The 60,948-nt window shown below is 36.3% G+C and overlaps 2 protein-coding genes, 1 long non-coding RNA gene and 1 pseudogene across 4 annotated transcripts; all 4 read left to right on the top strand.

The window, feature by feature from the left end:
• Nucleotides 1-9,406: 9,406 nt before the first annotated feature.
• Nucleotides 9,407-20,548, top strand: LOC105421104 (UDP-glycosyltransferase 76B1 pseudogene; annotated as a pseudogene). Its single transcript, XR_016060368.1, has 2 exons — nt 9,407-10,092; nt 19,542-20,548. The product of XR_016060368.1 is annotated as a UDP-glycosyltransferase 76B1 pseudogene (transcript).
• Nucleotides 20,549-33,878: 13,330 nt separating this feature from the next.
• On the top strand, nt 33,879-45,216 carry LOC105420003 (UDP-glycosyltransferase 76B1). The gene is made up of 2 exons (XM_020670951.2): nt 33,879-34,635; nt 44,132-45,216. The coding sequence occupies exons 1-2, from the start codon at nt 34,158-34,160 to the stop codon at nt 44,995-44,997; spliced, it is 1,344 nt and encodes a 447-aa protein (XP_020526610.2). The 5' UTR covers nt 33,879-34,157; the 3' UTR covers nt 44,998-45,216.
• Nucleotides 39,466-42,779, top strand: LOC148780708 (uncharacterized). Its single transcript, XR_016060369.1, has 2 exons — nt 39,466-39,627; nt 42,480-42,779. It is a non-coding gene; the product is annotated as an uncharacterized LOC148780708 (long non-coding RNA).
• A 2,399-nt stretch (nt 45,217-47,615) lies between the features above and the next one.
• On the top strand, nt 47,616-51,578 carry LOC18440194 (UDP-glycosyltransferase 76B1). Its single transcript, XM_006850346.4, has 2 exons — nt 47,616-48,163; nt 50,608-51,578. Exons 1-2 carry the CDS (start codon nt 47,686-47,688, stop codon nt 51,468-51,470), a joined length of 1,341 nt encoding a protein of 446 aa, XP_006850409.4. The 5' UTR covers nt 47,616-47,685; the 3' UTR covers nt 51,471-51,578.
• Nucleotides 51,579-60,948: the final 9,370 nt, after the last annotated feature.

The following is a 60,948-nucleotide window of genomic DNA, read 5'->3' on the forward strand; positions in this document are numbered from 1 at the left end:
GGCACCAAAAGCCAAACTCATGCTTAATTCAATACTTCATTCATGCTTAATTCAATACTTCATTCATGCTTAAATCCATGCTTTCACATAATAGTATGATCCACTTACCTAAGAGCAAAGGTGCCTTCTCTAAACCTTCTTTCACAGCATTCTCTTGCTCCAACAATGACTGCCTCCCACAGAAGTTCTCCATAATTTTGTCTTAGAGAGAGAGAAGAGATGAGAGAGAGAGATGTGAGGGAAAGGAGAGAGATGGAGAGGGTTGGGGTTTTAAAGAGAAATGGAGGCGAGGGGTGAGGTGGCAACATGTCACCTCCAAGTGGCATGTGCCATGGCATGCAAAGCCATGTGTAAGGGGAGAGAAAAGGAGGAGGAGAGAGAAAAGGAGGAGGGAAAAGAAGAGTAGTCCCTCAAGGACTACCCTACACCAACTGTCTCGGTAGTCTAACCCACTCTTCTTTCTTCACAGCTGACAATACACAGCCGGCACGAACTTATCTCTCTTCCGCCAGCGTTACCCCCTCACTTCATAGCCTGCGTTAGTCCTTTTCATGCACAACATTCCTCCTTTGACGCGTGCGACGTTATCTCTTTCCTTTGTTCACGCATGGCGCTGTCTCACTCTCCTCCCATGTAAGTCTTTTTCTTTACTCTGACTTGGGCAAAATATTGGGTCGTTACATCATCCCCCCCCCCCCCCCCCCAAAAAAAAGGGATTTTGTCCTCAAAATCTTATACATGATCCTCACATAAATTGGGGTTTAACAATAACATTGCACTCCAAACAATCTATTGAGGCATGAATACACATCCAAAATCCTAAGCATCCAAGAGAATCAAATTCATGGGCAAGGCTCTACTTCTCAATAGAACCCCTTAGTACTTAACTCTGAGCCAAACGTTAAAGAGTTCCTCAAGAAGGTGTGCACACACTAAGGTAAAATCAAGAGGTGCAGATTCAATGCTCAGAAGTTGTCACGACCCCGCCGCCGACCACCGTACCTTACGTGGCGACGGGCGATCGAGCGCGGGTTCATGGTTCAATGTAACGTTTGTCACTCAGGTAGGAGTGTACTCAATGCCTTTATAGTCAGAAATCGAGCAAACCATGGAAGAGAGCTAAAGCGACAAGCTTAACTAAAAGAAGAGTAAGGAAAAACTCTGCACATCAAAATTCACAATATAAAAATCTTCCAAAATATTACTTTCAGTTCGGGGCATCAAGGCCCACTATTACACATATCCACCAGGAACAAAACAAAATAAGCGCCAAATGGCCCAGACATAAACAAGGTCTAAGCACCTTTTTTAAGAACACTAGCTTTGTCTTCCAGCCTCCAAACATGAACTTCCAGCCCTGTACCTGCCGTTATCAATCTACAAGTAGAGGAAAAATAATGAGATGAGCTATACAGCCCAGTAAACAGGTCTAGTGTTATACATCTGTGGTGGTGCTATCCATATGCGACAATAGTACAGTTTATCCATTTAGAGTCATAATTTAGCATAATGGCATATCAACTCAAGACATCGAATATGAACATTAAATTTAAACGGTAGTCATCTCTAAATCAGTGCGATCAGAGCCTTCAATTACTGAAATCATAAATCATTCCATCATTATAATGCTAAACATTCCTTATAAAGAAATTCAGTCATTACCCACGCACTCAATGAATCACCTACTTCCACAGTAGAGGCCCTATCCATCAGGCTAAGCCAATCCCATTGCTTAAGACTTCTACCATCACACAGGAGGGAGGGTAATGACAAGTGGTGTATCCACTTCGTAATACCATCAACACACTCACACAGTCCCCAGCACGCATTGGGGTTTCGATAGGCCATTACCTTGCAAGACATCAATACCATATTATTTCAAAGGTGCGACCACTTTATCCTCTCCCTTAACCGATTCCTATCATTATGCAGGTTATTGGAGACATCTCTTTCCTTACTACCGATGAGTGTCCCATTACGTAACAGGCAATATCATAGTAGTATCCACTACCGGTGAGTGTCCCACCACGTAGTGGCCAATATCCTCATCAATGTCTTGGTGAACTTAGCTCTCGCTACCGATGGACTTAGGTCCCACCGTGTAGTGGCCAATATTCCCATCAATGAATCCAATATCCGCTACCAAAGGGCTCGGGTCCAAATGCGTAGTGGTCAACATTCTCATCAATATAACAGCATAGTATCCACTACCGGTGAGTGTCCCACCGCGTAGTGGTCAATAACAATATAAGTAGTGGCCATTCATTGCTTCATAACAGATGAATCATATTTCATCATAACGTCATAGCATTTAACATAAGACATGCATTTCATCAGCTATCAAAGGGCATTTACACATAAGCTTTCTCAATAGCATTTGGAATTCATTATTAATTCATTTAATCATTATCGCGTTCATGACCCCTTTTTCTCACAAAGTGTAGTTTACACGGCATCATTCACATATCTTTATGGCATTGTCATGGGATTTATCATAAGGCATTCACATTTATCATATATCAAGACAACTGAGTGTCGCATGGTCATATAATGATGCAGTGACAAGTAACAGTGACATACCCCTCTTAGCGAAGGCGTAACTCCCTATGTAAGGGGATTTTTAGAGTGCCTCAAACACAAAACCTTGAGCTAACACACATTTCTTTACAAAAACAGTGATTTGAAGAAATTTAGGTGTCATTTGATTGGTCAATATTCAGTATAAAGTGAGCCTTAGTTGCTAGAAATTTCCCTGCAACTGTGCGCAGTGACATGTTTGCGCAGTTCGGGTCATATTTCAAAATCCGTGAGGAGTTTCAAACATCTCAAAACATGTAACTTTAAGTACAATCATAGACCTTTCCAATGGTGGAAATTTCAAGGTTTTTGGATACCATTAGCTAGGTCAAAAGCATTTCCCAAAGAAGGACACAGTTGCTAGAAATAGCAGCGACTATGAACAGTGTTATGCCTCGACATTTAGGGGCATATCTTTTTATCCATACAAAATATTATCATGACAAAAAGAAAACTTGGAATATACACACATGTCTTTCATTTGGGACCAATTTGGTCCTATTTGGACTCCATTTGATCATCGAACATATAGATGTAAAAACATTCACAGTTCTGGAAATTCACGTTCTCACATTAACATACTTTTAAAGAACACTTAATATTTCCTAACCAAGCTATACTTTGGACTTGGAACCTTATTCGTGATAAGGAGTCTCACAGTGAGCGATTTCATGAGTTTCCATAAATAAAAAGATCAAACATGTGGTAGATACAGTCATGACGTTGAGAAGCACAAACTACCTCATGTTAAGCCATTCATTCTTCACATTTTTCCTTATATCATCTAATCCATTCCAACATTTTTATAACACTCATGGATGCATAAAGCTAAACCTACTTACCTTAACTTCTCACGGTATAAGAAATCCTCACTCATGACCTTCACGGGCTTTCCTTGGCTTCACCAGTGGGCTATCTGAGAAGGGGCAGTAGTGAACTTCAAGAGAGAGGGAAAAGTTGAGGAAAAAATGAGAGAGACCCATGTTGCCCAAGGCTTAAACGAAGAGGGTGGTTGGAAAACACTGTGGCTGATGCAATCACTCATTGCTCTGATACGTACGAGGCGAATCTGACATGCATAAAGGTTGTACGTTTGACTAAGACACTCCTGGCACTGCATTATCAAATATCCAACTGGCGCTACTCCGGCCGACGTTGTTCCACTCGGCGCTGCTCCAACCGGTGTTACTCTCTACTCTTCCAACTGTTGATGTTCTCTTCTCTTCCAACCGGCACTGCTCTCTCGTCTCTTCCAACTGGCGCTGCTCTCTCTTCTCTTCCAACTGATGCTACTCTCTCTTCTCTTCCAACCGGCATTGCTCTCTCTTCTCTTCCAACTGATGCTGCTCTCTCTTCTCTTCCAACCGGCGCTGCTCTCTCTTCTCTTCCAACCGGCGCTGCTCTCTCTTCTCTTCCAATCGGCGCTGCTCTCTATTCTCTTCCAATCGGTGTTGTGCTGCTCCAACTGGCACTGCTCTTTCTTCTCTTCCAACCGGCGTTGTTCTCTTCTCTTCCAACCGGCGCTGTTCTCTTCTCTTCCAACCGGTGCTGCTCTCTCTTCTCTTCCAATGGCGCTGCCCTCTCTTCTCTTTTAACCGGTGTTGCGCTGCTCTAACCGGTGCTGCTCTATCTTCTCTTCCAACCGACGCTGCTCACTCTTCTCACGTGCGACAACTCCTCAGACGGCAATACTCCATACGCCTTTCGCTTGCAGCAAAAATCCTTACGCCTTCTCGCTCGACATTACATCTTTCTTCTCGCACGGCGATACTGGCTTGGGAGAAAATTGCAGCCCTTACAGAAGTGTTGGTACGGGTCCTCGCCATCTCGACCCAAAACAAGAACACCCAGACACTAGCTACTAGCCTATCCAAAAACCACTCTAAGAGCACTTCTAAGACACTTTAAGTCAAGAATCATATCATGATTACTCTGATAACATAACTGTCACGACCCCGCCCCCTAAGCTCATACTTTACACCGCTGGGGGGCGACAGAGCGTGGGATCACGATCACAGAGGTCGTGAACGTCACTCAAGTCGGAGTGGCTCAACGCTTTATAAAATGGTAATCAGTACAAACCACGGAAGAAAGCAAAACACCCACCAGAAACATAACAAAAGCTGAATAAATAAAATCATTACATATCCATACACAGTCTCCAAGGTCATATCAATATCCATAATATTGCAATTCATCCAAGGCACCAAAAGCCTAACTCATGCTTAATTCAATATTTCATTCATGCTTAAATCATGCTTTCACATAATAGTATGATTTACTTACCTGAACAATAAAGGTGCCTTCTCCAAATCTTCTTTCACAACCTTCTCTTGCTCCAACAATGACTGCCTCCCACAAAAGTTTTCCAAACTTTTGCCTTAGAGAGAGATACGCGAGGGAAAGGAGAGAGAGTGAGAGGGTTGGGGTTTTAAAAAAAAAAGGAGGTAAGGGGTGAGGTGGCAATATGCCACCTCCAAGTGGCATGTGCCATGGCATGCAAAGCCATGTGTAAGGGGAGAGAAAAGGAGGAGGGAAAAGAAGGGGTAGTCCCTCAGGGACTACCCTACACCAACTGTCCCCGTGGTCCAACCCACTATTATTTCTTCACAGTTGACAATACACAGCCGGCACTAACTTCTCTCTCTTCCGCCTGCTTTACCCCCTCACTTCATAGTTGGCGTTAGTCCTTTACACGAGTGGGGTTCCTCCCTTGACGCGCGCAGCGTTACCTCTTTCCTCTGTTCACGCACGGTGCTGCCTCACTCTCATGCGATGTAAGTCTTTTCCTTTTCTCTCACTTGGGAAAAATCTTGGGTCGTTGCATTTCAATCGCCATTTTCCAAAATAAAATTAAGTTCAACTCTGATTGATTCCCTTCAAGAAGAGACCTTTTTTTTTTTTTTGGGGGTAAGCTTTTTATGCTTCTCGTACTGCATAAAACTTATATAATTCCCCCTAGCCAATCATCCATTTTGAATGGACGGTTGAGATGGCCTCAATCCCAATGTCATATTTTTATATTATTTTATTTTTAATGTTTTTTTACAAAATATTTTGATACCAAATATTGAGCGTCCACTCCTCTCTTAAATTCGCACTTGTAAAAAATATAAAACGAGTATTCTCAATAAAATAAAATGACCAAAGTACCCAAAAAATTTCAAGCGGTATTTTGGTCATATTTTATCAAAAAATTCTTTAAAATATTCTCTAGGTGAGCTCCATTGAGAAGATAACACGTACCAAATTTCACATTCATATAATTTCTAAAAAAAACTAAAAATAAACTACTCTGATGCATCGAATCTAGATCAAACTGTCAGTGGCTCACTTGATCTAAATTGGATGGCTGGATGGGGGTAAGTATATATCTTCTATGTAGTAGATGAAGTATATAAATCTTTTTCTTTTTATTTTTGACAAGGTTAAGAACTTTTATTGAAAAAGCATCATATTACACAGTTGGAATCAATGAACAAAGATGATAATGAGATGGTGAGTTTGGCTAAGTTATTAGCTACATCTTTGGCCTCCTAGTAAATATAGGAGAAGGAGACCCAAAACCCAGTGCTAGTGCAAATATCATAGATTTTCAGCTGGAAGATATGAAGAGACCAAAGAAGCCTTTGCACCGGCTTGCACCATTTTATGATATTGAGGAAGTGGCCTTCAATCAATACAACTCTCATAATACCTTTGGGATCCTTCCTTGATGACATGGCATCACGGAAAGCTTACGGGGTATAATTGAAAATATGTGAGGTGAAAGATTTGTGCTATAAGAACAAGGGCAAGAGTAGAGTGAGACTTTTTTCTTAAAACCATCACATGTATCCAATCTTTTTTTAAACGAAGGGATTTTATACTATGAGACCATTTATCTTTGTCATAAAGTTCGCGAATTTTTTTTTTTTTTTTGAAGTTTGAATCTAGTCAATAGCACACTCACAACAAACTAATTTAAAATATGACGGATGAGAGTGATTGTGACATTCTTGTATTAAAAGTAAATAGTCTCTTAGTATATTTTCCAAAAAAGAAAACAGTCATTATTTCTAAGTTATGAGTATTAATGTCAAAACATGTTTATTTTTGTTAATAGTTTTTAATATTCATGCACATCTAAAGATAGGTGGATCCATTTTAAACCATTTGAGAGAGAGTAACACTTTTCTTTGAATTTCTTTCCACCAACTTATATATAAAAGGACAAAAGTTGAAGAAATTAGGGAAAATTACAAAAAACTCCCAAGACTACGCTTTTTATGCAACTTACCTCCAAATTAACTTTTTCTCTCATTTTTTGACCCAAAATGCACTTTCTATGCAAATACCCCACTAACCTAATAAAAAATAAAAAAATACCTAAATTACTCTCCTTTACTTTTACCTTACCCACACCTCTCTCTCCTCTATCCCACCAAAATAAGACTTCGACATTGTGTAAGTGCGGTCTGGCAGTAGGGCTCTGGCACAGTATAAAGTGCGATTCGACAGTACAGCTTCGACACTTTGTAAACTGCAGTCCTGCAGTTGCAAAGGGGGGTCCGTCAGTCGGAAAGGGCGGTCCGACAGTAGATATTACTGGATTCCAGAGCTCTGGCAGTATGTAAAGGGCAGTCCAGTAGTACTCAGTTTCGGTCCGGTAGTTGTCTTAGGGCGGTTCGGCACTTGTACGCTCCGACAATGTGATGATGCGCTCCGGCAATGTGCTACTAGTGTACAAAAGTCAACCTCAAATCTAGCCAAAATGATTTTTGTGTATGGGAAGAGCATTTTCTTAAAAAAAATGAACTTTTTCCCTTGGGGGTACTTGCATAAAAAGTTTGTTTTGGAGAAAAAAACTTAGGTTGGGGGTAAGTTGAATAAAAAGTGTGGTCTTGGGTTTTTTTTTAAATTTTCCCCAAAGAAGCTAATACTCAAATGGAAAAATTGGCGGCAAGAAGAACTTGTCTCATTACAATAAAAGGGGTAACCCTCTCACTTATTTCATTCTCCACCAACTTACATGGATTCATTGTTTATAATGTTTTTAGAGGTTTGCACATGCAGAAATTAGATGCATCGCTCCTATCCCATTAAAGATAAAGCACAAAGAAGACAAAAATGCGAGAATCACCAACCATACTTGAAAGTAGAAATCAAGATGACAAAATTAACAATAAGCATTCAATTTTTCAGAAAATAATAAAACTATTTCTTGCTCGCCTCCTTATGTCCATTAATATGGTCCATACACAAACAAAAATACGTTGATCCATTTTATACATAGTAAAGTTAAAGACAACAAAAAAAGAAAAAAGAAAAAAGAAAAAGAAAAAAAAATACAAATAGATAATAGATAGGGGTGGTAATGGGCCAGGTGGCCCGGCCGGCCTTAAAAAACTAGGACTTGGGCTACGAAATGTGGCCCGAGGGCTGGGTTGGGCTTGGGCGAAGGCTGGCCCAGTGTGGCCTGACCCAATCCACTTTTACATTGGTTTTTTTTTTTTTTTTTCCTTTATTTGGCCTAGCTCGCCCTAATAGGGCTAGGGCCTTTTTGGCTCATTAAGTCTTGGCCAGTCTTGGTCCGGCCCTATAGGGACTAGGGCGTTGCTACCCTAATAATGGGATGGGTGTGGTTTCATCAAGGTTGCGACCTTAAACAATCAAAGGTTCACACCAAATTTTTTTATGAGAAGATGTAATTTTAGTGTAAAAAATTCTTAAGATGATGTGAGAATCCACTTTCATATCTACTTACAAAATTTTAAATTCCATAAATGATTCAAATCAATACATCTATAAACACATGAAAATCTTAAAATGGACGGTCCAGATAGCGTGTTGCAAGATGTACTATTTTTTATACTCAAAATCCTTTTTTTTCATATTTGTATATCTTGATGTCGAGATGATTAATTGGAGCATTTTTCAACTTCAAAACAACATTTTACAATGAATTTTGAAGTGCAGCTTAATTCTACATTATAAAGTTGCAAACTTTTCCTTTTTGCTTTTGGATGAGGTTTCGATGAATATACACATCCGGTCCCTTTCTAAATCTATTTTAAAGATAAATTATAGATTTATCATTTAGGCCAAGATGATCATAAACAAAAAATAAATTTTAAGGTTAAAAATATATTTTGTTTGGTATCTTTTTGTACAACGTCCATACACTACTTATGTTGCACAACGTCCATACATTACTTATGGGGCACAACGTCCATCTTTAGGGTCGACGTTTGTGAGTCAGTAGGGGTGGGGTGGCAATGGACCCAAACCCAACTTGGGACCAGGCATATATACTCAACACGGGTCTGGGCATGGGTTTAAAATTTGGACCTACGGGTCGGGTTTGGGCCCATAACCTGGGCCTGAATACTATTTGAGTCTGAGTCCGGTTGGACCCAACCCGTACCCCTAAACTATTGGAAATAAAATACTTCAAGCCCTATTTGTTTGGGTGTATTAAAGATCATATACAATAGAAATTCATAGTTATTTTTAGCTATTAAACGACAAATCAGACAGTTTGAAACCTAGCGATAGGTGATTGTGACCTTGTTGCCGATAACATGGGTATATGATAGTAAAATAAGGGTAAAAAGTAAAAAATAAGCTCATAGTGATAGTGGCAATGGACCCAATTAGACATGGGATCCGACGGGATAGACCCGAGACCCAATGGGTATGGATAAGTGTCTACTTTTGGACCCAAAGGATAGGGTCTGGGTCCAAAACCTTGACCCCAATACATTCAGGTCTAGGTCAAGATCCAATATGACTCGACATATCGTACGAGTCACATGGCATTTATTAAAAAAATAAAATAAAATTTGCAACAATATATAAACTTTTTCCTTTCCATAATAGATAGGCACATAACTTTCGTACTATTCTTCATCCCAAAGGATAACCATCCATTAAAAGACCGCATCCAGAGGATAAAGCAGTAAACCCCTGCCCCCAGCTCTTCCCTCTGCCTTCAAGGCTTCAACTCTTCATGCCCAATCTCTTTAATGGAGGAAAAAAGTGCTGCAGAGCTCAGTGGGTATAAAAACCACCAACTTCTGTTTCCTCCCCCCTTTCAAGGCCACATAAATTCTATGGTCCAATTAGCTCACATACTCCACAATAGAGGCTTCCTCATAACCATAGTCCACACCGACTATAACGCTCCTCACCTGGAGCCTAGGTCTAGGTTCATCGTCGAGCCCATTTGCTGTGGCCTATCGAACCAGGAGGCTCAATCCATGGACATAGTGGAGCTCATTTTCACTCTAAATAAGAAATGCGAGCGCCCATTTCGAGCTTTATTGGAGGACTTACAGTCGAGAAAAGGTGGGTTTCCCGTCTCGTGTTTGATAACTGATGCGGTTTTGTATTTTACACAGGATGTGGCTGAGGAGCTTGGGATTATGAGAATGGTGTTGAGAACCAGCAGCTTAACTTCGAACTTGGTTTTCGAAGCTTTCCCCGTTCTTAGAGAGAAGGGTTATCTCGGTGGAGGAGAGAGAAGTAAAACCGGTACTTGACCTGAACTGCACTTTCATTACATGACCAACCTATAGCATACAAATAACTGATGAATGAATACAAGTTTCACTATTGCAGTTTTTTTTTTTTTAGGAAAGACCAAAAAGTAAGAATGTGATTTTCCTTTTGAGAAATGATCATATAAGATCCTTCTCCACCCTTGTGTGTACAAAGGATCGCTATTAAATTTGGTAAAGATCTATAGAAAAGTCAAGTTTGATACCCACATGATAATTTTTTTAGAGATCCATGTCAACTTTAACAGTGATCATTTGGGATCCTACACACATGGGTGAAAAAAAGCCCTATAGGATCATTACTCTTTCCTTATACCCATGTTATCGACTGTTGTAGGTCCTGAATTGGTGAGGGATCTCATATAATGGGTGGCAATGGACCAGAACCCGACAATAGGACCCCTACTTGGGTTTGGGCATGGGTCTGGACCCGAATATTATTTGAGTCTAGGTCTAGGTCCATGCCGAGCGATCTGGACCTGACCCGAATAATGTTATTATTCAAATAATATATAGTATTTTAATAATATTTAAATAAATATAATTATGTATTGTTAATTATAAAATTTAAATAATATATGTACATATTAAATATAATATTTAAATGCATTTAAACATATATTTGTTTTTTATTTCTAGGTTAGGATCAATCGGGTTCAGGTCCCGGTCTGCCCAGACTTGGACCCAACCATGCCCATTATGATCCCTAATCAAAATTACTCTGACCAATAGTTGAAACGTTGGATAGCTTTCTCAAAAAAGAAAGACATGAAATATATTGCTAAAGGGATTGTACATAAAGATACCAATATCTATGGGTGTGGTTTCTATAAGGTTGCAACCTAAAAAAATCAAATTAAGGTGCACCTTCAAATTTTACCATAACATGTAATTTTGGTGTAAAATATTCTTAGGATTATCCAATAATATATTTTCATATCTAATTATAAAATTTTAAACTAAAAAAATTGTTAAAATCAAGTAGATCTATAAACGTATGAAAATCTTGAAAATGGACTTAGATAATGTGTTGCAAAATGCACTATTTTTGGGACTACAAATATTTTTTTTTTATATTCATACATCTCAATGTCCAGATGATGGATTAAAGGGTTTTTCAATATTAAAAGAACCTTTTACGATGGATTTTTGATGTGCATATTTAATTCCATAAACGTTTACAACCTTATATAAACTTAATCTTTTATCTATTGTACAAGAAGGCCACAATCTCTCATAACCATTGGATTTGAAATTGGGGCGTATTACAAAGCTCGAAAAATTTACCTTTGAGGTTTGAGCTTAATCAAAGACACATTCTTAGCTGCTCGATTTTGCATCTAATGGCCACAAATGGTTATGACCTTGCCAAAAAGAAATAATTTTATTATATACTAATCCATTACTATAGTATTATCCAATTTTATTAAATTGGTTTAACTGGTCAAAATCGGTCATTTTGACCAGCCAAAATCAATCCCATTAACTTTAGCTAGACCCAATTTTTACACTCATGACCGATCAATTGAGATAGAGGAGAATGAATGAATAATTCGGTGATGAGAGAGAGAGGGCCTAGAAGAAAAATGTAGCCTGAAGGATTGGCTAGGTCTGGGCTTTCTTTATATTTTAGCTTTAGGCCCTTATGGAAGATTATTTTAAAATACTGCATAGAACTATTTTTATTGATTAATCAATAATATACAAGACACCATATAAATATATGGCTAATAACAGTTAAAGATAAATATCAATAGTTATAGATAGACACCACCTAATCTTATCAAGAGATATATATCCATATAGATGGATATCCATACTAATATGTATCAGTATGATACATATCCTAATCTTATCAAGAGGTATACTGATATGTAATAGTAATGAAGTATTAATTAATACTAACACGAGATATCCATATCTTAACACTTCCCCTCAAACTACATTCCCCCTCAAACTCAAGATGCTTTGACACAAAGTAGCCGGAGTTTGAATAATATTAAGTTGCCAAAAACGAGTAGTGATTTTCAAATTGCTTGAACAACCAGCACAATTGCTTGAACAACAAGCACATAAAAGCAGCAGACCTCGGGAATAGACGGCCTCAGGAGTAACAGATATGGCTCTAACCCCCCCCATCTCTCTCTCTCTCTCTCTTCGTCACACATCTCACATCTCCCTAACTGCAAAAGGCCGCTACCTCAATACCTGCACTTCAAACACCATCGATCCTCAAGCCCCATCTCCTATTTATCCATCTCCCAAATATACCGTTCCCCATTTATTAGTAAAATCGATGGCTGAAAAGAGTTCTTGTCTCTCTCTCTCTCTCTCTCTTTCTATGTAACACCCCATTTTTGTTAATGGATCTTTGAAATTGAGCATTTGGGGCGTTTTTGCTTTCGGATCTCTCTTCCTTTCTCTCTTGAACTTTCGATTGTTTTTTTAAAATCAAGCGAAATTGCTCTGATACTATGTTAAAAACTATATTTCTTTATATTTGGGCCTTAGACTCTTATGGTAGATTATTTCAGAATACTGCAGATAACTCTCTTTATTAAATATATAAGACTCCGTATAGATATACGGCCAGCAACAGTTAAAGATAGATATCAATTATGGATCGACACTACTTAATTTTATCAAGAGATATGTATTCACACAGATGGATATCTATACTAATACGTATCAGTATGATACATATCTTAATCTTATCAAGAGATATACTGATATCAGTAATGAAGTATTAATTAATACTAACACGATATATCTATATCCTAACATGGACATTGTGGCTTGAGGGTTAGGGCATCTAGAACAGCCAGTGTGGCCCGAACCAAGCCCTCTTTCCTTTATTTTTATTCTCTTTTCTCTTTGGGTCTATTGGGCTTGCCGAACCCGGCTTCAGCCTAGGCTCGAGCTATTCCTATAGGGACCATGGAAAGAGGCTAGCCCAGCCTATGCCCAACACATTTCCAGCCATAATGGAAGGATGAAAATGTCTCCATCGTGTACTAATTACTAGTGTCTAATATGGACAATTGATTGAAATACAGTTGGCCAGTCATTAAATGTTGAATTGATAAAAACAAAGCCGAATGATTCAATATAATAAAATAAGTCAACATTTCATAAAAGAAAAAGTTTAAAAAGATGTTAATTTTGTACTATAAAAGTAAGTGCACGTCAAAAACCCAATGAGGACTCCTTAATTGATCATCTCAATTTTGAATCTCAATATTGGGATGTAGGGATATGAAAAAAAAAAAAGCCAAAAATTTTAAAGTCTTTGAAATAGTTGATATTATAACATATTATCTCGATAATCCATTTTTAAATTTTTTCAGTGTTTTTGGATCTACTGGATTTGCACCATTACCATTTTGGCATTTTAAATTATATAGTTAAGGGTAAAACTACATTCTAAGGATGTCACAAGAGTTTCTGGTACAAGAATTGCATCTTTTGGTAGAGTTTAAAAGCATGCTTTACTTTGGTAGTTTAATATTACTGCCTTGAACAATCCATGCCATATATCTATCCAGTAAATCCAATGGTTCAACCCAGCTCTGATACTAGACTCTTTTATCTTCTTTTTTTTTGGGTTATGTAAGGGTACTCATACATATGAATATTTTTTTAAATGTAGTCAAAATTTTTGGACACTTGTTATCCCTTATTTTGTAATACAAATTATTTTGAATAAGGGCATTTTTATCACTACAAGGGATACGACAAATATTTTTATAAGAAATTAATGGTTTTACTAATGGTTAATAATGAATCATTGCTCCATGTGGGTGACATCACGCCTTATGTGGATGATGTGATCCTCTATTATAGCTGAAAAATACTTCCTTATTAATCTAGATTTTCTTTTTTACCTCTAATTAATTACTTAAAATACTCTAGACGAAAAAGTTACTACGTGGTGGGATAAAGGTATCAAGTATCTAAAAATATTGAGTACTTATGAAAATACTCATATGTACGATAACCCTAACAAAATCTTTTTTTTTTTTTACAAGATGATTTACCTCTCAAAGGAATGCATTAAGAATTCTCTTTAACAGTTATGGATAGTATGCACTTTTGAAGCCTAGGAGTTTGTTAAAGACGACAAATAGCCTTGTCGTTCTATTAGTTTCTGAATGAGCATGCATTTGAGGGATAATAAATTCAAGGTTTTAAAGGCTTTTACGTTTTTTTTTTTTTTGGGTATTATTCACGGTTGGAGATGATGATATCTCAAATCACCCCACAAGGAAATCCCTGATATTAATAATGCTAAGTTTCCTAAGTTTGGTTACTCAACAAAGTCCAACTAGATTAGGCCTCCTGGTTATATCTTAAGTTTGAAATATTAGTGACATCTATGAGATTCTTATTTGTTATGAGATTTATAACCTTATATATATCTAATGAGACAGAAAAGACGTGTATACCTTATTTGGTTCATTATATGATAAATGTGGCTTCCTTTAGAGAGAGCAGCACATGCCTCATGTGTATGAGAGGCAAAGCCTTCATATCGAAAGAAGTAAGCCTTCTATGGTGAGAAATGTTTCATTGGTGAGACCAATAGAGTGTGAGGCTGGTTTCTTATACTGAAGTGATTCCCAAGGGGAATTTGGGCAATATCCCTTCTAAGTGAGAAACTCTGGGTTATTCTCAAGGTTCTCTTCTTAGAGGGTGATTTAGCTATGGAATACAGATGTTTGGTTAAATGATGTCGGTAGGGAGAGATAGTTTAAATGGGTTGTTCAACTAAATTTTGCTATGCCTGTGGATGTAGTAGCTCTTTCAGTTAATCACATGAATCTTTGTCTTTGCATAGTATGTGTGTTTTATGCAATATTTCTCATTTGTTTCTTACTTAATTTATTTTTAAACAATTAAATACATGATCCTGGTAAACTCCAACCTTCAAGGTTCTTGTTTCAGCATTTAAGAGGGTTCTTAAATCCAAACAAGTGATATCAGAGCATGTGGTTTTGTGCAAAACTATGTTTGTGCATTCAATCAAAGAAAAACACGTGGCTAAACATATGAGTGTTTTGTTTGAGTAAGAGAAACACAATAGTAAATGCAACCTTCTCAACAAGAATGATAAAATAATTTATTTGAAAAAAAGTAAAAAATCATAAAACTCTTCAATGGATGTTGACATAGTGAACAAGTGATTTTGATATCAAGCTGGAGATTATTGGATATGCTGATATAAAAAATAATCTCCACAAGGAAATCCCAGATTATATACGATAGGGAATGATATTGAGAAGTTTTCTAAAGTAGTTGGGACACCTTTTAAAGTCCAACTAGATTAGGACTCTTGATTATATCTTAAGTTTGATATATATATATATATATATATATATATATATATATATATATATATATATATATATATATATATATATATATATATATATATATAATCTTCCTATTAGTCCAAGGGTTAACAATAAGATACGAGCCCAACGGCCTAGATTGAAATGTCGCTTCATCTAGAGAGCGATAGGCAAAAACCTCATATGCATGAGACGTAAGACTTTCATATAGAAAAATGAACTTTGTACAGAGAGAAACATTGTAATGGTGCCTCCTATAGAGTGAGAGGCAACTTTTTTTGTAGCGGAGCTATTCTTATAGAGATTTGGATGGTATCCCCTTTTTAATTAGAGGAAGTCTCGATTGCTCTCAAAGTTCTCTTCCCGAGCAGTAATAAAACTATAAAATAGAAGTGAGATCCACGGGTGATGTCGGTTGGGAGAGCTACTCTAAAAGAGTTGCTCCATTGAGTTCTGTTGAGGGTCAGAGAGGTAATTCTATTCTAAAAATCTATGGTAAAAATTACATCGGTACAATAAATTTCAGTTTGCTATGCCCAAAGATTTGTAGTCCTTTAGGTGAACCATATAAATCTTTGTTCTTATAGTATGTGTATTTTATATTTTATTTCTTATAATATGGTTTATGTTCCTGCTAATTTTGTTTCTGGCCTATTCAGTACATGATCCTAATGGGACTCAACTTTTGGGATCTTATTTTCATACTTAAGAGGGTTCTTAAATCCCACATGAATCAAGTAAATTTACAAATTTTCAAATAAAAAATATTTGTTTCAGAAAAGTGTGTTTGAAAATAATTAACAAAATTTTGTTATTTGCATGGGCAGTTTTCTAAGTTTAGGTAAAATGTGACTTGAGTGAGATGTTTAGTTCAACGTTGCCTAAAGATTAACTCTTTTGTGGCTGCGTGAATGGAAAATTTACTGTGCTCTATCTGGGCTTGGAATTGGAAGACATTTAAGGCTTCTAGGTGCTTTTTATTTGTGTTCTCTTCAAACACATGTATTGGGTTTTAGCTTGCATTAAAGTTTGCTTGGGTCAAAGAGTTAAACTTTTTGTTACCCTTTCAATCTACTTTGGTTAAGCATACTTAGAGCCCTCTTACAAAGATTCCCAACGTTCCACCGTATTTAACCGTGCTTGACTACCTTTTCATTGTGGTCAATTGTGTCCTCCTCCCTTGGGCCTAGTTAATGATTGTTGATTTGTGGTGAACAATTGTATCCACTGCAGTGAAATTCACTGCCGTCATGGTTGTTACTCTCTCTCTTTGCTGGCCAATTACTTTGCTAGTGTTTGACACGTATCAATCTCTTAAGACACATGTTGATGCATGTTTGTCATGTATCCTCCACCCCGTTTTACTAGGCAATAATGTTTCCATCAAAGTTAACTCTCTTTTTTACATACATTCAATTGGAAATTCTTATCAAGATATTAAATTTATGAGGCACACTATGAAATTATGGGACGTAACGACTAAGGTAAGAAACAAGTTTATTATAAAACTAAATCGGTTTTTTCTCTAGGGAAGTCAACTACTGAAGCCATTTTCTTACTTAGACAACTGATTGAGAAGTTTAGGACAATGAATAAAGACTACATGGTATTTGTTGATATAGAGAAAGCTTATGATAGAGTACCTCTAAATTTGATCTGGTGGGTATTAGAAACGAAATGAATCTCAGGACACTACATCGACTTGGTGAGAGACACATATGAGGAAGCGCTAACTAGTGTACGAACAACTAGTGTAGAGATGAGTGAGTTTTCAATAACAATAGGTCTACATAATGGGTTAGCATTGAGTCCATACCTCTTTGTCTTAGTTATGGATGACTAAGCTAGGCACCTATAAAATGAGAAACTGTGGTGGATATTGTTTGCAGACGACATAGTTTTGATCAATGAGATCTGAAATGACATTAATATAAAGTTAGAACTTTGGAGCAGTGTTTGAACAATCGGCAATCCTGATCAAAATTGCTTGATCTAGATCGAAATTCTTTCTAAGCAATCATGTTCCCATAATATATCAGAAACCAGTTGTGTCCCTCTGAATCAGATGGTTTGGGCCAATCCCTATCGGTTATGTCAAAGGGAATCAAACGATTTTGCAAGTGAATCGGTTTTCAATTTAAAATTTTGTCCTTTTGAAATCTTTAAATGTATTTTTAAATACTTTTACCCTTTGCTTTTGTCCTTTTGAAATTAAATAGTACTTCTCAATTAGTCCATCCCCTGTCGCTTAGATGTGTAAGTAGTACTCTCTCTCCTTTTTTAAATTAAATAGTTGTTGGCTCATCCTTTATCCTTTCCATGTGGTGTTCACAAAATAAAACCGGAACGGTTAACCGGTCATGGGCGTAGAAGCGGTTCAAGTGGCCTAACTGGTAAACCGACCTATTGAACCGCTCTAACCGAGTAAGTCCCATGTGGTTAAAAAAGTATTTAAAAAAATAAAAAAAATACAAAAAAAAAATCTACTAAAACATGAAAAGCATATAAAAAATGATTCAAACAAAACACATACAAATGAAATTGAAAATTAATGAAAAAATGGATTTAGCCCATTTTATATTTTTCAAAGACTATTTTTTAAATTTTCTAAAAAAGATGGAAAAATATAAAAGTAAGTATTAATGACCAAAACAAATTTTAACCTTTACCATAATATAAAGAATTTTTAAAAATGCATTACAAATAAAATTCCTTATTTTTGAGAATATATATATATATATATATATTATTTTTAAAAAAATACACTGTAGCATTTAGCTTTTAGGCGTTTTTTAGATTTTTCAACATAATTATATATATTTTGTTATAATATTTAAATAATATATGTATATATTTAACATAACATTTAAATATTTGTATTTTATTTTTGAGCCATGTCAGACCCGGACCCGACCCGACCTGTTGCCTCCCCTGAAACAAATGGGTCCTTCTAATTTGGGATAAATATAAGTTACCGCTTTGGAAATATTACATACCATGGAGAAGTGGGTTTAGTTTGGGACTTGGTATAGGTTAAGCAATAACGATACAAACCTAGGTTAACAAGTTTTATCATTTTGGATGCTAGATTGTGTAAGTAGATGCTTGAGATAGAACGTACATGCTCTTTTCACTCTGTCATACTCACCATTCATTCCTGACCTTAATTTCCTAGAATTTTTTCTCTCTTTACTTTATTTTAGTCGAGTCATACATTAAAAGATTGATATAATCATCCTCCCAAATATCTGTCTTATTAAAAAGTCTATATTATTTGTTGCCTAAGTGGATATCAAAGTTAGAAAACAAAAGAAAAAAAGTAAATCTCCTCCTAACACTCTCTTTCAACTGGCATTAAATTTCCCCTAAAAGTATTTGAGTCCCTGCTCATCCCTTTCCTCCCTTCTTTTCTCACTTTTTTAGATGAATTTTGATGTCAACAATTTCTCTTATACCATATAAAGACATTCTCCTCCCATCCTTTTTTAACTTATGGCATAAAGAAGCCAGTGATGTCCAATTTCTTATAAAAAAAGTGAAAAGAAGAAGGGTGGGAAGGGATAAGGGTACATTACTAATTTTAGGGGAAACTTAATGCTGCTTGAAAGATAAAAGTTTTCGAGGGCGTATCACGAAATAAGAACATAAATGAGGGATCCATGTGATATATTTCCTTTTCTGAAATAATGTATTATTAAAATATAGAAAATTTGACAATCTTTTTTATTATCCAAAAATAGGCAAGACATCAGATGGAACAACTATAATTATTTTTATTGTTTATGAGTGTACCTAAGGCAATGATTAAAATAAATAAAGGGGTTGTACTTTATAAGATTATTTGTTTTTATTATAAAGAGGTCATAATTATTTTTAGCTATTGGATGTGAAATCCAACACATTACAGTGTTACAATATGTAGAAAATTTTATTTTGTACTTTATAACCCCTTTAATGACACATCTCCAACTGCTTTATTTTACATTTAATAGTCAATATTAATTGTGATCTTTTTTACACCGAACACTCATTTTTTTTTCTTTTTCTTTTTTTTTTCGAGTTCTTTACTCAGATGACTTCCGGATCTCTCTCCTATACGCATCAAGGACCTCCCCATCATCGAGACTAGAACCCCAGACATTTTCTATCTCTTCATCTCCACCATCTTCAATACAACCTATAGAGCCTCTGCCTCAATCTTTAACTCCTCAGACACACTTGAAAATGCTGCCGTACAAAAAATTCGACAAAGTTTCAGGCCAATGTCTTTGCCATCGGTCCCCTAAACTCACCAATTTCCTCCAGCCTCTTACCTGAGGACAATAACTGCCTCTCTTGGCTCGATACTCACCCCCCCAGGTCAGTTATATACATAAGCTTTGGTAGCGTAGCCAGCATGGACACCAGCCAAGTGACCGAGATGGCATGTGGCTTGGCCAACAGTGGGCACCCCTTCTTATGGGTGATGCGCCCAGGTTCGGTTAGTGGGTTCAAAGCAGCAGAGCTTCCTAGTGGGTTCATGGACCAAGTGGGCTCGCATGGGATCGTGGTGAGATGGGCCCCTCAGAAAGAGGTGCTAGGCCATCGAGCTGTGGGTGCATTCTGGACTCACTGCGGGTGGAACTCCGTGATTGAAAGCGTGTGCGCCGGTGTGCCCATGGCTTGCTGGCCTAGGTTTGGGGACCAGAAGGTGAATGCTAGGTTAGTGTGTGAGATGTGGAGGGTGGGCTGGAGATGGGGAGAGTGGTAGAGAGAGAAGAGGTGGAAATGGTGGTGAGAAAGTTGTTAGAGAGAGAGGGGAAGGAGATGAGAGGAAGAGCAAGGGAATTGAAGAAGGCTTTGGAGAGAAGCTTGGAGAAAAGGAGGTCCTTCTTCTGAGGATTTGGAAGCTCTGATTAATCAATTGATATCTTGCCAAAATCAGTTTTAGATTTTGTATAATGGGTTTATTGGGCTGCCTTTCATTACATGATTCAACAATAAATTTCTTGCTAGAATTCTTCTTAAATTTGAAAACATTGGTTTTAGTGGTTTGCATTGTACTCCTTGTTGTAAGGCATAGTTGCAAACTTTTGGTAAGGGTGCAATTTTTTATTTTTTATTTAGGAGTAGATCAGTATGAAATACTGGTTCCTAACCGCTTTTAAAAAATAATTAGTGGTTTTCGGGTCAGGGAATGAAAATTTAGACGGGTAGTTGAGGCTTTGGTTGGACTTCCACCACGTCCTCAACCCTATTCCCAATCTAATTCTTAACAATATAGGAGTGAAAGAGAATATAAAAGGTGGTGCCAAAATATTTCATATACCTGCCGGAATATAGTATCTATCTACTCGCTCAAGAAAAACTCATGTTAGAAATATTGTTTACAAAAGCATATAATGAAACCATTTACTTTAGTACAAGTCGGTAACAATTATATTAACCATTGGTTGTAAAATTGGGTGGTTGTATTTATTTCTTTGACCAAGCTCAAAGTGCCAAAGAATTTTCTTAAAGATAGACCTAAGCTATCAGATTTCACTTCTTATGGTTATAAACAATCGTTACCTCCCTGTACCAAAAAGAAATGATCCCATTGTATACAATCCCATATATTTTAGATCGCTAATTTTGGGGAAGTAACATCTAGAACCCAATGACCAACCTTAAAGAAAACAATTAACTCACACTTTCTACATGTCTAAAAAAAATGATCTCCCAAGATTGAATAAGAACGGTTCAAATTTTGGAAGGAAAACGCTAGATGTTTAATTAACTCAAAATCCAAATACTTTCTTTGCAAAATGTCATATAGGGATGTCTAGACAAATGCCAAAATTTCTCAAAAAATAAGATAGATGGCAAAATTTTGAATAAAAGGAAATTTCTAGGGAGTTGTGATACATTATGCTCCTGAGGGAGCAATGCTATATGTGGTCGTATGTGGAAACCCTTAATTTCAATCACTCACAAGAGCGTGCAATATGCTGGGAGTATAGGGTTTGTTACTCCCTTGGGTGAAAGAGCTATTTAGTCAAGTTAGGGTGGGTACTGTCACATTTGTGCAGGTTTTGTGCAGTCCCAACCCTGATTTGAGAGGTTTTTGTAGATGGGATGGGGTTTATTGAGGGTCATGGTGTGTTGGGTGCACCAGGTCAAAGAGGTAGAGGTCTTGGGAGCCATTTTGAATGGGATAGTGGGTCATTGGTTACTTGGCAATGTCGTGGGTGACGGATGTCTGTGTTTCATTAGTTAGGATAGTCAACTTTGGAGTAGAGGATATGTATTTTTCTATTTCTTCCTCTTTTAATTACGGAAAATGGTTTGATAGGGCTGTAGCTCTATCGAAATAAGTACAGCCTCACCTTATAACTAATCGAAAATTGCATTCAAGCACTGGAAAATATTTTCATCAATCATCTTATCGCTGTAAAAAAAGTTTTAGATTTCTTGCTTTAAAAATAATATATATTGTAATAAATTATCTAGACCATCAATTTCTCCCTAAAAATAAGCACTCAAATATCAACAAGATTTGTATATTTTTTTAGTTTCAAATTTTATTATCAGTGTTGGAAATTAAATTTAGGGCCATCACGAAGATTTCCATTGCCAAAAGTGTTATCTAGACGAGAATTTGACGTGAGGCTTTATATTTTTTGCATAAAGCTTAGGCCTTATAGAAACTTCATCTTTTAACTAAACTATAGAGAGCTTTTTTTTTTTTTTGGTGAGTCAGAGAGAAGAGGGCAATTACCTTTGATAGGAATTGAGCCTAGGACACAACATTACAAATCGTCAAGTGCTAACCAATTAAGCCCATGCTATATTTAATGAGAGTTACTATGCGCATGGAAGAAAAAAAAAAGAAAAAAAGAAAGAAAGAAAGAAAACCACAAAGGTGGATTATGTCCACTCGCATAACGAAACCATAAATCTTAATCTTCCAATGCTAATGATGGATACAAAGTACAATCTTAGGATACATCAACGTAGACACCCCCATTTTGAGATCGGTAAATTTCATGGTTTTCATGAACCTTTAGGATGACACTATTTTAATGACCCTTAAATCATAGATTACCATAGTCCACAATCCCCATCCTGTGATCCAGTATCTTTGCCGATTTGGTGGTTTTTGGAAATTATCCATTTATGCGCTCTTTTCAATCTTTAAAAACACATTTGGGCGATCATTTTAAAAGGAAAAAAAAGCTGGAAAATCAAACAACATGTGAGCTAAGAAACTAGACAGAAAACAGAGAGTGAGAGAGGAAAACCCTAGCCTGCAACTTTAACCCATATAGAAAACACTTATGCCATTAAATCCTAACCTTTAAACTTCAAACTTTAGATCCAAGATAACTTCAAACTTTAAATCCAAGATAACTATTAATTCAATCAAGATAAAATTGAAGAGAGACACAAAAAATCCACGATAGAAATCACAATCGCGGTTTTGATAAGGGCGAGACCTCGAAGGTAACTATTCAATCAAGCCAAGTTTGTGGTGTTCAGATCTGAGGGATCTTCAACCAAAGATCTCTATGATCCTTGTCTCTTTTTGATTGTTAATCTACAGATTCGAGCAATCTAGTTTGGGTCTATATCAAGATCAATCCATAATCTAGAAATAATCCACAGATTCAAGCAATATAGTTTGGGTCTATATCAAGCTCAATCGATAATCTAGTTTGGGTCTATATCAAGCTCAATCGATAATCTAGAAAAGGAAAAGGGTTGGGGTCTGAAACCTCCAATTAACACCCGTTGAAACCCCCAATTGGCACCTTCAAAATGTAATTTCCCAATCGTAGGGCTAGCAATGGGTGGGTCGGGTCCAACAGTACCCATACCCGATGGGTAGCGTTGGACCAGGGACCCATACCCATACCCATACCCAACACTGGTCCAATGAATGGGTTTGGAAATTGCTAAATGTTCCAATGTTTCTACTTTTATAGATCTCAACCCACCTATTTCTTCTATCCCTATCGATGTGGGATTAATCTTTCTATCCATATAAAAACTCATGACGCACTAAAATAATTGAATGGCCCCTTACACCCCAATAAAGATGCAAGATGCCCTCATTTTCCTAAACGTTATCTCTCTCTTAGTGGGCTGAACCAGGGTGGCGCTAAACACCCTAATAAAAAGGCAATATGCCCTCAGTTTCTATCGTTCTCTTTCTCTCTCTAAGTGTGCTTGCACCAGGCTGACATGCCAGACGCACAACTCATATGCCTCTCACATTAAGATCTTCTCCCTTATTAGTATGGGACTAATCCCACGTCGAATAGGTGTGCGGAATCCTTTGGATGTAAGCTCCATAAAAGGGTGGAGAAACTTAAAATTATTATAAAAAAAAAAATTATGTAAAATAAGAAAATTAAGGTTAAATTATATATATTAGTACGGGTCTAGGTATCCATTGGGTTGGACATAGTCATACTTGGACACATATATGGACCAGTGTTGGGCATTCCCGTTGGGTTAGGGTCCATTGCCACCCCTATCCAATCTATTGAAAAATTAGGTAGGGGCCTTTCTTTCTCACTGAATTGCCAAAAAAAAAAAATCATCCATGATATAAAAAATATTAAAAATAAATAAAATAAAATAAATTAAATTAAAAATTTATGGGTTAAAAATAAAGTAAAATAAAATAAACTATAGAGAGCTTTTTTTTTTTTTTGGTGAGTCAGAGAGAAGAGGGCAATTACCTTTGATAGGAATTGAGCCTAGGACACAACATTACAAATCGTCAAGTGCTAACCAATTAAGCCCATGCTATATTTAATGAGAGTTACTATGCGCATGGAAGAAAAAAAAAAGAAAAAAAGAAAGAAAGAAAGAAAACCACAAAGGTGGATTATGTCCACTCGCATAACGAAACCATAAATCTTAATCTTCCAATGCTAATGATGGATACAAAGTACAATCTTAGGATACATCAACGTAGACACCCCCATTTTGAGATCGGTAAATTTCATGGTTTTCATGAACCTTTAGGATGACACTATTTTAATGACCCTTAAATCATAGATTACCATAGTCCACAATCCCCATCCTGTGATCCAGTATCTTTGCCGATTTGGTGGTTTTTGGAAATTATCCATTTATGCGCTCTTTTCAATCTTTAAAAACACATTTGGGCGATCATTTTAAAAGGAAAAAAAAGCTGGAAAATCAAACAACATGTGAGCTAAGAAACTAGACAGAAAACAGAGAGTGAGAGAGGAAAACCCTAGCCTGCAACTTTAACCCATATAGAAAACACTTATGCCATTAAATCCTAACCTTTAAACTTCAAACTTTAGATCCAAGATAACTTCAAACTTTAAATCCAAGATAACTATTAATTCAATCAAGATAAAATTGAAGAGAGACACAAAAAATCCACGATAGAAATCACAATCGCGGTTTTGATAAGGGCGAGACCTCGAAGGTAACTATTCAATCAAGCCAAGTTTGTGGTGTTCAGATCTGAGGGATCTTCAACCAAAGATCTCTATGATCCTTGTCTCTTTTTGATTGTTAATCTACAGATTCGAGCAATCTAGTTTGGGTCTATATCAAGATCAATCCATAATCTAGAAATAATCCACAGATTCAAGCAATATAGTTTGGGTCTATATCAAGCTCAATCGATAATCTAGTTTGGGTCTATATCAAGCTCAATCGATAATCTAGAAAAGGAAAAGGGTTGGGGTCTGAAACCTCCAATTAACACCCGTTGAAACCCCCAATTGGCACCTTCAAAATGTAATTTCCCAATCGTAGGGCTAGCAATGGGTGGGTCGGGTCCAACAGTACCCATACCCGATGGGTAGCGTTGGACCAGGGACCCATACCCATACCCATACCCAACACTGGTCCAATGAATGGGTTTGAAAATTGCTAAATGTTCCAATGTTTCTACTTTTATAGATCTCAACCCACCTATTTCTTCTATCCCTATCGATGTGGGATTAATCTTTCTATCCATATAAAAACTCATGACGCACTAAAATAATTGAATGGCCCCTTACACCCCAATAAAGATGCAAGATGCCCTCATTTTCCTAAACGTTATCTCTCTCTTAGTGGGCTGAACCAGGGTGGCGCTAAACACCCTAATAAAAAGGCAATATGCCCTCAGTTTCTATCGTTCTCTTTCTCTCTCTAAGTGTGCTTGCACCAGGCTGACATGCCAGACGCACAACTCATATGCCTCTCACATTAAGATCTTCTCCCTTATTAGTATGGGACTAATCCCACGTCGAATAGGTGTGCGGAATCCTTTGGATGTAAGCTCCATAAAAGGGTGGAGAAACTTAAAATTATTATAAAAAAAAAAATTATGTAAAATAAGAAAATTAAGGTTAAATTATATATATTAGTACGGGTCTAGGTATCCATTGGGTTGGACATAGTCATACTTGGACACATATATGGACCAGTGTTGGGCATTCCCGTTGGGTTAGGGTCCATTGCCACCCCTATCCAATCTATTGAAAAATTAGGTAGGGGCCTTTCTTTCTCACTGAATTGCCAAAAAAAAAAAATCATCCATGATATAAAAAATATTAAAAATAAATAAAATAAAATAAATTAAATTAAAAATTTATGGGTTAAAAATAAAGTAAAATAAAATAAACTATAGAGAGCTTTTTTTTTTTTTTGGTGAGTCAGAGAGAAGAGGGCAATTACCTTTGATAGGAATTGAGCCTAGGACACAACATTACAAATCGTCAAGTGCTAACCAATTAAGCCCATGCTATATTTAATGAGAGTTACTATGCGCATGGAAGAAAAAAAAAAGAAAAAAAGAAAGAAAGAAAGAAAACCACAAAGGTGGATTATGTCCACTCGCATAACGAAACCATAAATCTTAATCTTCCAATGCTAATGATGGATACAAAGTACAATCTTAGGATACATCAACGTAGACACCCCCATTTTGAGATCGGTAAATTTCATGGTTTTCATGAACCTTTAGGATGACACTATTTTAATGACCCTTAAATCATAGATTACCATAGTCCACAATCCCCATCCTGTGATCCAGTATCTTTGCCGATTTGGTGGTTTTTGGAAATTATCCATTTATGCGCTCTTTTCAATCTTTAAAAACACATTTGGGCGATCATTTTAAAAGGAAAAAAAAGCTGGAAAATCAAACAACATGTGAGCTAAGAAACTAGACAGAAAACAGAGAGTGAGAGAGGAAAACCCTAGCCTGCAACTTTAACCCATATAGAAAACACTTATGCCATTAAATCCTAACCTTTAAACTTCAAACTTTAGATCCAAGATAACTTCAAACTTTAAATCCAAGATAACTATTAATTCAATCAAGATAAAATTGAAGAGAGACACAAAAAATCCACGATAGAAATCACAATCGCGGTTTTGATAAGGGCGAGACCTCGAAGGTAACTATTCAATCAAGCCAAGTTTGTGGTGTTCAGATCTGAGGGATCTTCAACCAAAGATCTCTATGATCCTTGTCTCTTTTTGATTGTTAATCTACAGATTCGAGCAATCTAGTTTGGGTCTATATCAAGATCAATCCATAATCTAGAAATAATCCACAGATTCAAGCAATATAGTTTGGGTCTATATCAAGCTCAATCGATAATCTAGTTTGGGTCTATATCAAGCTCAATCGATAATCTAGAAAAGGAAAAGGGTTGGGGTCTGAAACCTCCAATTAACACCCGTTGAAACCCCCAATTGGCACCTTCAAAATGTAATTTCCCAATCGTAGGGCTAGCAATGGGTGGGTCGGGTCCAACAGTACCCATACCCGATGGGTAGCGTTGGACCAGGGACCCATACCCATACCCATACCCAACACTGGTCCAATGAATGGGTTTGGAAATTGCTAAATGTTCCAATGTTTCTACTTTTATAGATCTCAACCCACCTATTTCTTCTATCCCTATCGATGTGGGATTAATCTTTCTATCCATATAAAAACTCATGACGCACTAAAATAATTGAATGGCCCCTTACACCCCAATAAAGATGCAAGATGCCCTCATTTTCCTAAACGTTATCTCTCTCTTAGTGGGCTGAACCAGGGTGGCGCTAAACACCCTAATAAAAAGGCAATATGCCCTCAGTTTCTATCGTTCTCTTTCTCTCTCTAAGTGTGCTTGCACCAGGCTGACATGCCAGACGCACAACTCATATGCCTCTCACATTAAGATCTTCTCCCTTATTAGTATGGGACTAATCCCACGTCGAATAGGTGTGCGGAATCCTTTGGATGTAAGCTCCATAAAAGGGTGGAGAAACTTAAAATTATTATAAAAAAAAAAATTATGTAAAATAAGAAAATTAAGGTTAAATTATATATATTAGTACGGGTCTAGGTATCCATTGGGTTGGACATAGTCATACTTGGACACATATATGGACCAGTGTTGGGCATTCCCGTTGGGTTAGGGTCCATTGCCACCCCTATCCAATCTATTGAAAAATTAGGTAGGGGCCTTTCTTTCTCACTGAATTGCCAAAAAAAAAAAATCATCCATGATATAAAAAATATTAAAAATAAATAAAATAAAATAAATTAAATTAAAAATTTATGGGTTAAAAATAAAGTAAAATAAAATAAACTATAGAGAGCTTTTTTTTTTTTTTGGTGAGTCAGAGAGAAGAGGGCAATTACCTTTGATAGGAATTGAGCCTAGGACACAACATTACAAATCGTCAAGTGCTAACCAATTAAGCCCATGCTATATTTAATGAGAGTTACTATGCGCATGGAAGAAAAAAAAAAGAAAAAAAGAAAGAAAGAAAGAAAACCACAAAGGTGGATTATGTCCACTCGCATAACGAAACCATAAATCTTAATCTTCCAATGCTAATGATGGATACAAAGTACAATCTTAGGATACATCAACGTAGACACCCCCATTTTGAGATCGGTAAATTTCATGGTTTTCATGAACCTTTAGGATGACACTATTTTAATGACCCTTAAATCATAGATTACCATAGTCCACAATCCCCATCCTGTGATCCAGTATCTTTGCCGATTTGGTGGTTTTTGGAAATTATCCATTTATGCGCTCTTTTCAATCTTTAAAAACACATTTGGGCGATCATTTTAAAAGGAAAAAAAAGCTGGAAAATCAAACAACATGTGAGCTAAGAAACTAGACAGAAAACAGAGAGTGAGAGAGGAAAACCCTAGCCTGCAACTTTAACCCATATAGAAAACACTTATGCCATTAAATCCTAACCTTTAAACTTCAAACTTTAGATCCAAGATAACTTCAAACTTTAAATCCAAGATAACTATTAATTCAATCAAGATAAAATTGAAGAGAGACACAAAAAATCCACGATAGAAATCACAATCGCGGTTTTGATAAGGGCGAGACCTCGAAGGTAACTATTCAATCAAGCCAAGTTTGTGGTGTTCAGATCTGAGGGATCTTCAACCAAAGATCTCTATGATCCTTGTCTCTTTTTGATTGTTAATCTACAGATTCGAGCAATCTAGTTTGGGTCTATATCAAGATCAATCCATAATCTAGAAATAATCCACAGATTCAAGCAATATAGTTTGGGTCTATATCAAGCTCAATCGATAATCTAGTTTGGGTCTATATCAAGCTCAATCGATAATCTAGAAAAGGAAAAGGGTTGGGGTCTGAAACCTCCAATTAACACCCGTTGAAACCCCCAATTGGCACCTTCAAAATGTAATTTCCCAATCGTAGGGCTAGCAATGGGTGGGTCGGGTCCAACAGTACCCATACCCGATGGGTAGCGTTGGACCAGGGACCCATACCCATACCCATACCCAACACTGGTCCAATGAATGGGTTTGAAAATTGCTAAATGTTCCAATGTTTCTACTTTTATAGATCTCAACCCACCTATTTCTTCTATCCCTATCGATGTGGGATTAATCTTTCTATCCATATAAAAACTCATGACGCACTAAAATAATTGAATGGCCCCTTACACCCCAATAAAGATGCAAGATGCCCTCATTTTCCTAAACGTTATCTCTCTCTTAGTGGGCTGAACCAGGGTGGCGCTAAACACCCTAATAAAAAGGCAATATGCCCTCAGTTTCTATCGTTCTCTTTCTCTCTCTAAGTGTGCTTGCACCAGGCTGACATGCCAGACGCACAACTCATATGCCTCTCACATTAAGATCTTCTCCCTTATTAGTATGGGACTAATCCCACGTCGAATAGGTGTGCGGAATCCTTTGGATGTAAGCTCCATAAAAGGGTGGAGAAACTTAAAATTATTATAAAAAAAAAAATTATGTAAAATAAGAAAATTAAGGTTAAATTATATATATTAGTACGGGTCTAGGTATCCATTGGGTTGGACATAGTCATACTTGGACACATATATGGACCAGTGTTGGGCATTCCCGTTGGGTTAGGGTCCATTGCCACCCCTATCCAATCTATTGAAAAATTAGGTAGGGGCCTTTCTTTCTCACTGAATTGCCAAAAAAAAAAAATCATCCATGATATAAAAAATATTAAAAATAAATAAAATAAAATAAATTAAATTAAAAATTTATGGGTTAAAAATAAAGTAAAATAAAATAAACTATAGAGAGCTTTTTTTTTTTTTTGGTGAGTCAGAGAGAAGAGGGCAATTACCTTTGATAGGAATTGAGCCTAGGACACAACATTACAAATCGTCAAGTGCTAACCAATTAAGCCCATGCTATATTTAATGAGAGTTACTATGCGCATGGAAGAAAAAAAAAAGAAAAAAAGAAAGAAAGAAAGAAAACCACAAAGGTGGATTATGTCCACTCGCATAACGAAACCATAAATCTTAATCTTCCAATGCTAATGATGGATACAAAGTACAATCTTAGGATACATCAACGTAGACACCCCCATTTTGAGATCGGTAAATTTCATGGTTTTCATGAACCTTTAGGATGACACTATTTTAATGACCCTTAAATCATAGATTACCATAGTCCACAATCCCCATCCTGTGATCCAGTATCTTTGCCGATTTGGTGGTTTTTGGAAATTATCCATTTATGCGCTCTTTTCAATCTTTAAAAACACATTTGGGCGATCATTTTAAAAGGAAAAAAAAGCTGGAAAATCAAACAACATGTGAGCTAAGAAACTAGACAGAAAACAGAGAGTGAGAGAGGAAAACCCTAGCCTGCAACTTTAACCCATATAGAAAACACTTATGCCATTAAATCCTAACCTTTAAACTTCAAACTTTAGATCCAAGATAACTTCAAACTTTAAATCCAAGATAACTATTAATTCAATCAAGATAAAATTGAAGAGAGACACAAAAAATCCACGATAGAAATCACAATCGCGGTTTTGATAAGGGCGAGACCTCGAAGGTAACTATTCAATCAAGCCAAGTTTGTGGTGTTCAGATCTGAGGGATCTTCAACCAAAGATCTCTATGATCCTTGTCTCTTTTTGATTGTTAATCTACAGATTCGAGCAATCTAGTTTGGGTCTATATCAAGATCAATCCATAATCTAGAAATAATCCACAGATTCAAGCAATATAGTTTGGGTCTATATCAAGCTCAATCGATAATCTAGTTTGGGTCTATATCAAGCTCAATCGATAATCTAGAAAAGGAAAAGGGTTGGGGTCTGAAACCTCCAATTAACACCCGTTGAAACCCCCAATTGGCACCTTCAAAATGTAATTTCCCAATCGTAGGGCTAGCAATGGGTGGGTCGGGTCCAACAGTACCCATACCCGATGGGTAGCGTTGGACCAGGGACCCATACCCATACCCATACCCAACACTGGTCCAATGAATGGGTTTGGAAATTGCTAAATGTTCCAATGTTTCTACTTTTATAGATCTCAACCCACCTATTTCTTCTATCCCTATCGATGTGGGATTAATCTTTCTATCCATATAAAAACTCATGACGCACTAAAATAATTGAATGGCCCCTTACACCCCAATAAAGATGCAAGATGCCCTCATTTTCCTAAACGTTATCTCTCTCTTAGTGGGCTGAACCAGGGTGGCGCTAAACACCCTAATAAAAAGGCAATATGCCCTCAGTTTCTATCGTTCTCTTTCTCTCTCTAAGTGTGCTTGCACCAGGCTGACATGCCAGACGCACAACTCATATGCCTCTCACATTAAGATCTTCTCCCTTATTAGTATGGGACTAATCCCACGTCGAATAGGTGTGCGGAATCCTTTGGATGTAAGCTCCATAAAAGGGTGGAGAAACTTAAAATTATTATAAAAAAAAAAATTATGTAAAATAAGAAAATTAAGGTTAAATTATATATATTAGTACGGGTCTAGGTATCCATTGGGTTGGACATAGTCATACTTGGACACATATATGGACCAGTGTTGGGCATTCCCGTTGGGTTAGGGTCCATTGCCACCCCTATCCAATCTATTGAAAAATTAGGTAGGGGCCTTTCTTTCTCACTGAATTGCCAAAAAAAAAAAATCATCCATGATATAAAAAATATTAAAAATAAATAAAATAAAATAAAATAAATTAAAAATTTATGGGTTAAAAATAAAGTAAAATAAAATAAATTAAATTAAGAATTTATGGGTTAGGGATTCCATTCCCGTCGGGTCTCAGTCTCATTGCCATCCCTATCCAATCTATTGAAAAATTTGGTAGGGGCCTATTTTTATCACTAAATTGCTCAAAAAAAAAAAAAACATCCATGATATAAAAAATATTAAAAATAAATAAAGTAAAATAAAATAAATTAAATTAAATTAAGAATTTATGGGTTAAAAATAAATAAAATAAAATAAATTAAGAATTTATGGGTTAGGGATTCGAGGAGACCTAAAAACATATTAAATAGTTTAAAAGAAAAAAAAAGGTGGGGGTTGTATCGGGTACTGGGACCCATACCATATCAGATCGGTCCCAACCAATGGTTTAAAAAACGGATCGGTGACCCGGATCGAGCTTCCAAAAAACCGATCCGGATCGGCGAATCGGCGATCAGGATCGAGAATAGGGTGAATCGGTCAGAATAAAACTTAAAAAAATTTCGAAAAAATTATTAAAATTCATTATAAATATTGTTTTTTAGGAATTCAATAAAAAATGAGGGTACTCCATTAAGAATTTTCATGTTTTTGAATGAATATGCGAATATTGATTTGTTCTTTCCCTGCATGAACCGCCATTCAGCATTTAATTTACAGTATTTCGTGCTCATCCCTACACTGTTGCTGTTGGGACTCGATATGTGAATAATATGGCCGGGATAGGGTGGCCTCAGAATCATCATCTCTCTCATTTTCTCTTTGAATAATATGGATTAAAAAAAAAAATAACAAATTTTCAAAAAAATCGATCATGGATTAAAAAAAAAATCACAAATTTTCAAAAAATTCTATCATGGATTACAAAAAAAAATTCGACCATGGATTAAAAAAAAAAATCACAAATTTTCAAAAAATTCAATCATGGATTACATAAAATTCGATCATGGATTACATAAAATTCGATCATGGATTACAAAAAAAAACAAACAAAAAAAAACAAAAAATTCAATCGTGGATTACAAAAAAAGAAAAAAACAGTTCGATCATGGATTACAAAAAATTCAATCATGGATTACAAAAAACTCTATCATGGGTTACAAAAAAAGCAAAAAACAAAAAATTCAATCATGGATTACAAAAAAAAAAACAAACATTTCGATCATGGATTACAAAAAAAAAACAAACATTTCGATCATGTATTACAAAACATTCGATCATGGATTACAAAAAATTCTATCATGGGTTACAAAAACAAAAAAAAAACAAAAAAATCGATCATGGATTACAAGAAAAGAAAACAAACATTTCGATTATGGATTACAAAAAATTCTATTATGGGTTACAAAAAACCAAAAAATTCGATCATGGATTACAAAAAAACAAAAACAATTCGATCATGGATTACAAAAAAATCGATCAATTATTACAAAAAAATCTATCATGGATTACAAAAAAAAAAAAAAAAAAAAAAAATTCCGTACGGACTCGCCGATTCACTGTTCGGACTCGCCGATTCCGTACAGTGAATCGGCGATTCACTGTACAGAATCGTCCGGTTCTCTCTAGAACCGGACGATTTTCGATTTTTTAGGCGATCCGGTCCCCTTTTCACGATTTTCGAATCGAACCGGACGAGTTTGGTTCGACTCGACGTTTTTTAAAACACTGGTCCCAACAAATTGGGATCCAAATCGGTAATCCTGATCATAAATTCCCTGACCTTAAAACATTGGACAGAACTATGGGTCATAATGGGGTCGGTCAGGCTGGGACCGTAGGGGCCGGCACCGGCCTAGATTGCACCCGAGAAGCCCTTGCCCAAGCCGACCTTATTTTAGGGTTATGTGGTTTTACCTGTAGATAGATTTGGTCCGGGCTAGGTCATGAGTCTAGGTGCACCCCGGCCTGGACACTGGTCATTTTACTGTCAAGGCCTTGCCTTAGCCCTCCGGCCATATCTAGTGGTTACGGTTACGGCTAGGGTTGTCCTTAACCGGGCCGGGGCCCCCCACTTTGACCAAAGTATAAAACACATTACATGGGGCCTTCTTTGGTATATCGGTAGGTCTCAAATATATTATTAGTCTCAGACTTCGATCCCATTTTCTGTATTCGCCTCTATCTCGCTCTCTCTCTCTCTCTCTCGGCATCCACCCTTCAACTCCTAGCCCAAACTCTTTAATGGCGGAGAATAGAGTTTCAACGCCTTATACTAAGCACCTGGTTCTCTTCTCTCCCCCTTTTCAAGGTCACATAAACCCCATGGTCCAGCTAGCTCACATACTCCACAGCAGAGGCTTCTTCATAACCATAGTCCACACCGACTATAACGCTCCTCACCTCGAGCCTAGACCTGGGCTCACCATCGAGCCCATTTACTTGGGCCTCTCCAACGAGGAGGCTCGAGAAATGGACATAGTGGAGCTCATTCTCACTCTAAATAAGAAATGCGAGCTCCCATTTCGAGCTTTAATAGAGGATTTACAGTCGAGAAAAGGCGGGCTCCGTGTTTCTTATCTGATAACTGATGCGGTGATGTATTTTACACAAGATTTGGCTGAGGAGCTTGGAATCAAGAGAATGGCTTTCAGAACGAGTAGCTCTACTTCGACTTTGGGCTTTCAGGCTATCAGAGATAAGGGTTATCTTGATAACAGAGGTGAGGGAGAACTTGTATCTGATATGAACTCCTTGTCCTTTTCTTTTGCTGTTTTTCCTAAATGACTACAGCATATCGATGAAGAAATTAGTAATGTGATTGATTCAAGCAGTGTAGGAAAGCACGACTCGACCCTGGAACCCGGACCCGGACCCGGACTCGGCCCTGGCCTGGCCGAAACTTGGGAGAGTTGGGCAGGTCTTGTCCAGGTAAAAAAAATGTTAAAAAAAAAAGAAATATAAAATAACCTCAAAAATATGAAAAATATGTTTAAAATAAAATCAAACCCAACAAATCTAAATGAGGTTAAAAAAGTAGTGAAAAATTGTTAAAAGAAAGATCAATTTGTAAAAAAAGGTATTTTAAAAATAATTCAAAAGAACAAGAAAATTAAAAATAAATATTCATGTCCAAAACACTTCACAATCTTAGGCAAAATGATAGAAAAAATAAAAAACTTATTGGCATTAACAACCCTCCTCGTGATCACATTGAATTTGAAATTTTTTTTTGGAGTTTTAAAAATAGTCGACCTTCTACTGCATTATTTGGAGCGCTCATCTTTAGATCTAGATTTGTAGCATTCTTTTATCTTAAAATTTCTTAATTAGTGTGAAATTTAATTTTCGAATGGTCAAAGATGTTTCTTGTGCACGAATTATGGTTGGAAAAGATCAAAATAAGGTTTAGGCCTTATGGAAAAATCTCTTTGAAAATTGCAAATTTGCTATGGGAATCTCGACCATGACTCTAATAGATATGTGAAAACATGACTTCAAGCCCTCAAAATGGTCTATCTTGTAACAGACGATTTAAATTGTAACACACGATTTAGAACGTTTGTTTTTTAGTGTTTATAGATCCACAAGATTTGTACTACATCTGGAGCAGTGAATTGCATAATCAGAGGTAGATATGGATTTCAAAACCATAATAGGGGTTCGCATGCTACAACTACATCATGAGACTCTATTATTTTATCCACAAACTACATCCATGATGTTTTCCATCGAAATTTTATAAGGTAGTGTCCTATTTTTTTAGGAAAAATATCTCTATACCCTCTTTTTTTAGGTTTCATTTGACAATAGATCCAAGGTTTTAAAAGATATCTTGAAACATAAAAATTGTAAATTTTATTTCTTCTAACCCCCTTAGCTAATTTAAACCTTGGTTTTTAGGCCAAACAAATCTAAAAAAACATAGACTTTTTTAAAAGTCATCCTCTTAAATTTCTATCTCTCCCCCAAATTTCTCTCTCTCCCCACACCACTTCTATGTTTTTTTATCTCTCTCCCCACACTTTATCTCCTTATGCTCTCTCTTCATATTTCTAGAGAGACTAAGAGACGTAGGAAGAGAGGGGAATAGAGAAGTTTAAAGTATATAAGTGAAGAGAGAGAAACGACTAGGTTGGATTTCACGAAGGCGAGAGGTTATCAGGGGAAAGGAAAAGTGTTTGGAGAAACACTGGAGAAGAGTGAGTGAGAGGGATACAAGAGGAGAGACAAAAGATTACAGATCAATCGTATCTCGGGATAAAGACAATAAGTTTTTTTTTTGTTATTTCTAGAATGGTGCAGTTTGCATACCATCCATAGATGTAGAGGTAAAGTGCACCTTCAAATTTTATCATGGTATATAATTTTGATGTTAAATGTTTTTAGGATTATCTCAAAATCTATTTTTATATCTAATTATAAAATTTAAAAATTTAAAAATGGTTAAAATCAAGTAGATTTATAAATATATGAAAATCTTGAAAATGGACGGTGTAGATAATATGTTGTAAAAATGCATTAGTTATGAGACTTAAAATCTTTTTATTTTTCATGATAACACTTCTCGATGTTGAGATGATCAATCTAACAGTTTTTCAACATTAAAAATACTTTTTTTCGACAGATTTTTTAAGTTAATTGGTAGTTCTACTATCTTTATATAAACTGTTTCCTTTAAATATATACTACTTTTTATTTAGAATGGTTTATTGTTTCGAATAAATTGTGCCTCCTAGGGGTTCGAACCCCGCTAGAGTATGAGGTTCATCCACCAATAGCACGTCAGTCAACAACTTTGTTGATAATAGTGACGCTCGTATTTTATATAATCATTTTATTTCTATAATTTTTTTTTTTAAAAAAAGAGTTGGATATGAGGTTCACTTACCAACTAGCACGTCAGTCAACAATTTTGTTGATAGTGACGCTCGAATTTTATACAATCATTTTATTTCTTCAGTTTTTTTTTAAAAAAAGTGTTGGATTTCGATAAAAATACTTACTTGGAGTCGTTGGAGTATCTCGCCTCGGACCGATCTGGAGTAGCTTGGCCTCCGAGCAACGCACCTCAGCCAGAGCTGGCGTGCCGTGGCTTCTGAGTAACTCGCCTGCAGATCCAAAAAATCTTGGCCGAATTGATTTTCTCGACGTCGCTTGAATAGATTTTAATTTGCAACAAATATTGGTACCGACAGCATCCATGATACCACTAAAAACAATAGAGACACCGACAATATCCATCATACCAATAATAACAAAAGATAAATAGTTGTCTGCATCAAAAGTAGGCTTATTAAACAGCATCCATGACACCACTAAAAACAAAATCACATGGCCTCAGGCCCAACTGGCCACGTAAAAATTAAAAAATAAAAAATAATTTTAATGCCCATGTTGTCTTTGGTGCAAATCAATGGTTTAAAAAACAGATCGGTGACTCGGATTGAGCATTTTAAAAATCGATAAATCGAAAAAATTATTAAAATTTATTATAAATGTTTTTTAGAAATCCAATAAGAAATGAGGGTACTATATTATTAACTTTCATTTTTTTCATCAATTTGTGAATATTGAGATGCTCTTTCTATGTATAAACTTAAGTATTAAATTTGCGTCACATAAAAGAAAAATCATAGAGTTATCATGGATAAAATATATAATTATACATGGACTATAATAAAGAGTAGACTAAATCAATGAAAGAATGACCATTAAAATCTCGTTTTGGCGAAAAACCCAAATCCATTAAAAAAATCTAAATTATTACAGCCTAACTAACATTAATCCAAAATTATTACAGCATAACTAATTATAATATTATATTTTGAAATTATAATTATTAGTTTATATTTTATAATTATTTTATTAGATAAATAATAACAAATTAAAAATATTTTATAATCTTCTTTAATTTAAAATATATTATTCACAACTGTAAGAAAAATAATACATTACATTATTCATGTGTGTGGCCCACGTGTGGCACATGTAGGAGTGGTGTGTGTCGCACGTGTGAAAGTGGCACATGTGGGAGTGCATGTGTGTGGCCCACGTATGGCACATGTGGGAGTGATGTGTGCCACACATGGTGTGTGTCGCACGTGTGAAAGTGGCACATGTGGGAGTGGTGTGTGCCACATGTAGTGTGTCGCGCGACACCTATGCACGTGTGAAAGTGTTTTTGAGGCCTGAACTGGCTAGGCATGCATGTGCGTATCGCACGTATCGCATGTATACACACGTGTGGGAGTGGTGCGTATCACACGCGTGACGCGTATACACGTGTGAAGGTGCTTTTGAGGCTAGAACCGAGAGGGAACCGGACAGAATCGAGCGGTTTTCGGTTTTGTGCTGGAACCGGCACGGGCTGTGTCGATTCTCGAGTCGAACCTGACGAGTCCGGTTCGACTCGCCGATTTTTAAATCATTGGTGCAAACGAATTTTGCCTTGGCTTCCAGTGTCGGGTCAGCATAGGAGTAATGCACCGCATTCAAAACCTTAATAATAAAATGAATAAGAATAAGTTATATGAATGCGGAAAAGGAAAATGTTTATACAGGGCCGAGCCTCTAAATAATCAAATTAGAGCCCAACTCAAAATTTTCATTAGAAGAGATTGTTTTAATGCTCAAATATCTTCAAATTGATCATCTCCCCATGAGAAATAAATGGAATTCAAAATTTAAAAATAGTGCATCTTATAATATATTTTGGACGGCCAATTTTCAAAGTTTTCAAGTTTACTTAGATATGCTCGATGTACACTATTTTAAAGTTTTAAATATTTTAATTAAATATGAAAATAAATTTTAAGGGTATCACAAAAATTTTTAGTATTGAAATCACATTTCTCGGTGCGTTTTATTTTTGATTGTTTAGAACCTCGGCCTTATACAAACCGCACCCATGTGAAAATCTCATACGCAAAAACCCAACAATACTTTAACCATACAAAATAATAGAAAATAATGAACCCTTCAAAATGCCTCCAAAAAAACTGAGAAATGGCTGTAAAGAGAGTGCAACCCAACAAATAAAAATAAACTTGAGAGACTTAAAGGAACAAGGAAAATAAATAATAATCAATTAACTACCCACAAAACTAGAATAAGAATAAAAATGAAAAAAATAAGAAAAACTATTAAGTATGAACAATGAAACCAAATCCAGTGTGGGATATTAGCAAAAAAAAATCCAGCAAAAGAAAAAGACAAGTGAGAAAAAAAAAAAAAGAAACTGGAGAACCCAAAGAATAATATCAACAAATTTCACCGAGGAGTGAACAAAAACCCAACATAAAAACCAGAGAACCCAACAAATAATAATAACAAAATTCAACCAAACACGAATGAATCGATTTCGCTCCTCCTCCCTAGGTTCTGAGTCCTGTAATTTAGCTGCTTCTATAGAACTCTTTGAATCCCCAACTTCAAATTGTCTATCAAAAGCATGATTAATTGAAGGTTTTGAGTCCCCAACTTCCAATTCTCTCTTGGAAGCATCATCAACATAGAGTTTTGAAACCCAGCTTCCAGTTCTCTCGCATGAATATCAAGTCTGGTGGAAACAGATGATGAAAGCCTTAGATCCTCGAGCTTTGAAAAATCCCGACGGGAAACTATGATCTTTTCAAGGACTTGCAAAGGCGAAACGCCACCAAAAGCGGAAGTGAGCTGCCCTTCCTGGAGAGACATCTCCCAAAGAGGCCAGGTATCCAAATGACCCCCAAAAAAATAATGCTCCGGCTTTTGAAAGTAAGAACAAGTGAGGGTATGAATATATATTGATTGCCTATGGAGATTAAGGTCAATGCAAGCTGCCTAAAGCCGATTGTTATGGGTTCAAAAACGAAACAAGGGTAGTTCAATGGGGAAGCGGCTCTTTCGAAGGGGTAGAAATAGAATTCGAGACGTCAACCTTGTGGTTTAAATCCATTATTTTTGAAAAATGGCATATCAGCTTGAGGAACTTAAAAGGGTAGGTCATCGTTGTTTTTTTCTTGGCACAAACTTCAAAGATTTTAACCCTTGACGTCTGGTGCACAATCTAATATATCTACTTCTAAGCCAAAGCTTAATAGACTTTTTTTTAGGTAGTTCAGTGGGAAAGGTGTCCCTTACTGTAGTAGAAATAGAGCTTAAGATGTCACGTTATGATGCTCCGGACCATAGTTATCGGAAGCGTCCAACTAGGGTGGTGCTTCGCTTCGGAACCCAGCTCCAATGATATGTGGCCGGGATCTCGTTCGGAACCCTTTCTCAACTTTTTGGGAGCTCGCTCATATTTTTAAGATTCTCGATCCCATTCACAATGGTGCTCGCTCTTGTTACCTCACGGATCTCGCTCCCACTGTCCCACAGAACGTGTTCCCGAATAAATTAGATCCCCACTCTCAGAATTTTAGGATCGCGATCCCTATATTCATGGAACTCCATCCTTAGGGGGGATCCCACCATGAATAAAAACAGAGCCACCCACCATTAAAACAATAGGATTATCAGCTAAAAAACGCATTGAAATTGGGCCTCCAAGACTCAAAGCAGCTATTCTAGCCCTAAATCCAGGTAGGTAATTTTTGGGTGCTCTATTAACAATGCTAATTTGTTTTTCCAATCCTTTACAAAAGCTTTTCAATTGAATTCCTATAGAAAATCTGTCACCCTAATTCTTGATTTCATAAAGACCAGCTTTTATAACATACCTAAAACCCCCTAGTATATTCGAGCTTTCATTGTTTCCATGTAAAAGCAACAGCTTCCTATTTGATTTCTTTGTGTCTTGCTTGAGTTTAAATCAACGGTCTAGGAAAATACATTAAAAACTATTATTATAGTTTTTAAAATATTCATGTTTACCCTGTTATAGATTATCAACCTCTAAAAATTTTGATTCCGGAATCAATCTGTCAGATGAATTTAGGTAGCGGGCCTCCTTTGAAATAGCTGAGTCGGCCGACTCATAGAAACAACTTACTTTGAATTTATTCTAAAAACTTGACAAGTCACAATATTATACTCGCACTTTTCTTACATTTCATATCCAAACAAATTATTCTAAAAACAACTTACTTTGAATTTATTTCAAAATTAACTGGGTTGAGAGTTTTATTATATAATGCTTCGAGACTGGTAAAGGAAATTTACATAAAGGAATAAGTTTATATAGGGTTGCAACCTTATAATGTAAAAATAAGATGCATCTAAGAAATCCAATAGAAAAGTGTGTGCCAAAGTTGGAAAATCTTCTAATTGATTATCTCGACATTGAGATGTATGGATATAAAAAAAAAAAAAAAATTTCAAGGCTAAAAAATAAGACATTTTGTAATCAGTTATATGGACTGTCTATTTTCAAGATTTTCAAGTGTTTATAGATCTGCTCAATATTCGATTATTTAAAATGGTAAATTTCATAATTATGGTTGAACATAGATTTTTAAGCTATCTTAAGGTTTTTGACACCTAACCTATATCTTCCGAAAAAACTTTTACCTTACTTGTGTAGTATAAGATGGACACCTTATACAAATCTCCCTCATACATAAAGTCCCAGAGAGAAATCTAGGGTAGGTAATGATTGGGAGACTTGGCTTGTCTTGGTCGCCCCTGAAAATCTAGGGTCCAGGGTTTGGGCCTAAAAATTTAGCTTGAGGCTAGGCCACAATCACCTTAGGGCTGGGTGTTGGGATGGGTAAGGACTAGTGGTCATGGCTAGAAAAACCCAACCCTTTTTGGATCGGCTCGGGCTCAGTGTAGGAAAAATTGAACTGGAACAGTTAACTGGCTTAACTGGTAAACTGTCCAATTCAACCGCCCTAACCTGACAAGTCTCGAACGGTAAAAAAAATTTAAACAAATAAAATAAAATTAAATGTAATAAAATATGAAAGTATATTTAAAAAATGATTAAACAAAGCACATCCAAATGAAGTTGAAAATTAATAAAAAAAATTGGACTTTAAAGAATCGATTTGTGAAGTTGAAAATTAATGAAAATGGATTTTGAAATTTTTCAGAAAAGATGGGAAAATGTAAGCATAAGTATTAATGGCCAAAACAATTTTCAATCTTTGCCAAATGATGAAAAACATTTAAAAATGCATTACAAACAAAATCACTTATTTTTTAGGATTTTATATATATTTTTTATCTTTTTTTTAAGATACCTGGCTAGTTCACTAAAGTCGACCCAAACCGGAACCGCCCAAATCTAAGCAGGTCTAACCGAGCGATTAGAATTTAAACTACCTGATTTTTCCTAAACCGCTAGGGTCAATTTGGATCAGGGGCCCTTTGGTGTAATCTTGGTCGAGGCAAGCCCTGGATGGCCTTGTAGGGAACCAACTGAGTTAGGACTAGGGTTGGCTTGCCTGTTGCAAGTGATAGAAACAAAATATTTCAGTCTGCAATGGCAATTTGTACTTTCCTATCCTATTGGACTTTACAATGGTAATATTACCTTATTTTCATATGATATAGGTTTTCCTATAGCCCGTCAAATCTTCATAAATATTCTTGAATTTGCATATATATTACGATAGAATTGAATTTTCTTTCTTGCAGATTTGGAGTTGCTGGGTGAACTAGAATTTCCTAGATTGAGAAGTACATACAAAGGCCTTTTTTAGGCAATTCCAAATTTTTGCATAAGTCTTGAGGCCAACAACATGGCAGATACACTTTTTTGATAATATCCCTGTGATTCAAGGATTACGAAGTTGATCGGACTTCAGCCATGATTTATAATTTAAGTTTTCGATTTCACTCTTATTATAAGAGATGAAATCTTTTGATTTGGTGTAAGATAATCACCGTTAATGAATCCAAAAAGTTCATGACTCTCAATCAGAGAGAGTATTCTTATTTTATGTCAATTTAATCGATACTAAATTTCCTATATTAAAGGTGGAAGGATAAGGGTACTTTATTTGATGAAGATGAATCGTCCATTGGGATAAGAGATATTCGAGGTTTAGATCGATCATGACAAAACTACGGGAATTTTAGACGAAACTTCTAGAGAGAGGAAGAGGCTTTAACTATTAGAATATGGAAGAGAACAAATTTTAATATTGAGAGAGAAAAAGTGGTGATGGCGTTATAATTTGAACAAATGCAGAAAATAAAACAAAAAGGAGAAGAGGCTCAAATTTGTATTTGCACGGAACAAGTGGTGATGCCGTTAACCTTTTGTGGTTCTTGCACGGAAACAGTAGCGCGGAACCTCAGTGCATCACGTTGGGTAGGAACACTAGTGTGGAAGGCTTGGTGACGTGCAAGTTTTAGAGAGAAGAAGAGAGAAAACGACCTCAGTGTAAAGGCCAAAAAGATTAACTTTGTTCGGATACCATAAAAAATTCTTGAGTGAAAAAAGATTTTTGTTTTTTTTGTTGTGTATATAATGATAATACTATGCAAGTGGTTTTTTCAAAAATTTTATATAAGGATGCTACTTTATAATATAGAACTGCGGATGTCCTTTAAAAATTCATCGAAAAAAGTAGTTTTAATGTTGAAAAGGCCTTTGATCGATCATCGAGTTGTATGACTATGAAAAATAAAAAGATTTTAAGTATCATAAATAGTGCATTTTAAAACATATTATCTACACTGTTTATTTTCAAGATTTTCATGTGTTTATAGAACTACTTCATTTTAACCATTTTTAAAATTTAAAATTTTATGATTAAATATAAAAATAGATTTTGAGATAATCCTAAGAACAATTTACATGAAAATCATATACCATGATAAAATTTGAAAGTACACCTTACCTCTACACCTACAGATAAGTCCGTATCACCTACAGATAAGTCCGTATGCAAACTGCACCTTATAAGTAATGATAATACAATGGTATAGTATGCATGCAAACTGCACCTTATAAGTAATGATAATACAATGGTATAGTATGCACATTCCTATCTTGTTAAATACAATTCTACGATGGTAATATGCACTTTCCTATCCTATTACATTTGGGTAATATTTTGTTTTTATTGGCTGGCCCTAATGGAATACGAGGTAATTAAATAAAAATTAGAACAACCGAACCAAAAGGTCTTTGTTCATAGCCATTATACGGTTTAATTAGGTACCTTTAGCAAGACCATTTGGTCATTTTCCTGATACTTCATCTACCCGATTGCATTGAAAGCCCATTTTTTCTTCTTTCTCACTCTGAAAACAAATAGGACTGATTTTTCCTTCTTCAGGTCATCCTTCCGACGAGCCGATCCCTGATTTCTCACCCTTCCGCTTCAAAGACCTACCTTTTGTCAACACAAAGGACCCAGACTCTCTCTGTTTATTCATATCCAGCTTCACCGGCAAATCCTTCAGAGCCTCTGCCTTGATCTTCAACACCTCCGATTGCCTTGAGAGCCCTGCCCTCGAAAAAATCCGACCTCAATGTCGCGGACCTGTCTTTGCAGTTGGCCCCCTGAACTTTCCATCCTCCTCAAGCATCTTACCGGAGGACGATAAATGTATCTCTTGGCTCAATACGCAACCCCCCAGGTCAGTTGTATACACAAGCTTTGGGAGCCTAGCCAGCATGGAGTCGAGCCAAGTGATGGAGATAGCATGGGGCTTGGCTAATAGTGGGCGCCCCTTCTTGTGGGTGGTGCGCCCAGGCTTGATTAATGTGCTTAATGCTGCATGTCTTCCTAGTGGGTTCACGGAACAAGTGGGCTTGCGTGGGCTCGTGGTCGAATGGGCTCCTCAGAAAAAGGTGCTAGCCCACGGAGCAGTGGGTGCGTTTTGGTCTCATTGTGGGTGGAACTCGACGCTTGAGAGCATCTGCGCTGGCGTGCCCATGGCTTGCTGGCCTCAGTTTAGTGACCAGAGAGTGAATGCGAGGCTGATATGCCATGTTTGGAGGGTGGGGGCAGAGATGGGGAGAGAGGTGGAGAGAGGAGAGGTGGAGATGGTGGTGAGGAGGTTGTTGGTGGAGAGAGAAGGGGAGGAGATGAGAGAGAAAGCAAGCGAATTGAAGAAGGTTGTACAGAGAAGCTTGGGGAAGGGGGGCTCATCTTATGAAGCTTTGGACTCCCTAATTTTACAATTGATGTCTTGCTAAGCCATAATTTGATTAAATCAAATTGTGATTGGGGTCCTCTTCATTTTATTTTATTGCATGTAATTTGGCTTTGAGGGGTGGATTTTTTAATTGGAATTATTCCTACTTGTATCCTCCTCACAAGAAGTTCACAATCATCAGTGAATATGGGTAGCTTAGCTGGGGATGTGTATTGATTGGACACAAAAATCAAAATAAATTTGCATGAAGTGTTTAACATTTCTTAATTGTTGAAGTTCACATCAAAGCAATCTGATTTTTTTATACTAAAAATGAATAGCAATCCAAAACTGAATAGCACGCGAATATTCATTGACAATTGACCATGTCCGATGTGTTCCTATCTAAATTTGAATCGTTTTGGAGTCCCGCGTTTCAAAACCTACTGATCTGCGACGAGAATCAACGTTTTAGATTTGGAATCTTCTGGGAAGGTACGAGGCTCTATTCCCCCTTAACCATCCCCTTTCATTTTTATTTATTTTTTTTTTAGTTAATATAATATTTTTTTAGGTTATCGAAATCCTCAACATAAACCCTCATTTTAATATTTTTTTATTTTTTATTTTTTTTAATATTTTCTAGATCTTCAATCTAAACCGATCAGGATTAGCGATCTCGCAACTTGACACCGATATGTTGGGTGGACGATATGCCACACTAATCCACGTTGGAAACAATGGATTTGTCCATCGAAAAACTAGACCTTTCTTGTTCACGTTATCTTTTTCCACCATCCAAAACTTATTCAGTTTTTGTTTAATTTTATGACGTTACTTCTTCCTAGCACATATGGAATACGTTTCATTTTCTGAAGTAGTCTTGAAAGTATTCAAAAATTGGGTTTTACCGATGGGGATTGTATGTAATGAGGACCATTTCCTTTTGGTACATAGAGAATACAGTTACTTATAACCATCCGATATGAATCTGATAACTTGAGTTTGTCAAAAAGTTGGAGAATTTTTTTTTGAATTTTGAGCTTGATAAATGAAATAAATACAGCCACCTAATTTCAGATCCAATGGTCATGGTTAATTGTGACCATCTTGTACCAAAAATAAATGGCTTCATTATATACTTTCTCTTATCGATGAATTGCAGCCACTCAATTTCACATCCAACGGTCAAAATTAATTGTGACCACTTTGTACCAAAAATAAATAATTTCATTATATACTTTCCCTTATCGATGAGTGGAGTGAGACAATGGCCCTACATTTTTATTTGTTTTTAGGTAATTAAGCAGAGAAGATAGGCCATGTTTTTTCAAGTAGATCAAGAGTTGATTTTTTAAAAGTGCTTGTGGGGGTGGTGTTAACGATTAAAATGGAAACCGCAATGTAGAGACAGTTTTAGTTAGAGGCTTGCTAACCATAACTAAAAGATGATGGTTCAGGATCCACATAATGCAATCTTAGCAGACATCTCGTAATATGCTACCCCTCGTCTCTGTCCAAATCTTTCCACAAGGACAAAACTAAAACTAAAGGTACGTTTGATTTGTATAAAAATACTTACCTAGAAATATTTTCTTATGGAAAACTTCCCTCGTACAATTAGGTGTCATTATATTTTCGTACCTATCAGCCCTTAATTGGTGTGAAAAGATATATTAAGACCAGTTGGAGTGATAATATTCCACACTTATCCAAATGAGAGAATTCTTCCACACAAAAATATTTTTTGGAAACTATTTTATTTTCACGCGACATAAACGTTCCCTAAGGATAACAATGTAAAAGGTTTTTATACTCCCCTACAACATAAAAAATACATACTTCCCCTCCCATCCAGCCGTCCAATTGAGATCAAGTGAGTATGTGCCGTTTGATCTAGATCCGGTGACTCAGAGTATTTATTTATTTATTTATACAAGTTGTATGAATATGAAATTTGGTACATATCATCTTCTCAATGTGACACACTTAGAAAAATATTTTTAAAAAATTTCAATCAAATATAATAATCAAAATACCTATTGAATTTTTCAGGAGTATTTTAATCATTTTATTTTATTGATAACATTTTTTTTTTTATTTTCTGCCCGTGTGAGTTTAACAAAGAAGCGGATGCTCAGGATTTGGTTTCAAAATGATTTCTAAAAAAAAATTAAAAATAAAAAAGTGTAGAAACATGGTATTGTGATTGGGTCATCTCAACTGTCCATTCAAAATGGATGGGTGAATAAGAGAAAGCATGTAAGTTTTAGGTTGTAGTTGGTATAGGGGAAGCATAGAAAGCTTGCCCAATAACAATAGGCTCGGGCTGTCTAGGACGAGACACGGTTGCTTGCAAACTAGAGGTTGGGGCCAACCTAGATTGGCCAGGAGGGACCCTCGCCCAAGCCAACCCTAAGTTTGGGTTAGGTGGTTTACCCACCAATGGAAGAGGATCAATCGGACCCTAGCCATGACCCGGCGTGTGGCCCGGCCCACCAACCTTTGATTTTAAGGTCAGGCTTTGCCATAGCCCTTAGGCCAAATTTCGTGGCCTGGGCCCAGGTAGTCCAAGGTTGGGCCGCCGGCACGCTTGACCAAAGCATCTTTCTTCAACTTACCCCGGGGGTAAAATTAATTCTTATATTATATGGATAAAAATCTCAAACTCCAAACTCTGGTTCTCCATTTTCTCAATTCTCGCCTCACTCTCCCCATTAAACCTTCAACTCCTCTTCCAAACTCTTTGATGGCGGAGAATAGAGTTTCTATGCCATATACTGGACACCTGGTTCTCTTTTCTTACCCTTATCAAGGTCACATAAACCCCATGATCCAGCTAGCTCGCACACTCCACAGCAGGGGTTTCTTCATAACAATAGTCCACACGGACTATAACGCTCCTCACCTCGAGCCTAGTCCTGGGTTCAGTATCGAGTCCATTTGCTTGGGCCTATCGAACCAGGAGGCTCGGGAAATGGACAAAGTGGAGCTCGTTCTCGTTCTAAATGAGAAATGCAGGCCCCCATTTCGAGCTTTAATGGAGGATTTGCAGTCGAGAAAGGGTGGGGTCCCTGTTTCTTGTCTGATAACTGATGCGGTGATGTATTTTACACAGGATTTGGCTGAAGAGCTTGGAATCAAGAGAATGGCCTTCAGAACGAGTAGCTCTACCTCGACTTTGGGGTTTCAGGCCATCAGAGAGAAGGGTTATCTTGATGAAAGAGGTAAGAGAGAACTTGTTTCTGATCAGAACTGCCCTTCTCTTTTGCGGTTTTTTTCTAATTGACCAAAGCATATTGATGAAGAAATTCATGATGTGAATGATTGAAGTACCCTGATATGGAACATAGTGATCTGATTTTTCTAGTTTGGAAAACCTTACTTTAGGGCCTTGATTCCCTGATAAATCTCCAGTTGATCACATTGAACCCAATAATTACTAATATGAAAAAAAAAAAAAAAAAAAAAAAACTTATTTTGAATATATACATATAGGAAAAAGTTTATATAAGGGTGACGCCCTGAATAATCAAATTAAGGCACAACTCAAAAATTCATTAAAAGAGATTGTTTGGATGTTGAAAAACCCTCAATTTGATCATCTTGACCTCAAGATGTAGGAAAAAATAGATTTCAAGTATTGAAAGTAGTGCATCTTATTATGTATGTATGTATGTATTATCTAGACCATCAGTTTTTAATATTTCAAGCGTTCATAGATCTCCTTGGTCCACACTGCTTTTGAATATTTAAAATGTATAATTAGAGATGAAAATAAATTTTAGGATGTCATAAAAATTTTTGATACTAAAACAACATATTTTGGTCCTATTTGAAGGTGGGCTTTTGATTGTTTAGGGTCTCGGCCTTATACAAACCACAATGGAATAGTTGAGGTCAGCCCCATTGGCTGATAGCTACAGTAATAGCCCATTGCAGTTTGTATTTGAATTTGAATTTTTTTTTTTTACAAATCTAAATTACTTGAAATACAGATCATCTATTCTTGAACGACTCAGAAAACAATGAAAATAAACGATGATCAATCAATTACCCACAAAAGTAGAATAAGAATTAAAATGAAACAAATCAGAAAAACTATGAAAAATAATACCAACTCCAGTATGGCAAGTTAACAAAAAATGTAGCAAAAATAAAAACAAAAAAGAGAAAAAACAGCTTTCTATGAATTTATTTCAAAATTAACTTGTTTGCAAAAAATGTAGCAAAAATAAAAACAAAAAAGAGAAAAAACAGCTTTCTATGAATTTATTTCAAAATTAACTTGTTTGCGAGTTTAACTATAAAATGCCTGAAGAGACTGCTGAAGGAAATTTACATAAAGGAAACAACATATATGGGGTTGCTACGTTATACTATAGGTGGACAACAAAAATACAGTAGAAAAGATTGTTTCAAAATTGGAAAAGCTTAAAATTGATGATCTTGACATCGATATATGTATGGTTAAAAAGAGAAAAAAAAAATTTCAAGTCCCAAAAATAGTACATCTTATAACAAAGTTATCTTGATCGTTTACTTTCAAGATATTCAGGTGTTTATAGATTTGCTCAATACATTTCATAATTAGAGTTGAACATGGATTTTCAAACCATCTTTAAGGTTTTTGACAACAGACATACATCTTCCAACAAATTGACGTCTTATTTGTATAGTATATGGTGGGCATCTTGTACAAACCTCACTCAGACATAAATTCCCCTGCTCTTTATGAGAGCAGTCAACGGCAAGCAATGATTGAGTGGCCTGGCCTATCTTGTCGACCCTAGAAGTCTAGGGTGTGAACTTAAAAGTATAGCTTGAGGGGCAGGCCACCATGACCCTAGTTCCAGGAGCCGGAACTGGCGAAGCTAGTGTCATGGCTACCACAGCCCGGTCTGGCCTGGACCGGGCTAGGGCTAATTTGGGACAGGGCTCCTTTGCCCCCGTCCCGGTAAAGGCAAGCCTGGACCAGCCCTGCAGGTACCGGTTGAGCTAGGACCTGGGTTGGCCGAGCTTGTTGATAGCCTTAATGAAATAAGAGCTAATTTTGGTAATTTTACAATTGAAAATGAAAAAAGTCGATGATAACCATTGTATCGTTTAATTACAATCTTTTAGTAAGATAAGAGCTGGTGGCAACCGAATAACTTGAACACCTAATCTAGGCTTTTTCCAAGAACCTTTCTTTCAAAATCCACTTGGTGAACCTAGCCAAAGTTAAGGAACAGCTACATTCAAGAGACAGTGGCTTGAAGCGTTACTAGGAAATAGAAAGATTCGTATGAAGAGGTCATTTGGTCATTTTCCCAGTATTTTATCCATCTGATTCCATTAAGATCCCATTTTTTTTCGGACCAGGCTTCTATGCGGCCCAGCCTAGATATATATAGAAAGACGGGCCTATTAACAAATCTATTTTTGAGATGGATTTTTGGACTTAATTTTTATGAACATGTAATCTCTAACATGTAGATCATGAATATGAAAAAATAAATAAATTTTAAAAATTAAAAATAATAATTCTAGTAAAAAAACATTTGGACCGTTAAATTTACACTTTTTAGATCGCATATGTTGTTGTTCGAGCGCAATTTTCCTTTTTTCTCCTTTATGTGTTTATCACCCTAAAAATAAACAAAACAAAACTAATTTTTTCTTCTTTCAGCTGATACTTCTGACGAACTGGTCCCTGATCTCTCTCCCATCCGCTTCAAAGACCTCCCCTTTGTCAAGACAAAATACCCAGACTATTTCTCTTTATTCATCTCGAGCTTCACCAGCAAATCCTTCAGAGCCTCGGCCTTGATCTTCAACACCTCCGATTCCCTTGAAAGCCCTGCCCTTGAAAAAATCCGACCACAATGTCGCGGACCTGTCTATGCCATTGGCCCCTTAAACTTGCCATCATCCTCAAGCATCTTACTAGAGGACGATAAATGTATCTCTTGGCTCGATACGCAACCCCCCAGATCGGTTGTATACACAAGCTTTGGGAGTATAGCCGGCCTGGACTCAAGCCAAGTGATGGAGATAGCATGGGGCTTGGCTAATAGTGGGCGCCCCTTCTTGTGGGTGGTGCGCTCAGACTTGGTTAATGGGCTTAATACTGCTGGTCTTCCTAGTGGATTCATGGACCAAGTGGGCTCGTGTGGGCTCGTTGTTGAATGGGCTCCTCAAAAAAAAGTGCTCGCCCATCGAGCCGTGGGTGCATTTTGGACTCATTGTGGGTGGAACTCAACACTTGAGAGCATATGCGCTGGTGTGCCCATGGCTTGTTGGCCTCAGTTTAGTGATCAGAGAGTGAATTCGAGGCTGATATGCCATGTTTGGGGGGTGGGGGCGGAGATGAGGCGAGAGGTGGAGAGAGGAGAGGTGGAGATGGTGGTGAGGAGGTTGTTGGAGAGAGAAGGGGAGGAGATGAGAGAGAGAGCAAGCGAATTGAAGAAGGTCGTAGAGAAAAGCTTGGGGAAAGGGGGCTCATCTTATGATGCTTTGGAGTCCCTCATTTTACAATTGATGTCTTGCTAAGCCACAAATTTATTTCCAAATTTAATTTTAATTGGGGTCTTTGTGATTTTATTGCAGGTAATTTGGCTTTGAAGGATGAATATTAAATTATTCCTAATTGTTCCCTCACATTGGACTTCTTTTTTTGTTTTTTATTTGTTATTTTATTAAAAACACTTGAATTTATTTCCAAAATATTAAATCGTCACCCTCTCCACCATCATCCTCTCACTGCCATCATCTATTACAACTAACTATGTCATCATCATCATCACTACACTACCACTGGCGCTGGGAAATGGGTTGGACGGCTTAGCCCAGCCTGATGTGCTGGACCCCGAAATACTAGGGCTTGGGCCACAAAATATGGCTTGGGGCCAAGCTACCACAGCCCGGACCCTGAAATACTAGGACTTGGGCCACAAAATATGGCTTAGGGCCAAGCGACCACAGCCCGAGGGTCTGATCCAGCCCGTCTTGTGCTAGGGCTAACACATGATTGGCCCCTCGCAGCATTGTTTTTTTCTTAGATTTTTTCTCTGAGTCCGGCTCGAAGTTTAGGGAGGACTAATAAATTGGTCTTTCACATAAATATGAAACTGGAAGAAATTGAAATAAATTAAAAAGGAAAGAGGTCATCCAGAGTAATTGATGATAGATTGGATTCGATAAATTGATCTTTGATCTCCAAGAAATCGATCATTAATGTTGGTTGGCAGATCCCTAAAAAGAATGCACATGAAATTGGTCGAAAATAGATCGGAGGTGTAAGGCTACGTATGGGTATATCTTGGTCAGTGTTATGAGGCTCACGGCTGGGGCCCCTAAAACTCGGCCTCGTCCTATGAGCGAGATGAGTTTTGGGCAAATAGGCTGTACAATATTTTTCTCAAAATTTAAATATAAGGATTCTTCAAGTTTATGTCAAATGTTATTGAGTGGCTTCATGGTTAGTTTTAACATGGTTGGGGTTCGAATTCCACTGGAGAACACCATTTTTAAAGACAGTAATTTATTTTTTTCCATATAATGGGAACAAAGACTGTCTTTTGTATTTTAACGTGGTTGGGGTTCGAATTTTCCACTGAAGAACACCATTTTTAAAGACAAATCAAATTTTTTTTATTTTCATATAATGGGAACAAATACGTGTCCCTTTTTTTTCATTTGATGGGAGTTCCCAAAGAAATGTAGGCCCCCCCCCCCCCCCCCCCCCCGGAGTGGAGCTTACGACCTCTTGTAAAGAGGTACGTTGTCATGGGGCGGCCTAACTAGCACATTACTCTCTATTTGACTAATAAAAGTATTGCTCATATTGTATATAACAATTTTTTCTCTTTATTTTCTTTAAAAAAAATTGCGTTGAACTCAAGCGAGTTACTCGGACTCGTTGAGTAACTCGCATCCGCCAAGGCCCAAATACCTTGTTGATTTTTTGAACACTTATCTAAGTTGTGAGTGCTAGATCTAAGTTTGGGAAGTGTGGATCTAATGTTAAGAGTGGGTAGACCTAAAGTCTTAAAGGAGAGTTCTAAGCCATGTAATGGTAATTCCAAAGTTCTAAGTGGTTGTGGAAGGATAGATCTATGGGTTCTCATTAAAAAATATGAATGATTGGGTCCCAAGGACTTAAAGATATTGTGGGAAATTGTGGAATAAGGCTAGGATTTCTAAGGTGACTCAAAGATGCAGTATGGAGCATATCTTGTATTCCTCACTTCTATTTCTTCTTATTTATTGTTATAGTTCCGAGCATAATGAAATGAACAATTGTTTGATGCAGGTTGGGCCGCATTTGTACAATATGCGGTCCAGAGGTATAAAGCATTCATCTCAAGGATGGATGCAAATAGGTGGTCCATCTAAAAATAATTATAACAAACGATCTAAAAGTTTTTTAAATATAATGATCATTTTTAGTTTTCAAAATTAATTTATTTTTTCATATATTCATGATCTCCATGCTAAAGATTATGTATTCTCTAAAAATTACCATCAAATATATTTAAAAATTATATTTATGGCCTAGCCCGCATTTGTAAATGTGCGGGCTGGTCGCATGCTAACCGCGTCCTAATGAAATTACATCTTAGCATTCAAAAAACATAAAGGTTATATAAGGATGCTACCTTATAATGTAGAACTACATATACCCCTCAAAAATCCATCGGAAAAGGTAGTTTTATAATTGAAAAACCCTTTGATTGATCATCTCGACATCGAGATGTATGACTATAAAAAATAAAAAGATTTTACGTCTCATAAATAGTGCATTTTACAACATATTATCTACACCGTCCATTTTCAAGATTTTTATATGTTTATAGTTCTACTTGATTTTAACTCTTTTTGAAACGTAACATTTTATAATTAGATATCAAACTAGATTTTAAGATAATCCGAAGAACATTTTATATCAAAATTATAAAACATGATAAAATTTGAAGGTGCATCTTACTCCACCCTACAAAAAAAAAAAAAAAAAAAATTTTGCTGCGCGCCAATTATGTGACACGTATGACATGTTTTCCATGGATGTTGCAAACTTTGAAGGAAAAGATAAATTAGTCCTTTTCTCTGCAAGCTCCAGTATTTCCACCATAATGTTTTAATGAACCATCGGATAAAGACAGATTGGATCTTATGTGGCTGCATTGTCATCGCTTTCCTAGGGAAAAACTCTTTATGAGATTGAAGGAAGCCAACACGGACTTTTCCATCTCTCTCTAGAAAATTCTGGAGAGAGAATTTTCTTTCTCTCTCGTACACCTTCAGGACCATGTGGCCCATTCCAAGCCATATGGAAGGGCGGTCCATATGAAGCAAGTGGTGTGTGAGTTGTAGTGAGTAGTGCACATTGGAGAATTATTTTAGTCTAAAATTTGGAAAAATAATTATTTTTAAACGAAAATTTTCAATTTTAAATTTTTTTGACACTTAGATCTAACCTATTAAAATTGGATGGCCTTCATTCAATCTTGAGGCATAATTTTTTTTTAACTAAATAAATAGATTATTTTGGAATTTCTTTTGGACTTGCGACCTTAAAATGTAGAATTAAAGTGTATAACAAAAGTCAATTTGAAAAGGTTGCTTTAATTTTGAAAACCTTTCTAACTGTGTAGAGATGTATCAACATAAAAAATAAATATATATATATATATATATATATATATATATATATATATATATATATATATATATATATATATATATATATATATATATATATATATATATATATATATATATATATATATATAGTTCCAAACACAGTGCATTTTGCAACACATTATCTAGACCATCTATTTTCAAGATTTTTATATGTTTATTGATCTACTTACTTGATCTATTATGGAGTTTAAGATTTTTGTTATTAGCGATGAAAATAAAATTTCAAGCCATCCTAAGAAACTTTGACAAGCTTTTCAGGCCATCGTAATAATTTTTTACACTAAAATTACATGCTATGATAAAATTTGGAAATGAGTGTAACCTTATGTAAACTGCACCCTCTATTTTTTTGCTGAGATTATTCTATGGGTTGAAAATTTTACATCTCAAAAATTTGAGATTCAAAAAATATTAGTAATATATATTTTGTACGAGAGAGGAAAATGAATAATATCCTCCCCTAGGAAAATCTTTTGGTTGTAGAGATGAACGTTTTATTTGTAGAGACAATTGAGAAAAACAAATACCAATTAGAAGAGCCAACAAAATTCAGTTAAAACCCTCGGTGAAAAAACCAAGACCGATTTAGTATCTCACATATCATCAGGCAAGATCGGATCGAGTAATAAACTCGATTGAATAAAAAAATAATCTTCACAATGAAGATATAATATGAATGGAGAGATTCATTATTTGAAAAATTGACCCACCTGTTTTCAAAAGGTGCAAATAAATGATTCATTTTCTAAACAAAATGGCCCCTACTTATACCAAAGGACCATTAATACGCAATAAAATATTTCTTGGGTCTCTCGGACCTTCTCCTTTATCGGGAAATATCTCCTCTCTCTCACTTTTTGTTTTACCCTTATCATCTGATTCTCTCTCTACTTCCTTTAATAAATAGGTAATAACCAAGCAAGTTTTGAGAGAGAGACAATGTGCCTCGATTCATGCAGTGTTTAGAGAGAGAAAGAGAGAACTAGAGAGAGCTAAAAACTTTAAACGCAAATGAGGGATAGAAGTCTCATTATCTCCCAAGACTAAAGATACCAATGATTTGCAGGAGCGAAACCTATATCGCACCAGTCCATTCTCAAGACAAAGGGATAGAATTTGAAGGTTTGGGCCATTGATATCGACATAAGTGAGTCCATTGCATGAATATGATTTCAAGTACGCCAATCTTGACTTTTCAAAACTAAGATACAAAACTGTCACCATTTATTCAAACTAATTGTAGAGTGAGACTTGAGAGAGGTAAAGCCATTGAATCCAGAAAGGGAGTCAAGAATGCAATCAAGTAGCTCCAAAGAAACCAGGGAATCACATGAAAACTTTGAGGAATGCAATGTATATCGAGGCTTCGGGTTCACATAACTTTCAAGTTCATACGCATCGTCATCATTGAATACCCAACCTCCCAATCAGAGGAGGGTAAATTATTGCAGACCTCTCCTGGTTAGAAAGCGGAGCCATCGATCGAGATAAGAGCTACTAATTCCCACTGGTTTCTCAAACTTAAACCCTAGAATGGGTCCCTGGTCGAGAGCGAGGGCATCTGTTTCTAACTACAAAGACTTTGTGGTCTCCTATCACGAGGGCCTGTACCATCAAAGTCGATGTTTAAGGTGGGTATAGAAGCTCAAATGTATCGCCATTTATGAGAGAGAGTGGAGGTTATGCCGGCTTACCTAATGGGCAAGAGAGACAATGGAGGCTAGATCTCAATTGGTAAAGCACTCATTCTATCATTTGCGGGGGCCATTTCGAGAGAATAACCCTAGAGAAAGTATATAGTCAAGCATACACAAAGAGATATATGCTTTGATATCATGTTAAAATATGAAAGGCTACTGCCAGTATATTGGGTTTGGTGATAACTAAATCACTACGCCTATATTTTTTTCTAAAGATTAGGGTATTATGGGAAATCGAAAATAGATTTTCTTAATATCTTTATAGGAGGGTGAATAAGAACATAATATCCATCTTTTGAGGGTCACCCGTTTGGAGCTTATGAGAATGGATCTCAAATATGGAGATGGGTACAAGAGAGAAACATGGCCTCTAAGAGAGATGCGGTATTCGCATGAATTTTGAGTTGGTTAACTTCCATATCTAGAGAGAGAATAATCTTTATTGTTCTCGAGGTTATCTTTCTGATAGCGGCATTGCGGTGGGAAATAGGTTGATGACGGTGTTGTTTGGTCGGGAGAGCGGGTTTAGAATAAAAGATCGGTGATGGTTTTTTACCGATATTTAGAGATAGGTATTACCTCTTATAATTCAAAATTGTAATCTTCATTGTGATAGTGGATTTCTAGTTGCTGAGGCTGTGGATGTAGTTCTATGGGGTGAACCACATCATTCGCATGTTGTTGTGGTGTGCTTTTCATGTTTGCTTTATTTCTCGCATTCGATTTATAGTTGTATTCATCTACTTCGCATTTAATCAATTATGTACATGATCATGGGTGGGATCCCGGTGTTTGGGATTCCCAGTTCCGCAAGCTATGGGGTTCTCGAGATCCCTACAATTGGTATCAGAGCACAAGGTGTATACTGGGCTAAGGCTGATTTAAAAAAATGATGAGTGATGGAAATTGATGGATACATAGTTTGAGGTTGAGAAATATGAAGGCAAAGCATTTGTGAAAATTTCACACTGGAAGCAAGTGTGAATAAATAAAAAAATATCCATGGCTTGAGGTGGAGGAATATGAAGGCAAAATGTTTGTGCAAATCCACAATGGAACCAAGTATAAAGAACTCAAGAAATCTATTCAATGAAGGTTGTCAAAGCAATTATGGTGATTTTGCTATCAACGTAGAGATTGTTGGGTTTGGCGACAACTAAATCACCACACTCATATTTTCTTTTAAAGATTAGGGTATTTTGGAATATAAAAAATGGATTTTCTTGATAAGCAAGAAATTGATATCTTTATAAGAGAAAGAAAGATGACATAATATATGTCCTTTGAGGGTTACCCCTTTGGGGATTATGATAATCGATCTCCAATATGGAGATGGGTCCTCAAGAGAGAGACATGGCCTCCGGAAGAGAGGCGGTATTCCCATGAGTTTTGAGTTAGTTAACTTCCACTTCTAGAGAGAGAAAATATCTATATTGCTCTCGAGGTTATCTTTCTGGTAGAGGCATTGCGTTGAGAAAGAGGCTGATCGACAGTGTTACTCGGTCGGGAGAGCCGGTTTAGAAAGGAAGATCGGTAATGGTTTTTTACCGATGTTTAGAGATAGGTATTATCTCTTGGAATTCAAAAAAGTAATCTTCATTGTGATAGTGGATTTCTAGTTGCCGAGGACGTGAATGTAGCCCTACAGGGTGAACCACGTAAATCGCGTGTTGTTGTGCTTTATTTTTTATATTTACTTTATTTATCCCACTCGACTTATAGTTGTATTCATTTACGTCTCATTTAGTCAATTATGTACACGATCTTGAGTGGGATCTCGATGTTTAAGATTCTCGGTTCCGCAAGCTATGGGGTTTTCGAAATCCCTATATTGTGTACAGGTTGATTACAACTTAATACTATTAAACGTGTACACAGTTGTATGAGGTTGTGTATATTTTTAAGAGGAACATATCACTCGATTCGGATCAAATTACCCTGACCGTTATGAATCGCATGGTATATCGAGGTCCCACCGTGTCCCCTCCTTAATCATCCGGTTTGGGCGGGTCCGTACCATATGCGGGAGCGCCTAGACCGGTTCCCACGTTATCATTAATTTTTTTAATTAAATAAATTAAGAGGAGGCCCACCAGTAATCTTGCTCTCATCAAACCTCACAACATGGCCTTGATTGCCTCGTCAGATTGGGTTTAACTCCTTTTGTATCTCCTTACGCCCACGTTTCTTAGACGTGGACAATTCTTATTTGTTCCTTCTCCCTACTCGAACTTGCGATGGAGCTAGAGTGAATAAACTCTATCCAAGTAGTATTAGCTCATGGAAAAATGGTAGGCTATGAGCTCAATAGGATTAAAAAAACAAAAAAATAATAAAATTAACTCATAGGATATTAAAAAAATAAAAAATAATTTAAATACTAATTTATTAAAGAACAATTATTTTATGCGGGTTGGACTGCATTTCGATCTAGAGGTATAAAGCATGCATTTTAAAGATAGATGCAAATAGGTGGTCCATCTAAATACAATTATAACTAACGGCCCAAATATTTTTAAAATAATTATTATTTATAGTTTTCAATTTTTTTTATTTTAAAGATTATATTTTCTCTAAAAATTAAGATCAAATTATCTTTAAAGAATATATTTATTGCTAAGCCCACATTTCTACATGTATGGGCTTGCCTACATGCTAACCGCATCTTTTATTGAATATTAAAAATTACTAATTTATGAGATATTTTAAAAGGAAAAACTAACACTCACCCGTACCACTTTAGAATCTATGTCCATGTTGCTTTAGCAATTTTTCCACATTACAAGTATGAATTTATTTATTGCTTTTCCTAATTTTATCAAGACATGATTATAATGTTTCTAAATTCTATATTTTTATCCACGTTAATTATTATATTAGATTTATTTGTTGGTGATGGTCATACTCTTGTTTTTTCTTTATTAAATCAAAAAGTCCAAAACTATTGTACAATTCCTTTTTTCACTATAAATTTGAGTCATAGCGATCCATTCTATTGCAATGAGTTGTATTTAAAATTTCAATTGACTATAAAATAAATATAATGGATAAAAGATGTATGTTCTCAATACTTATGCCTTTTCAAACAAAAAAAAATATATAATGCCATACCACTATTTTTTGAAAGCCTAAAAACATGGATTTTTAATAAATTTTAGTATTTTTTAAAAAATTTAAATGCCCAATCTTGCCGATCCAGGACGATCCGAGTCACCAATATTTTTTTTTTTTTTTCAAACCTTCGAACAAACCATTTGCTGGAGAAGAAATAAAGTCAAACTATTTACATTAAAAAAAAGGATCTTGTTCTATTTCATGTGAAGTATGTCCATGCCTTAACTACAAGGGTGACATATCATCCACAGGACTTCATGCTCTGAGAGTAAATCAGTCACTACACGAGAGTTTCAAAAATAAAAAACACCAAACGATTTAACTCGTAACTACCTCTCTCTCTCTCTCACTCTCTCAAGTTAGGCTAGAATATCTAAGCTCAAGCTTCACCTTCAACTCTTCATACCCAAGCTCTTTAATGGAGGGAAAAAGAGTTGCAGGGATCAATGAAAATAAAAAAACACCTTCTTCTCTTCCCTGTGCCAGATCAAGGCCACATAAACCCCATGGTCCAGCTAGCTCACACACTCCACAACAGAGGCTTCTACATAAGCATAGTCCAATCAGGCTTTCAGGCTCCTCACCTTGAGCCTAAACCCGGGTTCGCCATCGAGGCCCTTTGCCCGGGCGTAGAGATCCGGAAGACTAGAGACATGGACAATATTGAGTTCTTATTCGATTTCAATAAGAAATGCGATCTCCCATTCCCAGCTTCGATAAAGTATGCGATTTCAAAAGACCAATAGTTGTCTGTATCAAAAGTAGGTTTATTAAACAGCATCCATGACACCACTAAAAACAAAATCACAAGGTTTCATGCCCATGTTGCTTTTGGCGCAAATAAATGGTTTAAAAAGCGGATCGGTGACCCGGATCGAGCATCTCAAAAATCGATTTGAATCTGCGAATCAACGATCATTGTCTAATAAATGGGAATAATTGTGACCTTAATGTACAAAAGATAAATGATTTTTTTGTAGAAATAGTTTAATTGACCTACTTATAGAAACCTTATCCATATATTTAGCACTCAATATAGTGAAGAATTACATTACCCTAAGTCATATGTTAAATTTCATGAATTCATGAAGAACCATTTCCATAGGCCACCTCCCATTTTATGAAAGATCGATTTGTTCTCTTCCTTTATATCAACCCTTTTTAAATTCTTAAAAATTATTATTAAATTTGCTATCCATATTATTCTTCAAGAATGTGGGGCTAATTGGGGTTTTCATTTGAGTGCTTTCAATTGCAACACATCATGGGGTTTCTTTAAGAGGAATCATTGTGTTGATTAATTTACTATTAAAATATAAATAACAACATATTAGATAACAGGAAGTTAGAAGAGGGAGAAGGAATTTTACCTGTTATTTTTCATGTTATGTGTTTGATAAAAAATGGAAAATAATTTGAGAACTCTTTTTTACTGTTGAAGTTCCCACCTTTTAGGCTTTAGTAAAGTTCCATAGTAAACCATGGAACTTGAAATTGGAACTTTTTATTTT

This window comes from Amborella trichopoda, chromosome 8 (genome assembly GCF_054954075.1).
Source record: "Amborella trichopoda isolate Santa Cruz 75 chromosome 8, AtrichopodaSantaCruz75HAP2 v2.0, whole genome shotgun sequence".
NCBI lineage: Eukaryota > Viridiplantae > Streptophyta > Magnoliopsida > Amborellales > Amborellaceae > Amborella > Amborella trichopoda.

Excerpts from the sequence above, each read along its gene's own strand:
- LOC105420003 (XM_020670951.2), top strand. The coding sequence starts at position 34,158 with ATGGCGGAGAATAGAGTTTCAACGCCTTATACTAAGCACCTGGTTCTC. Across the intron at positions 34,636-44,131 it reads GGGTTATCTTGATAACAGAG|GTCATCCTTCCGACGAGCCG; the intron begins GTGAGGGAGAAC and ends TTCCTTCTTCAG.
- LOC18440194 (XM_006850346.4), top strand. The coding sequence starts at position 47,686 with ATGGCGGAGAATAGAGTTTCTATGCCATATACTGGACACCTGGTTCTC. Across the intron at positions 48,164-50,607 it reads GGGTTATCTTGATGAAAGAG|CTGATACTTCTGACGAACTG; the intron begins GTAAGAGAGAAC and ends TTCTTCTTTCAG.